Source organism: Sorex fumeus, unplaced genomic scaffold (genome assembly GCF_029834395.1).
Source record: "Sorex fumeus unplaced genomic scaffold, SorFum_2.1 ptg000063l, whole genome shotgun sequence".
Classification (NCBI taxonomy): domain Eukaryota; kingdom Metazoa; phylum Chordata; class Mammalia; order Eulipotyphla; family Soricidae; genus Sorex; species Sorex fumeus.
The window spans coordinates 3352549-3424637 of NW_026606120.1; the positions used below are offsets into that span (position 1 = coordinate 3352549).

General features: G+C 44.3%; 2 protein-coding genes across 2 annotated transcripts; both read right to left on the bottom strand.

The window, feature by feature from the left end:
- Positions 1–6180: 6180 nt before the first annotated feature.
- Positions 6181–30605, bottom strand: LOC130036001 (butyrophilin subfamily 1 member A1-like). Its single transcript, XM_056127956.1, is given in 8 exon segments — positions 6181–6803; positions 21470–21496; positions 22427–22447; positions 24519–24719; positions 24840–25067; positions 25070–25120; positions 27544–27891; positions 30524–30605. Coding segments are annotated over 8 exon segments (1581 nt in total).
- Positions 30606–57103: 26498 nt separating this feature from the next.
- Positions 57104–62744, bottom strand: LOC130036003 (butyrophilin-like protein 1). Its single transcript, XM_056127958.1, has 6 exons — positions 62720–62744; positions 61170–61517; positions 60444–60749; positions 59766–59792; positions 58575–58601; positions 57104–57114 (listed from the first exon to the last, which is right to left on the bottom strand). Exons 1-6 carry the CDS (start codon positions 62742–62744, stop codon positions 57104–57106), a joined length of 744 nt encoding a protein of 247 aa, XP_055983933.1.
- Positions 62745–72089: the final 9345 nt, after the last annotated feature.

Genomic DNA, 72089 nt, shown 5'->3' on the forward strand with positions numbered 1-72089 from the left:
ATCTACTCCTGAAATTCCTTTCTGCGAGGAAGACACGTGCCTATATACTCTGGGTAAGGCCTAGAACTGACTCTTCTTTTCTGCAAAGAGCAAATACTCCCTCCATCCTGAGGCCTGGTCTTCCCAGCTGGTCCCCGGGTGGCAGAGGTGGATCAGGAGAAAGTGATCTTCTCTGCCAACTTCAATCTGTGACACGAGTACCTCATGCACATTGCTGACAAAAGCTAACACTGTCAGATGGCAGATTACAGGACTAGCTCCAATGTCAAACAGCATGACACTACAGGAGAGACTCAGTAGAGGCTGTTAGTTGATAGGAGGTGTCGCTTTGTCCACTTAGTCTCTACACACATTATTTACATGCATTTTAATTTCATACAGACCTTACATTTTCCATGGTTCTGCGTTTTGGTACTGGCTTTGTGCCAGGCTTTTTATTTTATTTTGTTTGTTGGTTTGTGGGTGCTGGCAATCAAATCCTAGGTCTCATACATTCAAGACAAGCACTCTACCACTGACTTACATCCCTGACTTCAAACACTATATTTTCAACCATCAAGACAAAGCTTACCTTACAGTGAAACATTTCTCATCTGACAGAGTCCTTGCCTTGCACAGAGTCAACCCAAGTTCCATCCCCAGCACCTGGTATGGTCTCCTGAGCACCACCAAAGGTGATTCCTGAGCCCATGAGCACAGAGTCCTGTACATTGCTAAGTGTGGTACAAAAGCAAACAAAACAAACTTCTCACACATTCCCAATAATGAGAAGACACACAGTCTCAGTCAAGGTAACCAACCAAAAAAACTGCTATTTGCTCCTCAAATTCAGTCACAGTCTTTTTATCTGAGAGCCTAGCAAGCTCCCAGTGGCGTATTTGATATGCCAAAAACAGTAACAAGTCTCACAAGGAGACATTACTGGTGCCTGCTCAAGCAAATTGATGAACAATGGGAGGAAGGTGCTACAGTGCTATTACGTAAAAACAATATTTTAAAGTCAGAGAAATAGTACAGGATTAAGGCCTTTGCCTGCCAAAAGGCTGATCATATTTAGATTCTCCAACTGAGCACTGTTTGAAGTGACACTTGAGCACAGAGACAGAAGTAAGCCTTAGTGGTACTGGAAAAGGCCTAAATCTCTCCCCCAAGAAAAACAATTTATAAATATTATTATGAAAGTCATAAATGTTACTGTTAAAATTATAAACACTATCAATGAAAGAAAGGAAAAATTCAGTAAACATATACAGATAAATACACACATAAAAAGGAGAAAATGCAATTATCACTTTGCTTTTTCATACAATATCCAAAGCCCCAGGTCATGATCAATATACAGCAGGTTATTATTCCCTATATGGCAGAGAGAACATACCTTCAGTAAACATTTCTGAAGATATGAGTCTTCAAAAGCTCCCTTTGTTCCCTGTTCACTTTTACTTGGAATTACAAAGCATTCTGCAATTTACTCTGCACCTCAGAATTCTCTTAGTGTGGGGCTGAATTGATAGTACAACAGCTAAAACACTTACCTTGCACACATCCAGCCAGGTTTAATCCCTGGCATCCCATATAGTAGCCTGAACCACGTCATATCTGATGTCTGAACATAAGAGCCAACAAGAGCAAGCCCTGAGAATAGCCAGGTGTGACCCAAAGAAACAAACAAAATTCTCCTAGTCACATCTTCATTTGGTAGCCATTCTCCTTACATCTAATGTTAACATTATTTTTGTTCATGGGAAACCTTATCCTGCACCTGAATCCATAAATCAACAAGGCATGAGTATTTTATGTTAATAAAAATTACGACCATTGGAAAAATAGATGTTTCTATCCTTCCAGAATAGAAAATAGAGAAAAATATGAGGTCCTTCTTCTATAAAAGATCCATTTATTATACAGTCCCTAGAAAAACTGAATGGCCAACTTTTCTAGGCAGACCCCAAATCCCAAATACACAGCTGAGGACCCACACTTGGTCTCTGTTTCTCCTAAAAAATTCAAGCTGGACAGAGTCAACTTCCTTTTATTCTTTTTTTTATGTAGGAGTACTGCTATTTATTCAGACACTGATTAGCTGATTGAATTGTGCATGAACTACCCCTTAATTTTTTTCATTTTTTATAATTTTATTTATTGAATCACCATGAGAGCAGTTAAAAAGCTTTCGGGTCTAAGTCTCGGTCATACAATGAAACACCCGTACCTTCACCAGTGACCATTCTCCACCACCAAAAAACCCAGTATACCCCCATCCCACACCCTCCCCCTACCTGTGGGGCAGATGATTTCCACATTACTCTCTCTCTACTTTGATCACATTCAATATTTCTTTTTTTTTAATTTTTTTTATTAGTGAAATACCATGAGGTACAGTTGTAGATTTACAATTTTTTGTGCTTGGGTTTGATTATACAATGATCAGATACCCATCCCTCCACCAGTACCCATTTTCCACCACCATGGATAATATCCCCCCCACCCCCATCCCCCCATCCCCCCCTGCCTCTGTGGCAGGGCAATCCCCTGTGTTCTCTCTCTCCTTTTGGGTGTTGTGGTCTGCAAAAGAGGCATTGAGTGGCAAACATGTTCAGTCCATAGTCCACTTTCGACATGCATCTCCCCTCCTGGGAGGATCCTCCAAACACCCTTTATTTGGTGTTCCCTTCTCTATCTGAGCTGCCCTTTCCTCTAGAATGCCCGACTGGCCACTAAGCTATGGAGTAATCCTCCTGGTGCTGATCTCAGCTATTCTTGGGTATTAATCTCATATTTTGTTACTTTATATCCCCCAGATGAATGCAATCTTTCTATGTCTATCCCTCTCTCTCTGACTCATTTCGCTTAGCATGATACTTTCCATGTTGTACCACTTGTATGTAAATTTCATGACTTCATCTTTTCTAACAGCTACATAGTACTCCATTGTGTAGATGTAACAAGGTTTCTTTAACCAGTCATCTGTTCTTGGGCATTCAGGTTTTTTTCCAGTTTCTGGCTATTGTAAAGAGTGCTGCAATGAACAAACAAGTGCAGATGTCACTTCGACTATACATTTTTGCCTCTCTGGGAGATATTCCCAGGAGTGATATTGCTGGGTCAAATGGGAGCTCAATTTCTAATTTTTTGAGAATCATCCATACTGTTTTCCAGAAGGGCTGAACTAGTCGACATTACCACCAACAGTGAAGGAGTGTCCCTTTCTCACCACATCCGCGCCAGCATCGGTTGCTTTTGTTCTTTTGAATGTGGGCCAGTCTCTGAGGTGTGAGATGGTATCTCATTGTGGTTTTGATCTGCATCTCCCTGATGATTAATGATGTAGAGCATTTTCTTATGTGCTTTTTTGCCATTCGGATTTCTTCTTTGAGAAAGTTTCTGTTCATTTCATTGCCCCATTTTTGGATGGGGTTGGATGTTTTCTTCTTGTGGAGTTTAACCAGTATTTTGTATATCCTGGATATCAACCCCTTGTCAGATGTGTATTCGGCGAATATCCTTTCCCATTCTGTAGACTGTCTTTGTATTTTGGTCACTGTTTCTTTGGAGGTGCAGAAACTTCTTAGTTTAAGATAGTCCCATTTATCTATCTCTGTTTTCACTTGCTCAGACAGTGGCGTGGCATCTTTGAAGATACCATTAGCTTCAATGTCATGGAGGGTTTTGCCAACTTTGTCTTCAGTGTACCTTATGGTTTCTGGTCTGATGTTGAGGTCTTTAATCCATTTTGATCTTACTTTTGTACATGGTGTTAGGCAGAGTTCTGAGCCCATTTTTTTGCATGTAGCCGTCCAGTGATGCCAGCACAATTTGTTAAAGAGGCTTTCCTTACTCCACTTCACATTACTTGCACCTTTATCAAAGATTAGATGATCATATGATTGAGGGGAGATGTCAGTGTATTCAACCCTGTTCCATTGGTCTGCAGTTCTGCCTTTGTTCCAGTACCATGCTGTTTTAATTATTACTGCTTTGTAGTACAGTTTGAAGTTTGGGAGGTTGATTCCTCCCATTTTCTTTTTCCCAATAATTGCTTTAGCTATTCGTGGGGGCTTATTGTTCTATATAAATTTCAGGAGTGTTTGCTCCATTTCTTTGAAGAATGTCATGGGTATCCTTATAGGGATTGCATTGAATTTATACAATGCTTTCAGTAGTATTGCCATTTTGACAATGTTAAGTCTCCCGACCCATGAGCAGGGGATATCTTTCCATTTCCTCATGTCCTCTTTTATTTCCTGAAGTAGTGTTTTGTAGTTTTCTTTGTACAGGTCCTTTACTTCCTTAGTTAAGCTGATTCCTAATACTTGATTTTCTGGGGCACAATTGTGAATGGGATTGTTTTTTTCATGTTGCTTTCTTCTCTCTCACTGTTTGCATATAGGAAAGCCATGGACTTTTGGGTATTGATTTTATAGTCTGCAACTTTACTATACGAGTCTATTGTTTCTAGGAGTTTTTTGGTGGAGGTTATTGGATTCTCTAAGTATAGTATCATATCATCTGCGAATAGTGAGAGCTTGATTTCTTCCTTTCCTACCTGAATGCCCTTAATATCTTTTTCTTGCCTAATCGCTATTGCAAGTACTTTCAGTACTATATTGAACAGCAGTGGAGAGAGTGGGCATCACATTCAATATTTCGACACCAAACACACCATTATTACTTGCTATTTTACCCCAACACCCAGATCTGCTGAAAAGGCAACAGTAGACATTTTGTGTTCTATTGCTGGTTATGAATAATATATGATGTCGCGTGGCTGCAGTAGAGCCATGTGATTTTGAAATTCCGAAATTTTAACACTTAAATCTGGAGGGATTTCTGCCAAAAGCCACTGGTTTCAAGATTTGCTCCTGAGTCTCTGGGATCATGGCCATTGAGCAGCTTGTTCAGGAGCCAGAGAAGCCGTTCGTGGGCGATGACTTGGGGTCTTGTTCAGACGGGAAGACCAGGACCGGCTCTACCCCCATCCTGTGAGACCCAAAAAGTTTCATCTCTGCGGGCCCAAGCCTGACTGTCCAATGGCCTCTGGATGATGACGGCCACGGAGCCGCCAGGGGGAAGCAGGCAGAGGGATAGCACCCTTTCCCCCCTGGCATGGCCCAGCAACAGTAACCTACTGTGGGGACCGGCCACACTTCTTCCAAAAGCCGCTGGGTTTCAAGATTTGTTTCTGAGTCTCTAGGATCATGACCATTAAGCAGCTTGATCAGGAGCCAGAGAGGCCGTTCGGGGCGATGACTTGGGGTCTCATTGGGGTGGGGAGGACAGGTCCGACTCCCCTCACATCTCGTGAGGCCCTGCATGTCTCATCACTGGGAGCCCAAACCTGACTGTCCAGTGGCTTCTGAAGGATGGTGGCCACCGGGCTGTCCAGGGGAACAGGCTAAGGCACGAAACCTATTCCCACCTGGGTTGGCCCAGCACCGGTAACCTACTGCAGGGACCAGACGCATTTTTGACAAAAGCTGTTGGGCTTCGAGATTTGTTTCTGAGTCTCTGGGATCATGGCCATTAAGCAGTTCAATCAGGAACAAGAGAGGCCATGCCTCTAATTATATAGCTGAGCTGAAGGTGGTTTGTGGGTGTGTTTCCCACATACGTAACTTTTGACCATTTACTTTCTTGGTAAAGTTTGCCCCAAGTTTTTGGGGTCTGGCCAAAGGCACAGCAGCAATTTTGGGGTATCTGGAAGTCTGAAGGCGCCATGAGGCTGCTGATGCACTCGCCTCACAGGTACAGATTGACCTGCTGGCAGCACCGTACCCCCCCCCCCCAACTTCCTTTTATTCTGAGGATTAATTCAGAACTCATATATTTGTCCAAAGGTATAAAATTCCCGTACCTATTTTCATTAACAAAAAAAATTATCTCATGATAGTACATTAGGTAGTGCATTTGCCTTGCATATGGCCAACCAGGGTTCAATCCCTGGAATCCCAATGATCCCAGGATAATTTCTGGGTGCAGAGCCAGGAGTAACCCCTGAGCATCTCTGGGTTTGCCCCAAAAAGGAAAAAAATCTTTGCTAGTAAAGTCTTCATCCAAAGCAGCAGAGCAAGACTACAGTCACGCAGGACTTACTCAGAGGCCTTTGGAATAGGGTCTGCAGTTCCTGGAAGAGTCAGAAGCAAGTGGGGGGGAAACTGATGGGGACATGACCTCAGGGTTTCAGCCGAGTAATGGAGATTTGGGCCCTGGGGGAGCGCCATCAACACCAGAGTGTGAGCTCACAGGCTCCTCCTGAGAAAAAGGAAAACTCTTAATGGGCACAGGGAGCTCAGGCCCACCCACCACGGAGCAGATGGACAGGGACACATCTCCTGAATAAATCATAAAGTACGGAAATAGGGTGCCAGAGAAGGAAGTCTGAGAGAAGGAGAAAATGTGGGAGCCATCTGTCATGTTATAGAAGGAGACATCCACTTTCTCAGGGTCCAGGAAAACCCCCACACTGTGGGGAACCTGACGAAGGAACAGAGCAGTAAAAGGAGTAGTAAAAGCTTTAAATCCGTCTTCAGAATTCCCCGCAACCCAGAACCCCTTGTGTGGAGACTCTTGGTACCAGCCTGTCCTTTTCACATTTTCTCTACAGACCCCCAGAGCCCAAAGGCTTCTGTCTCCTTTCCTGATTTCCACCTCCCAGCAACAGCGCCCTGATGTGATGCCCTCAAGGCCTAAGATGCTATGTATGTCTCCTGATGCTGAAGTAGCATCCTTCAAGGTCAGACTTGTATTCTTCTGATAGACAACAATTCCAGGACTGGCAGATCCTGGATCCAGAGTGACAGGCCCTGCAAAGAGAAACACCAATCATGCAAGGCCTTCAGCATAATGGAGCACACAAAACCTCACCCCATATACTTAGGTGCATGGGAGACAGGGGTACAAAAACTCCTGAGATGAGGAACACAAAAGCTTATAACCCTTTAAGGAAAAGAAACCAAAGATTGATTTGGTTTAGAAATTAGATAAGTCACGAGGTCCTTGAAGGCTAGTTGGACTCCATGAGCTGTATGAAGTCTCTTTAGCTTCCAGTACCAGTCATATAGCTGTATAACTATCACCACCACAGCCCAGCCATGTAGTATATCTATCACACAGAGACTGATAGAGAGAGAGACCAAAAGTTGTGGGAGGAGCAGAAGCACCCAGAAAGAATATGAAATCACTCACAGGTCTGAAACATGTCCTTGCGCCAATCTACAAGAAAACCATACAGTCATATCAGAGATTTGTATATATATCAGAGTTGACTAGTAATTTTCTGAAATATTATAATGAAGAAACTGTATAACATGTTTTGAAAATATTCAAGTGATTATTTTGGAGACAGAGAGAGAGAGAGACAGAGAGAGAGAGAGAGAGAGGGACACCATGCTGCAACCCTCCCATGCAGGCAAAGCCATAAAGCTTAATACCCAGGGATTAGGAGCTGGATACAGCTCTCATTATGGGAGACATTTTTTACATCTTTGGAGATTTTTATAGCCTTTTATTTATTCATGTAAATAATATATTATCTATAATAAAATATTTTATAGCATAAAAATATGCCAAACACAGTAACAACAAAGTCTCCAATGGAGACGTTACTGGGCCCGCTCGAGAAAATCGATGACAGTGACAGTGATAAAAATATATCTAACATAAAGCCCCTATTCCTTTTGTAAGATAAAGCATACTTTTATACTTCTATAAAACTATTCAAATATTCCACTAATTGGGGGTATAGTGCTGCAAGCAGGTCAATCTGTACCTGTGAGGCCAGTACATTAGCAGCCTGATGGCACCTTCATATTTCCAGATACCCCAAAATTGCTGTTGTGCCTTTGGCCAGACCCCAAAAACTTGGGGCACACTTTACCAAGAAAGTCAACGGCCATATGTTAGGTATGTGGGAGACACCCACAAACCACTCCGGCTCAGTTATATAATTGGAGGCATGGCCTCTCTGACTTCTGATCAAACAGCTTTGATCAGAATGGCCATGATCCCAGAGACTCAGAAACAAATATCGAAACCCAGTGGCTTTTGGCAGAAATGCGTCTGGTCCCTGCAGTAGGTTACCGGCTCTGGGCCACCCCAGGTGGGAATAGGTTTCACGCCTTAGCCTGTTCCCCTGGCAGCTCCCAGAACTCGCGGCCGCGTTACATCTTATTTTGACATCTTATTATCGCATTCCTACTTTAGACAAACTGGCAGGCTACCAAATGTAGCCTGCCCACACGGCAGAGTCTGGCAAACTCCCCGTGACATGCCCAATATGCCAAATACCAGTAACAATGATGGGTCTCATTCTCCTAAAGAGCCTTGAATATAATCTCAGGGCTAGGATGAAAGAGACGTTACTGGGTCCTGCTCGAGGCAATCGAACAAATAACAGGATGATTTGTGATTTGTGATTGTGTTGTTCATGCCCAATTCAATCAGCCTAATCAGTGGCTGAATAAATAGCAGTACTCCTACATTTAAAAAAATCCACTAAAACCCGGGGCTTGAATTTCACCCTGCAAGCCCCAACTCATCGCCCGGACACCTGGAGAAAAAGCAGCTCTGAGCCTCTCTGCCTCTCCCTTTCCGTCGCCCAAGCTGAGCTGGTCTCTTTTCCTCACCCAGTCTTTACTCCCCCAAAACACACCAGGTACCCGTGGGGGAGTGGCCACTTTAGAAGTGGGCGTGGCTTTTAGAAGTGGGCGTGGCCTGATTTTCGGCGGGCCAATGCTCACACGGCCACAAGTAGTTTACTCACACCAAGAAATCTAATCCCCACAAGTACACACCAACATGAAGAAACAATGCAAATCCCCACCACAGGGAGAGGACGAGGAAACGAGTCCAGAAGCCTCAGTAGGGTGCTAGCCACGTAAGGGACCTCTCTGACAAAGAATTCAGATATGAAGTCATCAAGATGTTCAATCAGCTCAATGAAACAGTCAGACAGATATCCAGTAAATTGAAAGAGGACAAGAAAGAAACAATGGATCGTACAATTGACAAAATACAGGAAGAAATGAGAGCAGAAATTGGAAAGCTTCGCATAGAAATGGCACGAATCAAAGATTCCATAGATGAAATGAAAAACTCAGTCTGTGCCCTCAAAAATAGAATGACCACAGCTGAGGAAAGAATCAGTGAGCTGGAAAATCAGCTGCACCAAGCCAACATGCAACAACAAACAGTGGCAAAGCACCTCAAAATAGCTCTACAGAGAATCAGAGTCCTAGGAGACGATTCCAAAAGAAACAACATTAGAATCATTGGACTACCAGAAGCTCAGGGAAACAATCACAGTGAAAAACGCATGGTTAAACAAATCATCGCCGAAAAATTCCCAGAGCTCCACGATGCAGCCATTCAGATTCAAGAATCCCGAAGGGTGCCAGCTAAAAGAGACCCAAACAAAAACACTCCAAGACATATCATAGTTAGAATGATTGATGCTGCTGGTAGAGACACAATACTGCAAGCAGCAAGGGCAAAGAAGAAAATTATATACAAAGGAGCACCCCTTAGATTCACAGCAGACCTATCAGAGGAAACCCTCCAAGCCTGAAGGCAGTGGCGAGATATAGTGAAAAAACTCACTGAAATGAATGCTTCACCAAGAATACTCTATCCGGCTAAACTCTCACTCAAAATCAAAGAAACGGTACACTATTTTCTAGATAAACAGCAGCTCAGGAACTTCACAGACTCAAAACCAAATCTAAAACAAGAGCTAAAGGGGCTACTATAAGACAAGACAAACCCTACAACCACAACAAACCCTTACAGAAAGATGACACAAAACCCCATAACAATAATCTCTCTCAATGTCAAGGGCATAAATTCACCATTTAAGAGACACAGAGTAGCAAAATGGATACAGAGACAGAACCCAACATTCTGCTGCCTACAACAAACTCATCTCAACAGTCAGAGCAAACTCAGACTCAAAGTCAAAGGATGGAAAACAATCCTGCAAGCAAACAACTACTTCAAAAAAGCTGGGGTGGCCATACTAGTATTCGACAACATTAATTTCACATTGAAAAAGATTAGAAGGGACAGAAAAGGCTATTTTCTCTTCATCAAGGGATACGTACAACAGGAAGAAATCACACTCTTAAATGTATACGCACCTAATGAAGAAACCGTTAAATATTTAACTGAGGGTAGAAGTGAATCACACACAGACACGGAGAACTAAATCAAACACCTGGAAATTAAACAACTCAATGCTGAACAAAGAGTGGGTCAGGAAGGAAGTCAAGGATGAAATCAAACAATACCTGGAAACAAATGGGAAGGAAGACACGAGCTACCAGAACCTATGGGATGCAGCGAAAGCTGTATTAAGGGGAAAATGTATAGCTCTGCAAGCATATCTTAGGTCTGTAGAAAGGATGCACATAAACAACTTGACCTCACAGCTCAAGACCGTAGAAAAGGATTAACAGAAAGATCCTAAATCAGGCAGAAGGAAGAGATCATAAAACTTAGAGCAGAAATCAATGACATGGAAACCAAAGAAACAATCTAAAAGATAAATGAAATCAAGATCTGGTTCTTCGAGAAAATAAACAAAATAGATAAACCACTAGCAACACTCACAAAGAAATAGTGAGAGAACCCTAATAAACCGAATCAAAAATGAGAAGGGGGATATCACAAAAGAAACCAAAGAAATCCAAAAGATCATCAGAGACTACTTTGAAAGTCTGTATGCCACTAAACAAGAGAACCTAGAAGAAATGGATAAATTCCTGGACTCCTATAATCTCCCAAAACTGAATCAAGAAGATCTGGAGTATCTGAATAGACCTATTAACATCAAGGAAATCGAAACTGTAATCAAAAGTCTTCCCAAAAACAAAAGCCCGGGCCCAGATGGATTCACTATCGATTTTTTCCAAACATTTAAAGAGGACCTGCTGCCAGTCCTTCTCAAGCTTTTCCAGGAAATTTAAAAAACGGAAACTCTCCCAAACAGTTTCTATGAAGCCCATATCTCTCTAATACCAAAAGGAAACAAAGACACCACAAGAAAAGAAAACTACAGGCCGATATCCCTGATGAACACAGATACGAAGATTCTCAACAAAATACTAGCAAATAGAATTCAACTACTCATCAAAAAGATCATACACCATGACCAAGTAGGATTCATCCCAGGGATGCAAGGCTGGTTTAACACTCGGAAATCAATCAACATAATACACCATATCAACAAAAGAAAAGACAAAAATCATATGATCATATCAATGGATGCAGAGAAAGCATTTGACAAGATCCAGCACCCCTTTATGATGAAAACCCTAGCCAAAATGGGGATAGAGGGGACTTTCCTCAATATAGTTAAAGCCATCTACCACAAGCCTACAGCAAGCATCATCCTCAGTGGGGAAAAACTGAGAACCTTCCCTCTAAGATCAGGGACAAGACAAGGATGTCCACTCTCTCCACTGCTGTTCAATATAGTACTGGAAGTACTTCCAATAGCGATTAGGCAAGAAAATGATATTAGGGGCATCAAGGTAGGAAAGGAAGAAATCAAGCTCTCACTATTCGCAGATGATATGATACTATACTTAGAGAACCTTAAAACCTCTACCAAAAAACTTCTAGAAACAATAGGCTTGTATAGTAAAGTTTCAGGGTATAAAATCAATACCCAAAAGTCCATGGCTTTCCTATATGCAAATAGTGAAAGAGAAGAAAGAGACATGAAGAAAACAATTCCATTCACAATTGTGCCCCAGAAAATCAAGTACCTAGGAATCAGCTTAACTAAGGAAGCAATGGACCTGTACAAAGAAAACTACAAAACGCTACTTCAGGAAATAAAAGAGGATACGAGGAAATGGAAAAATATCCCCTTTTCATGAATCGGGAGAATTAACATTGTCAAAATGGCAACACTTTCCAAAGCACTGTATAAATTCAACGCATTCCCTACTAGGATACCCACGACATTCTTCAAAGAAATGGAGCAAACACTCCTGAAATTTATATGGAACAATAAGCTCCTGCGAATAGCTAAAGCAACTCTTGGGGAAAAGAAAATGGGAGGAATCAACCTCCCTAAATTCAAACTCTACTACAAAGCAGTAACAATTAAAACAGCATGGTACTGGAACAAAGGCAGAGCTGTAGGCCAATGGAAGAGGGTTGAATATACTGACATCTATCTCGCCCGCACAGCAGAGCCTGGCAAGCTCCCCGTGACGTATTCGATATGCCAGACACAGTAACAACACAGTCTCCAATGGAGATGTTACTGGGCCTGCTCGAGCAAATCGACGAACAACGGGAGGGCCTTTAACTTACCTTTACCTTACCCCCAAGCATACGAGTATCTAATCTTCGATAAGGGGGCAACAAAAGTGAAGTGCAGCAGGGAAAGACTCTTTAACAAATTGTGCTGGCAAAACTGGACGGCTACGTGCAAAAATGTGGGCTCAGATCTCTGCCTAACACCATGTACAAAAGTAATATCAAAGTGGATTAAAGACCTCAAAATCAGACCGGAATCCATAAGGTACACTGAAGACAAAGTTGGCAAAACCCTCCATGACATAGAAGCTAATGGTGTCTTCAAAGATGTCACACCGCTGGCCAAGCAAGTGAAAACAGAGATAGACAACTGGGACTATCTTAAACGAAGAAGCTTCTGCACCTCAAAAGAAACAGTGACCAAAATACAAAGACAGTCTACAGAATGGGAAAGGATATTTGCCAAGTGCACATCTTATAAAGGGTTGATATCAAGGATATACAAAGTACTGATTGAACTCCACAAAAAGAAAATATCCAACCCCATAAAAAATGGGGAGATGACCCCTCAATCATATGATCATATAATCTTTGATAAAGGTGCAAGTAATGTGAAGTGGAGTAAGGAAAGCCTCTTTAACAAATTGTGCTGGCATCACTGGACGGCTACATGCAAAAAAATGGGCTCAGAACTCTGCCTAACACCATGTACAAAAGTAAGATCAAAATGGATTAAAGACCTCAACATCAGACCAGAAACCATAAGGTACACTGAAGACAAAGTTGGCAAAACCCTCCATGACATTGAAGCTAATGGTATCTTCAAAGATGCCACGCCACTGTCTGAGCAAGTGAAAACAGAGATAGATAAATGGGACTATCTTAAACTAAGAAGTTTCTGCACCTCCAAAGAAACAGTGACCAAAATACAAAGACAGTCTACAGAATGGGAAAGGATATTCGCCGAATACACATCTGACAAGGGGTTGATATCCAGGATATACAAAATACTGGTTAAACTCCACAAGAAGAAAACATCCAACCCCATCCAAAAATGGGGCAATGAAATGAACAGAAACTTTCTCAAAGAAGAAATCCGAATGGCAAAAAAGCACATAAGAAAATGCTCTACATCATTAATCATCAGGGAGATGCAGATCAAAACCACAATGAGATACCATCTCACACCTCAGAGACTGGCCCACATTCAAAAGAACAAAAGCAACCGATGCTGGCGCGGATGTGGTGAGAAAGGGACACTCCTTCACTGTTGGTGGTAATGTCGACTAGTTCAGCCCTTCTGGAAAACAGTATGGATGATTCTCAAAAAATTAGAAATTGAGCTCCCATTTGACCCAGCAATATCACTCCTGGGAATATCTCCCAGAGAGGCAAAAATGTATAGTCGAAGTGACATCTGCACTTGTTTGTTCATTGCAGCACTCTTTACAATAGCCAGAAACTGGAAAAAAACCTGAATGCCCAAGAACAGATGACTGGTTAAAGAAACCTTGTTACATCTACACAATGGAGTACTATGTAGCTGTTAGAAAAGATGAAGTCATGAAATTTACATACAAGTGGTACAACATGGAAAGTATCATGCTAAGCGAAATGAGTCAGAGAGAGAGGGATAGACATAGAAAGATTGCATTCATCTGGGGGATATAAAGTAACAAAATATGAGATTAATACCCAAGAATAGCTGAGATCAGCACCAGGAGGATTACTCCATAGCTTAGTGGCCAGTCGGGCATTCTAGAGGAAAGGGCAGCTCAGATAGAGAAGGGAACACCAAATAAAGGGTGTTTGGAGGATCCTCCCAGGAGGGGAGATGCATGTCGAAAGTGGACTATGGACTGAACATGTTTGCCACTCAATGCCTCTTTTGCAGACCACAACACCCAAAAGGAGAGAGAGAACACAGGGGATTGCCCTGCCACAGAGGCAGGGGGGGATGGGGGGATGGGGGTGGGGGGGATATTATCCATGGTGGTGGAAAATGGGCACTGGTGGAGGGATGGGTATCTGATCATTGTATAATCAAACCCAAGCACAAAAAATTGTAAATCTACAACTGTACCTCATGGTATTTCACTAATAAAAAAAATTAAAAAATAAATGGGGAGATGAAATGAATAGAAACTTTCACAAAGAACAAATCTGAATGGCTAAAAGGCACATGAGAAAATGCTCCACATCATTAATCATCAGGGAGATGCAGATCAAAACCACAATGAGATATCATTTCACACCACAGAGACTGGCCCATATCCACAAGAACAAAAGCAACCAGTGCTGGCGCGGACGTGGCAAGAAAGGGACACTCCTTCACTGTTGGTGGGAATGCCGACTGGTTCAGCCCTTTTGGAAAACAGTATGGACGATTCTCAAAAAATTAGAAATTTAGCTCCCATGTGATCCAGGAATACCACTCCTGGGAATATATCCCAGAGAGGCAAAAAAGTATAGTCAAAGTGACATCTGCACTTGTTTGTTCATTGCAGCACTCTTTATAATAGCCAGAATCTGGAAAAAACCCTGAGTGCCCGAGAACAGATGACTAGTTAAAGAACTTTGGTACATTTACACAATGGAGTACTATGTAGCTGTTAGAAAAGACGAAGTGATGAAATTTACATACAAGTGGTACTACATGGAAAGTATCATGTTAAGAGAAATGAGTCAGAAAAAGAGGGATAGACATAGAAATATTGCATTCATCTGGGGAATATAAAGTAACAAAATAGGAGACTAACACCCAAGAATGGCCGAGATTAGTACCAGGAATTTTACTCCATGGCTTGGAAGCCAACCACACATGCTAGGGGGAAAGAGAGCTCAGATATAGAAGGGAACACCAAATAATGGTGTTGGGAAGATCCTCCCAGGATGGGAGAAGCATCCTGAAAGTAGACTATAGACCAAACATGATTATCACCCATTGCCTCTTTTGCAAACCACAACATCCAGTAAGAGAGAAAGAGAACAAAAACGAATGCCCTGCCACAGAGGCAGGGTGAGATGGGCGGTATCGGGGGTGGGAGGGATACTGGGATCCGTGGTGGTGGGAAATGAGCACTGGTAGAGGGATGGGTATTTGATCATTGTATAACTGAAACCCAAGCACAAAAATTTGTAAGTCTTCAACTGTACCTCATGATGCCTCTCTAATAAAAATTTTTTTAAATTTTAAAAAAATAGTTTAAAAAAATCCACTAAAATCTTCTTAAATCCATTCTCCTCACTCTTACTAAATTGTGCATTGGTGGGATTTATCTACTTCATGCTAATTTTAAATATGTTAGCACAGAATTATTCATACTATTTTTAAATATATATGCCTAACCCAAAAAATGATACAATTTGGGGAAAAACAAATATTTTCAACTTATTATTGATTTACAATTTTGTGAATTTTCAGGAGTTTAGCTTTATTCATTTATATGTGTTCATGAGTCACCACCTCCACAAACTTTTAAAAGGATCTCTTTCATATGTCAGATATATAACATAATAAGGGAACAAAAAATGGCACAACAAAATTACAAAACTAGAGATTTTGTCTGCATAAAACTGAGCTTCCATGGGAGCAGGGGTGACGGGGAGGGGCCTTTAGGACACTGTGGAGGAAAGGGGGCATCCTTATAATCTAATGATGGCTGTGCTGCTGGAATGATGTCTACATAAAAAGTATAAATAGCAGTATTGTAAATCCCAGTATTTCAAATAAAATAGTTTTTTTTTTATTTTATCGAATCACTATGAGATAATTACAAGTTTTCATGTTTTGGTTACAATCACGCAATGATCAAATACCCATCCTTCCACCACTGCACACTCCCCACCACCAATATTCCCGGTATACCCCCCCCCCTTTCCCACCCTCCCCCTGTCTCCATGGCAGACAACATTCCCCATACTCTCTAATTTTGGGCATTATGATTTGCAATACAGACACTGAGAGGTTATAATGTTTGGTCCTTTATCTACTTTCAGCACACATCTCCCATCCCGATTGATTTCTCCAGCCATCATTTTCTTAGTGATACCTTCTCTATTCTAGCTGCCTTCTCCCCTTTGCTTATGAGGCAGGCTTCCATTTATGGAGCAATCTTCCTGGCCCTGTATCTACTGTCCTTAGGTGTCAGCTTCACGTTATGTTATTGGGCTGGAGCGATAGCACAGCGAGTAGCGCCTTGCACGCGGCTAACACAGCCGACCCGAGATGATTCCTCCCCCGCCCCTCGGAGAGACCGGAAAGCTACCAAGAATATCTCGCCCACATGGCAAAGCCTGGCAAGCTAACCCTGATGTATTTGATATGCCAAACACAGTAACAAATCTCACAATGTTACTGGGCCCACTTAAGCAAATTGATGAACAATGGGAGGACAGTGACAGTGACAGTGATACTCCACAAATGAGTGCAGTCCTTCTATGTCTGTCCCTCTCTTTCTGACTCATTTCATTCAGCATGATACTCTCTATGTCTAGCCATTTATAAGCAAATTTCATAACTTCATCTCTCCTAACAGCTGCATAGTATTCCATTGTGTAGATGTACCAAAGTTTCTTTAACCAGTCATCTGTTCTAGGACACTTTGGTTGTTTCCAGATATTGGCTATTGTGAACAGGGCTGCAATGAAAATATAGGTACAGATGTCATTTCTACTGTGCTTTTTTGCATCCTCGGGATATATTCCCAGAAGTGGTATTACAGGGTCACATGGAAGTTCAATTTCTAGTTTTTGAAGGACTGTCCATATTGTTTTCCAGAAATGCTGGACTAGTGGGCATTCCCACCAACAGTGAGAGTGTCCCTTTTTTCCCACATCCAATGCCAGCACTGGTTACTTTTATTCTTTTGAATGTGTGCCAGTCTCTGTGGTATGAGATGATATCTCATTGTTGTCCTGATTTGAATCTCCCTGATGACTTGCGATGTGGACCATTTTTTCATGTGCCTTTCGGTCATTTGTATTTCTTTTTTGAGAAAACTTCTATTCATTTCTTCTCCCCATTTTTTGATGGGGTTGAAGATTTTTTTCTTGTACAATTCTACTAGTGTCTTGTATATCCTGGATATTAATCCCTTATCATATGGGTATTGGTATTGGGGATTTCCTATAAAGGATCATTCTTAAGATTCACAGCCGACTTATCTGATGAAACCCTCACTGTCCAAAAACAGTGGTGGGATATAGTGAAAAAACTCAACAAAATTAATGCCTCACCAAAAATACTTTACCCAACATAAATGGCTTTTTGAAAAAGGTAAAAAGTTCAAATATTGTACTGGAACATAAATACAAACCAGAGAGCAACCGAGCCATACAGGGAAATGGGAAGTTTTGCATCAAGAGAAGGAAGCCAAATGCCATATATAACCATTGAGGAGTGACCCAGACCATGGATTTCACCCTGTGATCAAGTAGAGGAAACCAATAAAGTCACCAGACAGCTTTATGAAACCTACCCCTCCTCCACAAATGCCCAACACAAAGATTTTAATACAATCAAACAAGCACCCTACCCACTGTACCATCACTCGCACTCCAATTTTCCCTGTGTAAAATATATTATCACAAAATATGTGTAAAATATATTATCACAAAATATGTGTAAAATATATTATCACAAAATTTAAAACTTTTTATTTATTATAGGAAGACATGATGTTTACCACAATAAGATTCAAGTACCAAAAAATGCAATATATTTGAGCTACCACAGTTGAAAATTTATGTAAATGAGATAAGCACTATATTAAATTAAATGATTTTAATTTCTTTATATGTTAAAATCATATAGTAGTCAATCATTATAAATTAAGTTTTGTAGATTTTTTCTAATATTTCCATTTGCTGATTCTTTAAGTTTTGTAGGAGCAGCAATATGAAATAGATTTGTAATATGCCTCCCAAGAGGGTCAGGAGGAGGTGTGTGGGAGCCTGGGAACATTAGTAGAAGAAAGGAGACACTGGTAGTAGGATTGGTGATGGAACATTGTATACCTGAAATAACTCTATTACGAACAATTTTGTAAATCATAGTGTCTTAATAAAAATTATTTTTAAATGTATTCATGTCAGAGGGCAGAAAAATAGTACAAGAATTAAGGTTCATGCTTCACATATGGAAACCCAATTCAATCCCCAGCACCATATGATTCTCCAGGCATCACCAGGTACATGCTTGGAAGCCCCCAAACACTGCAGGGGTAACACACCAGGCCACCCACAAGACCTAGACAGCCCCATGTCCTCGGACCCTCACACTGAGTCACTTCTGATTGACCAAGAGATGTCCCTGGTCCTCATGAGCTCGGTAGGCCCTAATTAATTAATTGATTTAAATTGTGTTCTTTAACTCAGCAGACACGGAGAAGATAAAAGACAGCAATCTGATATTCATTTTTGTCAAACAAATCCTGAAAATGAGTCATGTACTTTAATGAAGTTACCTCAGGCTTCTCAAGATCCTTTACCCAATGGTTCAGCCCTTCCTGCCCCTTCTATCCCTGATAGCAACGTGAAACATCAGAGCAGAAAGGCCTCTAACATACTCCAAGAACACACCCAGGACAGTCTCTCTGTGCACGAGGAGCCCCACGCCACAGTCCTGCCCCAACTACACTAAAAGGTGAAATGTTTCACATCAAGCCAAGTCCATTGTTTGGTTCCATTCAAATTATTTAAAAATAAATCAATCTTTATTGAAATCTCTCAAGGAGATAGCAATGAGTTGATTATATTCAATACTCTGAAATAATTTGTAAACTCTCTATGTTCTCTTCCTCTCAAAGTACCTTGGCTTTAATTAGTGTTCTCTCCTCTGCCACCACAATTCACCCAGAATCTCTGTAATTAAAATCTAGAACACACTCCACTTAACTACATTCCTCCTCTGGTCCTCATCTCCTACCCACCCATTATTTTTCCCTGATTTTCTCCCCACACTTTTGGTGGTAACAAATTTCCCTTGTTACAAATTTGGTCACTGCTCTGGATGCCTCTTTTTTTACAGTCTTCATACATATATTTAACTGACTGACCTGAATCAGTTCAGACAGTAAAATAAAGAATTTTCCTAAAGTTGGAGAAAGAGAGAGAGAAACAGAAAGACAGAGACCAAGACAGAGGAAGATTTTGAAAATGTTCTATATAGGGACTGGAGTGATAGCACAGCAGGTAGGGCATTTGCAGTGCACACGGCCGATCAGCGTTTGATTCCCAGCATCCCATATGGTCCCCCGAGCACCGCCAGGGGTAATTCCTGAGTGTCGAGCCAGGAGTAACCCCTGTACATCGCCAGTGTGACTCAAAAAGAAAAAAAAATGTTCCATATATTCCCATCACAAATATACATACACGTAGAATTTGGCAAATGATTTCAGATCTTTTGTAATAAGCAAAACCTATATGAAAGGCCTGTAGCCTCAAGCTCCCCAACAGGTTGTGAACCCAAAATTCAGAACACAGAACCTAAGTTGCATTAATTCTTAGCAACTTAGAGGAATCAACCCAACTTGCATGGGCAACCAGTCCACAAAGAAGCAGAGGATCAATATTGCAGAGGATCGGGGGGGGGGGGGGGGGGGGGGAGGGAATAAAGAAAATCTAAACTGATGATAAAGTGGTTCAATTTTCAGTCTAAATAAGATTCAGAATCCATAAGTAATCAATTAACAAGACCTAAATCCTGAGCAGGCAAACAGGATTTCTGAAATCAGCAGACCTGAGCAACATAGATACCCTGCTGCAGTGTCCGCTGCACTGACACTGCCCCACCCCCAGGAAGCAACTCTACAAGGAGCTTTCCAAGGGGGCTGCTCACCCGAACTACCTGCAGTAGACAAGGATCAGAGGAGGCAGATCTGTGTCCCCAAGGACAGTCCATGCAATCTTCAGATGGAGGCTACAAAAATGACAGGGACAACAGAGACACCATCCCCTTCCTGTCATGGGGTCCTTGGGTACAGAAGGGGAAGGGATGAGGCTGGGGAGGAGCCACAGGACACTCAGAGCACCTACATGGGTACAGATGGGCATTTCTCCAGGCTGAAAGGGAACACAGATTGCTCAGTCAAATCAGCCTGCCAAATCCAGAATCTGGCCCAGCACTTGCTCTGTTCTCAGTCACAATATCTCTGATCTCTGCTGACAGAAGGGGGCACAATGGAGAGAGGGGAGCTCCTGCCCTATACACCCAACAGGGTGCTGAGTCCCACTGCTGTCCCTCTGCTTCTGTGTGACTTGGCAGTCACTTAGCTGCTCAGTCTCAAAATCCTGAAAAATGCCTTTTCTATCTTCACTCATTTTTCCCACTGAGGGTTATAAATTATACTACATATTCAAATATTTTAAAGAACATAATATAAATTATTCGATAGCTCATTTAAAATGTTGCTATTATACCATTTTTCTTTAGCAAAAATCGTTGAGAAATAACTTGAATGGGGAATAATTAAGGACAGGGAAGAACACCTTATTGGAGATCTCTGGGACAGAATAGTCTTTCTCAGTCTTTCTTAGATAAAACAACACTATTCTGGTGGACCAGAGAAAAAGGGCAGGGTTAAGGTGTTTGAAGCTGCCTCTGGGTGAACCCTGGCAAATGAGATCCTGAGCACCACCAGGAGCAGCCCCTCAACACTGCAGGTATAGCCCAAACCTCACCTGAACCTCCAAAAAAATCACTATTCAGAATGTGAAGATAAATTCTAGCACATTCCCACCTGCTTAGCCTAGTTACCATGGCCCAAAAACTGTAGGATCACAGCATCTTTAGGCACTGGAAGGAACAGGCTTCCCCTAAGTAGTGTTTTGGGGACAGGGGCAGGAGTCACATGCCTAAACTCAAAGTTCCCATTTAGTTTTCTGGCTCCTACAATGCTTTTAGAGCAGCTTCTTCTGTTTCTAGATGCAGAGTAAGAAATAGATGCCCTGAGGAATAGCAATGTACGGAAAGGGACCACAGATGAAAGAGACTACAGAGATCTCTGTGTCAGGCAGGTCACCAAGTACAGGGTGGGACAGCAGCCCAGGTCTGGGAAAGCATGTGGGTCAGGTGGGGCTCTCCGCAGCTTCTGCTTCAGTTCAGGGAAGGGGAAGCCATTCCTGCCCCAGCACACACAGGCAGAGAAACACCTGGGCACAGGTAGGACAGAAGACACAGGACACCTGAGGCGTCACTCACCAGCCAAGTACTCAGCCTTCCTCTGATCTGAAAGACAAAAGAAACGGGTGAGCTCAGAACCACGAGGCCCACAACCGAGGGGACCCAGGGAGTTGAAGAAAGGGAAAACTCAAGAGATTTTTCCAGATCCTGCACAAGGCTGAGTGATGAAGGGCAACCAGGAGAGAGGAGGGGAGGGCAGATAAGCTCCACACCCACCCAAAAAGAGACCTGGCAGCCAAAACCATCCACACTCCACAATCACCACCATGTTCCTGGCCCTACTCCTCAGACAAGACTCATCCAGAAATTTATCCACAGAAAAACTCAGTTTTGTGACTGAAATCTCCAGGTTTTCATGGAGTCAAGGATAAGCTACGTTCCCCATATCCCTGGACTTACAGAAGACCCAACAGTCACACCTGCACACCAACGCAATTTGTGAAAAATTTTACTCTAGTTGTACACCCTGTTAAAAGCTTTGGACTTCCTGGAGCACGCATTCACATCCATAGCTATGCAACAACTAAACTCTACACACTGATAAACCAGGAGAAGCACAAGAAATTGTATGGGTTGTAACGTAGAAGGCAAGCAATCTCAATTGACAAAATATAAACACAGAAGGTTTAATCTGTAACAACGTGTTAGTAATCTCTTTTACAAGGGTTTAATTGCTCCACAGTGAGGTAAAACAAACTTCACTAACTTTCTTTTAAGGAAATATTTTTGATCATTCTTTTAGAAAATTAGTTATAACAAACAATATTAAATAAATTATTTAGCACCTGCTATCGGAGCAGGCCTAAGAGATGGTTGGTAAAATTAGAAATAATGGTGGTGGGAAGGAGTAATGGTGGTGGGATTCATGTTGGAATATTGAATGCAACAAATCATCATGAAAAACTCTGTAAACCACAGTGTTTATATAAAGTGTGAATAAATAAAAAGTTTTCTTTTAAATAAAAGAAAACTCACCTAAATTTGTCTGCAGTTCATCTGAAAGAAAATGAAAGATAAAAGCATGAATTCCCATACCTAAGGAATGGAAAGACCGTGGACCAGCAGAATGGATCCAAAAAAAGATATCTATATCTTTATTTTATTTATTTTTATTAAAGTATCATGATTTACAAAAGTATTCATAGCTGAGTTTTAGACATACAATGTTCTAACACTGATCCCACCATCATTGTCAACATTCCTCCACTAATGTTTCCAGTTTCCTCCCATACCTCCCACCCCAGCCTGTCATCTTGACAAGTACATGTTTAAGTTCAGTTGTTAAAGTTATGGTCTCATGATTTGGGTGTTGCTGATTCTGTGGCTTGAATATTTAGCTCTCTCATTCCTTAACAAGACCAATATACTGAATCTCCTTAACCCCTAGACCCCGTTGCTTCTCACTGTGTCTTCTCCTCCCCTCCTCTCTATTTCTTCTCCCCATACTCTGGACATAAAGGTAATCTTGAAATTCTATAATAAACCTTTGCATTCTCTCATCCAGTAATTCTAACTACCACATGTAAGTGATGTCATCCTTTGTTTATCCTTTTTCTTCTCTGTCTTACTTCATTTAACATGGTATCTTTCAGTTCCACACATTACCAAAAATTGCATTATTTCATAATTGCTTACTTCTGCATAGTATTCCATTAGAATATGTATATATATATATATATATATGTATATATATATATATACCAAACCTTCATGTTCCATTAATCTGTTGTTGGACATCTAGGTTAATTCCAAATCTTAGCTTTTGTATTTAGTGCTAAAATGAATAATGGTGCGCATATGTCCTTTTGAATGAAAATTTTTCTGTTCCGGGTATAAATACCCAAAAGCGGAATTGCAGCTCAATTTTAAGTTTCCTGAGACCCCTCTAAACTGTTTTCCATAGGGTTTGAACCAGACAATATTCACACCAGCAGTGAGAGTTCCTTTTTTACCACATCCCTGATAACTCAAACTTACCCTTTTTTTTTTTTTTTTGCTTTTTGGTTCACACCCAGCAATGCTCAGGGGATATTCCAGGCTCTGCACTCAGGAATTACTCCTGGCGATGACCCATTATTTTTTATATGTGCCATTCTCACTGTTGTAATATGATATCTTTTGTCATCTTAATTTGAATTTCTCTAATATTAAGAAACGATGAGCATTTGTTTTTCATGTGTTTCTTGACCATTCGATGGTCTTCCTCAGAGAAGTCTGTTCATTTCAACTACCCATTTTCTGATGGGGCTTTTAGATTGTTTTGGTTTGGTTTGGGTTGCTCTTTGTAAATACTATTTATATCTTGGATAGCAACGTTGGATATCTGAAGTGTTGAGTGCAAATAGTTTCTCTCACTCAGCTGTCTTTTAGTTTTAGCTCATGTTCTTTGTGCCATAATAAAACTTTTTAGTTTAATATAGTCCCATTTGTTTGTTCTGATTTTATTCTGATTCTATAGTTTTTGCCAATGACATCATAGCATTAAAGCCTCCTTTGAGGTCTATATCTTGGAATTTTTTGCCTATAGTTTCTTCAATGTACTTTATAGATTCAGATATGATCTTAAGTCTTTGATTCACTCTGAGTTGACTTTTGTGTAAGGCTTAAGATATGAGCCTTAACTTTAATTTCTTACATGTGGTTATCCTATTCTCCCCCAACATCATTTGTTTCAAAGCCTGTCTTTGTTCCATTTCATGTTCTCAAATTCATTGTAAAAAATCAACTGATCATATATATGGGTACTTTTCCATGAATACTCTACTCTTACCCATTGCTCAGAGAGTCCCTCATTATTCCAGTACTACACTCTTATGATCACTATGACTTTATAGTATAGCTTTAATGTAAGTAATGAGATGCCTCCCAGTCTCCTATTTTTCAGTGTGGATTTAGCTATCCGAAGAGCCTCTGTACCCTAAAGTCTCACACCCATCCAGGCCTCCAAAGTTCTCTGGGGACTCCTGGGCATCCTGCTCTGAGCATCTGGAGCTGGAGCCCCAGACTCTGCCCCACAGTCCTTGGGCAGTGACTGGCACTCTCCTGGCCTGGTACTGTCCTGACTTACCTATAGCCTTCAGTGCCGCCCTCTTTGCTTGCTCATCCTCCTCCCACTCCTGGCACAGCTTCTCTCCTTGCTGCCTCTCCTGCACCTTTATAGAATGTTCTCTCCAGGTGTAATAGGCAGCACCAAGGACCAGGAACGTTAGCAAGGTCACACACAACACACAGACCAGCTTTCACGGAGAGGACTTGGGGAAGAAGGGCTCTGTGACCCCCAGGAGACCCCATGAGGGCACAGCAGGAGAGCCCAGCCCAGCAACCCCAGGAATTCCCGCCCCCTACCTCCAGCTCCCCCACCCACATAGGAGAGGGCAGCAAAGCCCACCTGGGCTGAAAACGGCCATGGCCTTCTCCTGGTCCATGATGGGGTTGAGGATGGAGCATGTCATGTTCCCCACGGCGCTGTCTCTCACCACCAGCACCGCCTCCACGCTGAACAACCCCTCAGGGTCCTGGGTGTGGGTCTCTGAGAAGGCCAGAGACTTCCCCCCGCTGGAGTCTCGCCACTGCACCTGAGGCTTGGGGAACCAGCCGGCCGCCCTGCACACCACGTGAACCCGTCCTCCTCGGGCCCTGTGATGTGCACCTGGGGGCCAGAATTCACACCTGCAGGGGAGAGGGAGGGCCCGGAAGGCCTGTTTTGAGCATGCACACAAGCCCTGGAGCCAGGCTGCATCTGTGCTGTGTGGGAGGCCACATCCTTCCCCCCACATTCTGGGGACAGCATCTGCCCTGACTAGGGGCTAAGGGAACACCGAGGCAGGAGAACTCCTGAGATGTGCAGGGAAAAGGACCAAGGACTAAAGAGAACAGGAAGAGGAATTTCCTCAGGATTCCGTCCTCATTCTCCATTTTCCTCACATATCTTCCATAGCATCTTGTTCCACCCCATTATCCAGATTCCTCTCAAACACTTCTCATTCAAAATTCTAGAACTGGACCAAGAATATAGCTCAAAGGATTGGATCTCATGCATAGCATGTAGTTGGTCGAAGGTTCAATCTAGATACCACATGCCTCTACAGCACCGCCTGGCCCTAAAGAACCCACAGCAGCTTTAGGAACTCTGTGGGAACTCTCAGTTCTATGGCACATTGTTCTATGCCACATAGCACTGCCATAAGTGCCATGGAACACCAAGGCAGGAGTAGCCCCATCTCATGAGTCAGCTCCATCTATAACATATTAGAAAAACACCCCCAGTTCTCAGTCCTCTTTGTATCCTGTTTTACTCTGCCTCAGATATAATGGTGCCTACACTCATTGCCTCTGGTATCAGTCACGAATGGACCACTGAGAGAACCTCTGCATGCTTTGGCTGTGGGTGAGTGTCTGTGCCTTTCCTCTGCCCTGTGATACCTTAAGAACAGTCAGGACTGACCAGCTCTCCTAGTTCAGCCAAAACAAACCCAGCTCAGGCCTTTCTGATGGCCTTTCCATCTGTCTATAAGATTCAATAAGACTAGCTTTGTAAAAGTTGAAAATTTATTCTGTCTTTACCATCTCCTAGTAGATTATGATTGTATAAAATTCTGGTTCATAATTATTTAATTATAAAAGTGTTTTCTTTATTCACTATTTGAAGAGACTATCTAGAGAGGGAGATTATGTTTTCAATTAGATATTCCCAACATAGCCAATGTTGTGTGAGGAAAACCCAGTTAATATTAGCCAGGGGCCAGGGTGATAGCACAGTGGGTAGGGTGTTTGCTTTGCACAGGACCAACCAGGGTTTGATCCCCAGCATCCAATATGATCCACCAGTGTATCCCTAGGAGTAACCTGGGTGTCACATATATATGTATAATTATATATGTGTGTATATATATAGATAATTAGCCAAATTCAGATTTGCTGAATTTCATTAAAAACCTGAATTAAATAAATGATTGTTGCTCTATGTCAATGAAATTTCACAATGTGTTATTCAGAATTAGTACAGTAATCGATGTAACATAGGATTGTCAATATTCTTAACAAACAGACAAGGAAAAACTCTGGGAGTCTTTGTAGTCCTCTGTCCCCCTTTATACCTCCTAAATTGAATAAATATATTCACTCAGTTCTTCTTTTTAAATATCACTCCTGCCATTCTCCATTGTCTCCCTATGATCACTGTGAGAGGTCGGGCAACATCCTATCCACCCCATAACTGAACTGCATGCCCTCAGTCTTGCTTGCCCAACCATTGATCCATAATCCTCACAATTGCCCAGGGGAATAAAGCCACCTCTGTATCCAAATTCTAACACAATCTTCACTACTCCACCAAAACCATTCCAACTCTCTACTTGCCCTCAACATCCACCACCTACACCCCTATAAGCCCACACCAACCTCACGTTGATTGGACTCACTACTAGTAACCACAGTGCCCATGCTCTATGTGCCCCTGCTGGTTCATGTCCTGTACATTATCCTCAAAACTTGTCTATTGAACTCAGGTGACTGTTCAAGCAAACATCCAAAAGCTTTTCTAAATGCCAGAGGCAGCAAAAGTCAACTCTTCTTGGGTTCCACTTAACAGGAACGTCTTTTAACTCTTACAACCCTAATGACCTCCTTGTGTGCCCAAACTCTCTGAGTGCTCCCCTGCTCATATTCGCATCACCCACATATCTGCTTGATAAATCCCTATTTCATTCTTTTTTGCTTAGATTATCAAAGGATCAAACTGAGCCTAGTATAACACCAAAGACTACCCTACCCATCTACCCCAACTAATCCCCTTCTACTACTCTACCTGCTCATTTTCTAAAAGGTTACTACCTATTAATCTTATCTCAAATGATGTGTTGTCTTATTTATTTGTTTCCACTTGAATACAAAACTTACAAGTGCATATTGCCATGGACAATGGCTTATACCAGATATTCATAGCATGGTCTGGCATGCAGGAGTTCTGTATTTGGATGAAATAAAGGAATGAGTTTCTTTGTCTATAAAATAAGAGACTAATTGCCCTGGTCCCTTAGATTTCATTCAACATCCACCTTCAAGGATTCTAGAAAAGAGATAAAGTCACCTACCTTCCACCTTCAGCTCCAAACCAGCTTCTTTAGAGAAGCCTTCCTTCCTGAAGTAGCAGATATACCTTCCAGCATCTGAAATCTGGACCTTGTGAATGTGCATGTTACACTGCCCCTGGGAAAGGAGATCTGTCTCCAGGGAGGTCCGCCCTGTGTATTGGGCCAGCTGCTCCTCCGTCTCCTCCCCGTGATTTTGGTAGATGTATACAGCTTCTGATTGCTTAGAGCGGAACCACCTCAACTCCATGTTCTCTGCATTCATAGCCGGGAACAGACGACAGGGCAGTTTGATGTTATCTCCCACCACAGCAATAATAGGGTCCAAGGGTCCAATCACCATGAACTCCTCTGTGGAAACAGACATGGGAGTGAAAGGCTGGAGAGCTGTACACCCAGGGCAGAAGACACCTCCAGAGAGTAGGAGCCAGGAGAATTGGAGCAGATCATTATGAGAAGACCCCAGGCTAGGGGACTGAGTAATCATGGCTCTGAATCCTAATAAGGTCTTCTTTCTGCTCTTTGTGACCCAGGAATGATGACAAAGAGAGTCCCACATAAGTCACCTTCCCACCGGAGCCTTTATAACAGGGCTCCATGGGTCAGAGATCCAGTGAGTCTCAGTCTTCCACCTGAATCAAAGCACCACGAAGGCAAGCAAACAAAATACTTGGTCCCAAACCCCAATGGAATCAGTAAATCTGAGTATGACCAAGTGTGCAATGAAGAAAGTAATTCTGGCTTGCAGAGTGCACACATTGCAGAGAACCACAGCTATAATCTGGCCAACTAGGACAGAATGAAAACTGGAGCTGAGGAAATGGCTCAAAGGTCTCAACCACATGCCTTATATGTAGGAAACCTGGTTTAATCCCAAACTCCATAGGGTCCCCCAAAGGACTATATACAACGGCTCCTGAGCATTTCATGTATTACAAAAGAAAAAAAGTGGGGGTGGAATAGTGGGAAAGAAAAAGTGTCAGGGTTAAGGTGTGCTCACCTTGCATGTGGCTGACTCTGGTTTGATCCCTGACACCCTGTACAGTTCTCCAAGCACTGCCAGGAGTGATCCTTGAGTCAGGAGTAAACCGTGAGCACCACTGGATGTGAATCAAAAAATAAACACATAGTAAGAGGAATAAAAAGATATAAATAAAACTGAGCAGAGGACACACCTGCAGTCAGTGTGAGTTCCCTAACCTCACAGCAGGAACGTCCCACTCCCACCCCTAAGTTGGTCATTTGTGTTCATACATTTCTCCTCTGTAGAATTATATCTACTGAACACTAGAGCTAATTGAGTGGTGGGAAAACTCAAAATAATGGTGGATGGAAGGTGTAATAGTGGTGGGATTAGTGTTGAAATATTGAGTGTAATCAATTACTGTGAACAACTCTTTGAAAATAAAATTTAAAAAAAACTAAAGCTAAATATCATCATTAAACACCTGACTCACAGGAGCCCAAACACTGCTTGTTAAGCAAGGAGGGTCTCCCAACCTGTTGCCTCTTCTGAGCCTCTTGGCCTTCTGAGGCCTGGAATGACTCTGCAGGAGCAGCCTGCCTCTATCTGGGTCTCTCCTTTCCCCATCCTCCTGCCTGAAGCCCTTTCATCTGAGCTAACCATGTCCTTCCTCCACTGGAAGTCTTGTGATGGCTTTACAGTTCCCACATGGCCCACGGAACCCATTGCAGTGAACACCCAGACTCCAGGCACCATCCAGCTTCTGTCCCTCTGCTCACTCTGCCCCAGTCACTTTTCTTAGATACCAGGACAGCTTTTCACAGACTGTTCCCTTTGTTGAAGCCCATTTTTGAAGTAGACCCTCATAGGCTCTGCTTTGCACGTCATGCAAATCTTTGCTCCCATCTCACTATCGACAGCAGAGGTTTCCAAATTTATTCAGCTTACCACATCTTTTCAGAAAATAATTAATTACACAAAACCCTGAAAAATTGACCTTTTAGTCAAAGGTCAGAAAGTTGTGTTCCAGACTCGTATCAGCCCCTGAAAAGTTCCAGGGTCCAGGGGGCGGTACTCCACCCCTTTGGAAAACACTGACCCTCACTGCCAGCCTTACTCAACACAGCCGCCTCCACACACCCCTGCCCAGCCTGCTCCTATGGATGGACCGCAGTACCTTCCCCTCCGCAGTCCCCAGCTGCGGATTGGATTGCTCTTTTGCCCTTTTATTCACAGCATCTGTAAATTAAGAAATGAAAGATTGACCATAACTTCACACATAAACAAGGCTGGAAAACAAAAGAAGGGAAAACTATTTTTTGACAGTTGGCTTTTTTTTAATTTATTTTATTTTTTTCAAATACCCACCCTCCACCAGTGCTCATTTCCCACCACCACAGATCCCAGTATCCCTCCCACCCACCCCCCAACCCCTCATCCCACCCTACCTCTGTGGCAGGGCATTCCCCTTTGTTCTCTCTCTCCTTTTGGGTGTTGTGGTTTGCAGAAGAGTTAAGCCTGATTTTCAGGGAGAAATGTTGGATGATTTACTTTCCATTGATCGCTTTGTATATAAGGAGATGTAGCGCAGCTGCGTAAGTGGCCGCACGGTTCGGAAAAAATGTCCTGGTACCTGCTTGCCAGAGCTATGCTTGTAGGAGCTCATGGTCACCAGGGTTCCATATGAAGAAGGTGGGACGGCAGCACCTACCCCATCTGGGACCTCCCGGTGGTATCGGCTCTGTTTGGGACCTGGAGCATTCTCCCGGAGCTGTGGGGCCCTCCAGTCGGTTTTCTTCTTTGTTGCTGTGTGGCGACAGTTGGCTTTTAAACATAAATGTCTCACTGGACAATTGTCAGGCACATTCCCCTTACTATATGATTTACTGACTCCTCTGAGATACCCAAGTGGATACAGTGGCTGGGAGTGCAGAGTAATATCTAGAGCCAAGGACACTGCACATGATCAGGAGCTCAGGACCCAGCGAGGAGAGACATGGACGCACAGCACAGATTCACCTATGGACCCCATGGTGGGCAGCTGCAGGAAAAGCAGGAAGGCCAGCGGGCAGAGCATGGAGCAGGGGGAGCAATGCTTCATCTCCTTGGGGCTGGGAAAAGACAGAGGGAGGAAACAGCCAGGACCAACAGGCAAGGCAGGGCCCCCAGAACTGTGGGCCTCTGTAGGAGAGCAGGGCTCAGGCTGGACACCCGCATAGGAAAGAGCATCTCCTCCTGGCTCCCCTGTGAGGGCAGGGAACCCCACACAGCCTGATGTCAGTTCAGGCCCCTACCAGCCCTCTGAGATCACCCCACTGCAGAAACAAATGGTCAGCTTGAGAAAATGCTCCCTTCCCATGCTTTCCCTTCCCTTCATTCCCTTTCCTTCCCCCCCCTTCCTATCCTTTCCTTTTTCTTCTCTTCCTGTCCCTTCCTCCCTAGCAGCATACTCAGTGCACTCCACTCTACCCAGGACTTGTCAGTACTTGGGCCCCAGGAGGAAACCATCCTCCATCTCTCCATTGTCACACACCATCTGTGACTCAGGACAAGAACCCAGACAGGTCCTCACCATGAGGGACAGACCAGCTCCAGTTAGTGGCTCTCACACCCCTAATGTGAGAAACCTCAGCACAGACAACACCGTCCTCACAGCGAAGCTCCTTTTAGCTTGTTCCGCTCACCTGCATTTCAGTCCCACCCCTGACCCTGCTGTGAAGGACCCAGGACATGACCCTGAATCCACTGGAGCTGCAAGGTCACACTCAGCTGACACATGATTCCTTTTCCTTCTGCCTTTTGTATGCAATCTGGGAGCAGACGAGACTCCCCAGAAGGATAGCTTTTGGGGGCTGAGAGCTGAGTGTCCTGGACTCCCCCACTCTCTGTGGTCGACATAACAGATTTCCTGCCTCGTTTTCTCACCCACAAAGTGGGAATAGTGACAGCATCTCCTTCCCAAAATGACCTGACATTTGTAGACTCACTGCATTTACCAAGATCAGTGCTTACACAGAATAGGACACTAATACCACAGTACAGGTGACAGTGAAATAAAGAAAAACTCTGAATGTCTCAGTCCTGGTCCTTTTTCCTGTCACACCTTTATAGAGCCACATGACCAGTCCCCAAAACCCTACATTCTCTGCCCCCATATCATAGCCAGATGCTCACCACTTAACTCCTCAAGACAAATGTCTTTTGAAGACAAATGTCCTCAAAGCCAACATACATGCTTCAAAGACTCTTCAGGAGCATTTTGAAATGCAGAAGTTTGGGAAGGTTCAGGAACAACAACCCCCAAATCTGCCATAGGCTTTCCACCTGCACTCAGCTGCTCAGAGCCCCAAACCTGCTTCTGGCCCCAAGGTGGTTGTGCGGGGGCCCCTCATGTGTCAGAGGCAGGAGGCTCCCAAGCAGGCGAAGCAGAACCTGGTACAGGTTTCTGGGTGTTCGTAGAGATCCAGGACAAGCACTGCCAAAATTATTCCTGGACAGTCAAGTCCACGGTGTTCTGACTCCTTCCTCGGTTTAATAGTAAAAGCAATAAAATGCATTCACAGGGAACTCTGACCTGCCCTGTGGACAGGGCATCTGGCTATCAGAGAGGAAAGATCAGGACCAAGGAACCGAGGAGGGTGACCCAAGTACTTTTAAACAACGCTTCAAGGTCAGACAGACATACATACATTTGGTGAACAGCCACTACACTCCAAATTGGTTTGCTCCCAGACCTCAGCATGAGGAACTGTGTGGCCCAGACAACGCTGATGCTTCCCTAGGCAGAGCTGTATCTGTACCACAGACTCAGGACCAAAATGACCTCCTGCAGGTGACACAGAGCACACTACCTGCCTGTCTGCACAGTAGTTGCTCCTATTTTTCTCATAACAGGTGGCGCAGGAGTCCTCACAACCAGGCTGCATGCAAGGAGGTTAACCAGAGTTTCAATTTTTTTTTTTCTGTAATAGATTTTTAAAAATTTTTTTATTTGAATGAATCACTATGAGATACAGTTACAGACTTTAAAACTTTCGTAATTGCATTTCAGTCAAACAATGTTCTAGTAACTAGGGTTTCAAATAGGCCCCCAACCACTCATTTCACCTGGCACAGCAGAGTCTTCTCAAGGGAGTCCCACCTGCTCCATACCCTCCTCGTCAGGTTTATTCTCCTCCCAAGCCCATGGCCTTCTCTAGTCACCTTAGATGTATTCTCTTGCTCGTTTCTTTGAGAGATTACCCTGCTCAATAACTTCTAGGGCTCCTGCCTGGCCGCTCCCCATTGCTCTCCCAAATGATTCCTCCTAATATCCACCAGCACATGCTCAGCAGAATTTTGGCTCCCTGTTCTCCACCACAGTCCTGAGGTGTGTTCACGTGAGGAGTATCTGTGGAATCCACTTGAGGAGGCACTTGTTAGTCCTGCTCATGGAATAGCACTTGCTAATCACTTCACAAAGACTCCCTCACACTGGCTGCTCAGTCCTGTTCAAAATCAGGAAATAATATTGTCTATCAAAAAACAACTTGGCCTAAATAAGTCAGACTCTGGGTGGGTGGACACAGTGATGCACCATCTTCTGTTTTTCTCACTACCCCCAATTCAGTATATGATCAAAGAGCTGCATACGCAATTGGCCACAAGGTGGCAGCGGGCTTGAAGTAACCTGGAGAGACCCGCATGGCCCCTTCCACCCACCCAGCCCCTCTTTCTGGCTGACCCTCCACAGGTGGTGCAGGTTAACTCTGCTAATCTCTCTGGGACCTGCTACTTTGGGAGTATTTCAGGTGTGGGGAGCTGACAGCTGGGTCCCACTGATAGTCACCATTCTCCTTACAGGGAATTTTTGCTTTTCTCCTTCCCATGGTCTGTAGGTCACACACATCTGAAGTTGAGAATCACACTCAGAGATGTGGCAGCAGCACACCCACAATCTCAGGTAACAAGGCAGGGCTCAACAAAGTCACATGAGCCAACATGAGAATATTTGAGCATACACTAGCAACTATCAACAAGTGTTGTACACATTAGAACATAAATACAAATACTGCATTAAAAGAGACAAGACTAAAGCTTTTGTAGAAGAAGTTTTAATATGTTTTCTTTTTTAATGGTGAGGGGTGGGTCACATCCGGTGGTGCTCAGGGATTACTCCTGACTCTGCACGCAGGGGTCCCTTCTGGCGGTGCTCAGACCGTATGGGATGCCCATGATCAAATCTGGGGTTGGCCACATGTGTAAGGCCACCCCCCCACCTGCTGTACTATGGCTTCAACCCAGAAGTTATGTTTTCTGCCTCCCCTTTGCTCCTCAATTTTTGGAATCCCCCTGAGGCTTCTATCCTAATCTACTGTGCCCCATTAGAGCTTAGCTGAGTTGGGAGGGGCCCAGCTCCCTGGGTGCTGTCCACACAGCCACTTGGCCCAGGCAGGTCTCCCCTTGCTGAGCTTCTGTTTCTTAGCTGTCAGGTGGGAAGGTAAGACTCCCCTCAAGGAGTATAGAAAAATTCATGTAATGCTCAAAGTGAAATGGTCCAGAGTTATCAGAGGACTCAAATCCCTCCAAGGGATCCCTGGAACCTTAATGACCTGGCCTGCATGGTGGTAGAAGAGTGAGCAAATTCCTCCAAGCCATTGACTGAGTCAGCGACATGGTCAGCACTGCTACTAGCTCTTTCCTCATTGAGTGCTTGTGTGGTTACTAAGGGTCCTGCCTGAGAGATTCTGAGTAGTTGTGTCTGCATGTGTTATGTCCTATAAGTAATATGGCAGGAACCCAAGGGACCAGCCCTACATATTCCCCGGTCATCTGTCCATTGTCCCTCACCCCTTCTCTCTCTCTCCATTATTCCCTTCCTTCTTTTAATTTCCTTCTTTTTATTTCACTTTCTCTCTAATTAGAGAAAGTATTGGGGGCAGGGGAGTGTCCTCCCAAGCAGTGCTCAAAAGACGGTTGTCCCTCCCAGAAACTCTTGGCCAACCAGACAAGCAGTTCAATTGAAAGTGCTGCTCAGGTCATTTGATACTGGAGTTGCCTGGTCATCCTGGATGCCTGTGGGGGAACCATACAATGTGGGAGATGAACTGGGCTTGGCTACAGGCAAGGAAAGTGCCTAAAACTCTGTACTATTGACGGCCATGGCCCCAGAAGCACAAGAACTTAACACAGAAAACCAGCCGTTTGGAGCAGAAAAGCGAATGGACTATGTGTTATACCGCGCCAGCATGCCTGCCTGGAGGGAAAAGGGTGTTGCCCCATTCACCCTCTCCTCTCTGGAAAGAAATATGGCAGCTGCACAGGAGCCTTGTGGACAACAGGTTTGAGCCGGGGGTGGGGGCAGCAGGGACCTCATGGGAAGGGGGGTGTTCCAGGCCGTCCTTCACGCCCTACCGAGGTCACCAGTTGCCCCCCACGAGCGGCTCTCTGACACGGCCACGACTCCAGAGCACAGAGACCAATCTCTTAACTATCTAAGTTTTAATAGAAATACTTCCAGGGTTAATAAGTAAAATAGCAGAAATCCAAAACCGCGCGGCCGCTATTGCGGCCGCGCAACATCATTTAATTCTTAAAACCCAGCTATAGAAAGCAAACCATTTCACAACACTTTTTCAGCATGTCTGATTTGGGGGGGGGGGTGTCGTAAACTCTAAATAATAATGGTGCATCTTTTATCGAAACAATGAATCTATTCAAAGTAGATAGAGTGTTAACTAGAACTCATCTGCCTCACAGGAATTGGGAGGGGTGGGAGGTGGGGTTCTATTGGGGTTCGCGGTTAAAAATAAGTATTGGTAAAGGGAAATGTGTTTGATATTTACATGACTGAGACCTAAACCTGAAAGCTCTGTAACTTTTCCCACAGTGATTCAATAAATAAATTATTAAAAAATAAAATAAAATAAAACTCTGTACTATTGGTCTGGCTCCTAAATCTTGAAACATTTTATGAGGGTCTTTTGCTCAGGTCCTATCCCTTTACATATCATGTTGGGTCTCCTCACTTCCTCTGGAATCCTGAGAAGCACGGTGCAACACCTACTCAGGAGGTGCAGGGACAAGGGTCACGAGGTTGGAAAGGGGCTCTCAGACAATGTCCAGGAGGGACTGGGCAGACTCCTCCTGCTAGTAACAGAGCCCTTAGATAGCCCTGGCACCACCTTCAGTTGAGTACTTCAGGTACATGGTATGGAGACTGAGCCTCAGCTGAGAAGTGTGCTCCTTGGGGAGGTGCAGGCACAGAGGCTTCAAGTAAAATATTAACCTACTTATTACAAGGACAATTTGTATTTCAGCAAGAAACATGAGTAAAGCGTAGAAGCATTAAAGCAGCTGGAGTAGGAGTCTGTGGCTCTGGGGGGAACAGTGGCGACTGCTCTTCGCTGTCCTCCCTGCCCCAGTGCCCAGCGTCCCTTTCAGCCTTCTCAGGAAACCTTCCCTGGGCCTGCTCTCTGCTCCTCTCTCCTCCCAGAAGGAGTCCGGGGACTGGTACTCAGGGCAACGTTAGCTTTCAGGGTGGATTGCCATCCTGGGACAGGTCTAAGTCCAAGGTCCCCTTCCTGCTCCCCTTTCCCAAGTTGTGAGGAAATCAGGTGGAGCTGGGCTACAGGGGAGGGTGGGGTCTGCAGGGTGCTGCTCCCCCTTCACAAGTCTCTGGTGAAATGTTCCTGCACTACATGGAGGGCTCAGGCCTATGCCTTCATCTCTGTTTGCATGTGTGACAGCCAAGGATTATCAACACAATTGAGGTAGTGCAACTGGTGGGTATCAGTAAAATTGGATTCATTTCCCTCCATCTTTTCATTTCCTCATATCAAAATTCTCCTTTTTTACCTTAGGCCTTGATAACTCTCCCCAGTGCATAGGATAATATTGGTATGTCCTTTTTCCCTTGCCACAGGGAGCTTAGTTTACACCATTGGGTTACACCATTCATAGTGGAATCGAAGAGATGTGCCCAGAGCCGGAGTTTCTTTGTCCTCTTAGCTATTTCTTCTACGTTCTTTTTTTTATTTATTTATTTCTGATTTTTATTAGTGAAACACCATGAGGTACAGTTGTAGACTTACAAAATTTTGTGCTTGGGTTTCTATTATACAATGATCAAATACCCATCCCTCCACCAGTATCCATTTTCCACCACCATGGATCCCAGTATCCCTCCCACACCCATCCCCCATCCCACCCTGCCTCTGTGGCAGGGCATTCCCTTTTGTTCTCTCTCTCCTTTTGGGTTCTATGTTCTTGAAGGTGTTCCAAGCCGCTCTCTTTCTCCTGCGCAACTCAGGTGCCAGGTCATTCGTCATGTTGACTTCTCAACCTAGGTACACATAACTGTTGCATTCGAAGATGTTCATCCCATTAAGAGTGAATGGAACGTCAGGAACTAGACCACTTCTCATAATCATTGTCTTTGTTAGGTTCAGCTCTAGTCCGACCCTTCCATACTCACGGTCAAAGTCGGCTAGCATTTGTGCCACTTGGCTGATGTTTGGTGTTATAAGAACAATGTCATCAGTGAAGCAGAGGTGGTGTAGTTGTTGACCGTCTATCTTCACTCCCATTTCTTCCCATTTCAGTCGTCACATGACATTCTCGAGGGTGGCACTGAAGAGTTTCAGAGAAATAGTATCACCCTGCTGAACTCCTCTCTTGACATCAATGATCACCTGCCTGTAGAATGGTTAGATCCTGGTAGTGAATCTGCAATACTGCTTACGGAGGATCATGATGTATTGACTTTGAACACCCTGATTGGCTAGTGCCTCGATAACTGCTTCAGTCTCAACAGAACCAAAGGCCTTCTTTAAATCAATGAACGTTAGACAGAGCATCATCTTGAACTCCTGAGAAACCTCAATGAGCTTGGTTACTGTGATCATATGGGGTGCTAGGGATTCAAGTAAGATTAACCACATGCAAGGCAGGTGTCTTATTTCCTGTACTATGATTTTGGCTCCTTATTTTAAACGATTTTTATCGTGTTTTACAGTAGGATCAATATTCATGTGTTAGAAGGCATACCCACTGATCATTCCCACCATCAAAGTGCCAATATCCTTCCACCACTGTCACTAGGTCTTTTTTTGTCCTGGAGACAATTGTCATTTCCCTCTTCTAGAGGACATCTTTGTTTGTGACCCATTTTCATCGTCTGCACACCAGTAGCACAGAATTCTCTGACTCTGCCTCTGGGGTCACATCTAGTTGTCTGACCAAATCTTTGACATGATTTTGCCTTTAAGGATTCTTGTGATTAACTCTGTATTACTCAGGATAAAGTCTCCATCTTCATGTTTATACTCTTGTTTTTTTTTCTCCTTTTTTTTGGGTCTCCCAAGCAGTGCACAGAAGCCTGGGGTCTCCTCCCAGCCATTCTCAACCAATAGGAGCAGCAGTCAATGAGAGTGTCCAAGGATGCTGAGCTTCTTGAGCTCTGCAGTTCTGGGATTACCCAGGTCACCTGGGCTCTGCTGGGGGGAGGGGGAGTTCGTCCTCAAGGGTTATGCTTGTAGGACCATTTGGTGTTAGAGAGTGAGAGTGAGACAGTGTTTACCTCTTGTGAACATATGCCTTTCATCTATTTGGCCCCATAATTTTAGTCACAGCTCTAAAATTTATATGTGTTCTCTCTCTCCCTTTGGGTGTTGTGATTTGCAATAGAGGTATTGAGTGGCCATCATGTTTGATCTATACTCTACTTTCAGCATGCATCTCCCATCCCGAGCAGGTCCTCCAATAACATTTACTTGGTATTCCTTTCTCTATCTGAGCTGCCCTTTCCCCAAGCATGTGAGGCCGGCTTCTAAGCCGTGGAGCAAACCTCCTAGTACTTATCTCTACTATTCTTGGGTGTTATTCTCCCATTCTGTTACTTTATATTCCACAGATGAGTGCAATTTGGCCTATATTCCAGCTAGAAACTAAGTCATTTCCATGCAAATAATACAACAGCTAGGGGAATTGTGGGAGGCCACAAAAGGGAGAGGATATTTTCCCACCAGATTGATAAAGCACGGAGATATTCAAGATCTCTTATAACACTTTGGTGGTAGTGGTGTTCAGTAACTTCCTACATCATTACTATAAATTTTGACATCACCATGATCATATTACCTAAACTCTAATAAAAATATCACTGTCACTGTCCTAGGGCTGAAGCAATAGCACAGCGGTAGGGCGTTTGCCTTGTACACAGCCAATATGGCCGACTCGAGTTTGATTCCTCCACCCCTCTCGGAGAGCCCAGCAAGCTACCAAGAGTATCTCGCCCTCACGGCAAAGCTTGGCAAGCTACCTGTGATGTATTTGATATGCCAAACACAGTAACAACGAAGTCTCCAATGGAGATGTTACTCGGCCCACTCGAGCAAATCGATGAACAATGGGAGGACCTTGACCGTGACCGTCACTGTCCTCCCATTGTTCATCGATTTGCTCAAGCGGGCCCAGTAACGTCTGCATTGTGACAATTTTACTGTGTTTGGCATATCGAATACATCACAGGTGGCTTTGCCGAAATGGCGTGTCGGATTTCAGAAGGGAGAACGTTGGGAACGACATACCCATCCTGTGGAATTTGGTATGTCGGCAACTGGACTTGGTGATAAATGTGGGGAGCTGAGTAGCCCACAATGCAATGGGATGTGAACAAAGCCCTGGTACAAGACAAAGTAAGTGTCTCGGCCCCTGACTGGGCTGTTGGGTTGGGTTAGCCTGGGCGTCAGGGAGATAATGGGGTGGATCTTCTTAGCCTTGTCCAGCCTCTGCAGGAGGGGGTGAATCGAACAGAAAATGTGAACTAAGTACCAGAAATCCCAAATCCCTTGAGCACTGTGGTTGCTGAGGGGGTGGCAATGGGGTGGGCTGGACCTTGGCCTGGCCTCTGTGCAGGGTCTCTCCAGTCCCATGGGGCAGTCTATGGGTGTGTGGGCGGAATACTCTCGATAGCTTGCCAGGCTTTCCGAGAGGGATAGAGGCTTTTGGGGCGACCTCTAATCGCCCTCGTAGGTGTTACCATATTTGAACCCTATCAAATATGGTACGGCAATTCCAGAAGATGGGTATTTAGTGTCTTATGATGAGTCTGGAAAGCATCCTGAAGTGTGGCGGCGGTTGGGTAGTGGAGGTAGTGTCGGTAGTGGAGGTCTGCCAGTGGGGTATTTATCTGGTCCCAGTAGGGGTACGGTGGGTCTTCTGTGTGCAATCCGATCCCTGGGTCTCTAGTGGTTGGTAGGAGCAGACAGGGCAGGGTAGGGTGGGGCTCCTGATTAGAATCCCTTTGTCACCTAAGGTTGGTGGGAGCAAGCAGAGAATATCTGTCCCTGGGTCCGTTGAGCCTGGAGTCCAAGGTCTCAGAGAGTTCCGCTTATCTTGTTCTGTGGGTCCCCAGTCATGCGTGAGTCTCAGCCGGAGCTGCCACGCGGGTCCAGAAAGCGTCCTGGAGTGTGGCGACAGCTGGGTAGTGGGAGTAGTGCCTGCAGTTTCTATCTTCGTTTACATTTGAATAGATGTGGTTCACTGCCGGCAGTTTCTATCATCGTTGTCTACACAGCAACATCTAATTATGATGAAGGAGAAATTGAGAAGTTCTACATGGAGCTGGAGAAGTTCTATAAAGAAGACCACACCTTCTACAAAATCATTGTGGGTGATTTTAATGCCAAGATAGGACCAAGAAGATCAGCTGAAGAACTTCACATCGGGACCCATGGCCTAGAATGGAATGAAAAAGGTGAGAGACTGAGTTCATCATGTCCACCAAGACCATCCATGGAAACTCACAGTTCCAGAAGGCAGAATCTAAACGTTGGACATGGGAGTCTCCCAGTGGATGATTCCACAACGAAATAGACCACAACATATTCAATCAAAGGTTTTGACTGACCGATGTCGCTGTTGTCCCAAAATTCCGAACGGGATTGGACCACCATCTCCTTCGTGCAAAATTCTACTTCACAGAGCGGGGAGAAAGGGCTGCAAAGTTCAAAAAGAGAACTCCCAGAATGACCACCAACTGGGAACTCTTTGGTACTATTGCGGCAACATGGGAAGATGCCATTGTTGACAACATTGACGAGGAATACGATCGACTGGTTCAGCACCTCCATGAATGTGCGAGGAATGCCAAGAGAGAGATAGCCACAAAAAGTCGCCTATCTTCAAAAACTCTTGAGCTAATTCGCCAGCGTGGTTTGGCGCATGCCTCAGGCAACCGCAAGCTAACGTCCGAGCTTGCAAAGCAGTGCAGAGATGCGATCAAGGAAGACCTCAAAAAGAGAAGAGCAGAAGTACTGGTAGATGCGGCAGAAGCCGGGAAAAGTATTCACAAGGCCCGCCTGTCCTTCGCCAACTATAAGACCAAGATGACTGCCCTTCGACGTCCTGATGGATCCATCACATCCTCCAGAACGGCAATGGAGAAGATTATCCATGACTTCTACTCAAATCTCTTTGATAGCCACTCAATGACTCTTTTGCAAACCACAGCACCCAAAAGGAGAGAGGGAACAAAAGGGATTGCCCTGCCACAGAGGCAGGGTGGGATGGGGGGGATGGAGCATGGGAGGGACACTGAGATCAGTGGTGGTGGAGAATGGGCTGGTGGAGGGATGGGTGTTCGATCATTGTATAACTGAAACCCAAGCACAAAAATTTGTTAGTCTACAACTCTACTCATGGTGTTTCACTAATAAAAATTTTTTTTAAATTAAAAAAATTTTAAAAAACTCTCTCCAATAAGCTGGAATGGCCATATTTGTCTCAGATCACATAGACTTCAGAGTGACGGTTACAAGATACATTAAGGTCTCTTCTCTATGATCAAAGGAAACATATGTCAGGAAGAACTCACACTCCTAATGTATATGCACCTAATGAGGAACCAGCAAAATACTTAAAACAATTTATGCGGGCTCAATCTTCCTTCCTGAGGAATACTTGTACAGCTATAAACTTTCCTCTTAACACTGCTTTTGCAGTGCCCCATAAGTTCTGGTAACTCATGTCTTCAATCTCGTTCATTTGTGGGAATCTTTGATTTCCTCTCTAAGCCACTAGTTGTTCAGTAGTATAATTTTCAGGATAAATTCCTGGACTCCTATAATCTCTCAAAGCTGACCCAAGAAGACTTGGAATTCCTGAACAGACCTATCACTATCAAGAAAATTGAAATAATAATCAAAACTCTCCCGAAAAACAAAAGCCCTGGCCCATATGGAATCACTAGTGAATTCTTCCAAACCTTTTAATAGGACTTACTCCCAATCCTATTTAAGCTTTTCCAAGAAACAGAAACACTTCCAAACAGTTTCAATGAGGCAAATATCACCCTCATAACAAAAGAAGACAGAGACACCACAAAAGAAAGAGAATTACATACTGATATCCCTGATGAATACATACACAAAGATCTTCAACAACACACTAGCAAATAGAATTCAACGACTCATCAAAAAGATCATACACCACGACCAAGTAGAATTTATTCCGGGAATGCAAGGATAGTTTAACATTCGCAATGACAGGATACTATACTTAGAGAACCCTAAAGCCTCTACCAAGAAGTTCCTAGAAACAATAAACTTGTATATTAAAGTCACAGGCTATAAAATCAATATCCAAAAGGCCATAGTTTTCCTATATGCAAATAATGAGAGAGAGGAAAGGGATATGAAAAATAAATAACAATCATGCCTCAGAAAATCAAGTGTCTTAGAATCAGCTTAGCTAAGGAGGTAAAGGACCAGTGCAAAAAAAAAAACTACAAAATGCTACTTCAAGAAATAAAAAGAGGACATAAGGAAATGAAAAAACATACCTTGCTCATGGATTGGGAGAATTAACATTGTCAAAATAACAATACTCCCCAAAGCATTATACAGATTCAATGTGATCCCTATAAGGATACTCATGACATTTTTCAAAGAAATTGATCAAACACCCCTGAAATTCATATGGAACAATAAGCTCCCATGAATAGCTAAAGCAATTCTTGGGAGAAAAAGATGGGAGACATCACATTCCCCAACCTCAAACTGTACTACAAAGCAGTGTTGGAATATTAAATGTAACAAATTCTTGTGTACAACTTTATAAAAATAAAGTAATTTAAAAAAGTAAAAGAGAGCCTCTCTTGACAATTGGCAAAAAGAGAGCTAGAAACTGACACTGGAGGATTTCTCTGTCAATGGGAAGTCATCCATGCCACCCAGTATCTCAGGGGCTTGTGCAGCTCAGGCTGAACCAAAGATTTATTCTTTTCAGGAACAAAACAGAACAGTCCTAGCCTATTCTCAGGTTTCTTCTCCTCTGTTCTGTCACCTAATCTCACAGGGAAAAAAATTTCAGAACAGTGATGCAAGAAAGTATGTTTGGGAAGTAGACAGAGAGAGAAAGATTTTGAGGGTATTTGGCCATTTCCGGAATGGAGGGAGCCATGTACACAATCCCAATTAGAAATACAGACAAATGCCTAAGATGCAAAATGCACCAGAGAGCACAGGCACAGGCTGAGATTCTGACCACCTCCCCAGATGGGGAAATGCAGCCTTTTTCTCTATAAAGTTACTTTATAGACAGGTTTCTCAAACTGAACCCTAAAGTCTCTTGATAGCATGGTTGCCAAGAGGAAAAACTTAAATCTGTTGATGGTCTCCCTTAATATACTTACAGTCTTTTGTTCCAGCAATCTGAGTCACTCCCCTCAGGGAACCCAGTCACTCTCTGGAAATGAAATTCTGTTTCTTAAAACTTTCCTGGGCTTCTCAAATGGGTCTGATAGTTCAAAGGCCTTCATTCCTCTACAGTGATTTTGATTGTAGACAGTGTCTTCCCAATACATTTTACCAAGGCCCCATTATTTGCCTGCATTCAAATCCCTTATATCAAAAAGGCACAATTTAAATGGAAGAGGGACAAATGTGTTGAATAATACAATAACCTAGGGTACTTAAAATTCACAAAGACACCCCAGAGACTATAACTATGGTCCTTAATGCAGAGGTGAATGATTCTGAAGAATGTGGAAATTTCCAAAACCCTTCACACATACCATGAGTGGGACCAGGGCCTCCTACAAATTACATCACAGTTTAGATGGTTTTATCAACCAGAATCCAATTATGCAGGGGGCCCCCGGTGACCACTCTCCGGCCCACGGAGGTGGCCCGAGGATTGATCCGATGGTGCAAGGAGGGACCAACCAAATGAACACGAGACACAGAGACAGAGTACAGTTTAGAAATAGAAAAAGAGAGAAAAAGGGACAGGCTTTATTGAGGGATACAGGCTGTTTATATAGGGTCTGGGCAGCTCAGTCAGGAGCAGAAGCAATATAACCATATATGGTAAGGTCAGCAACAAGAGCTTTACCTAACATTCAAGGTAGACATTTGCACATCAAAGGGTCTTGTGGCAGTAGGTGCATTCTGAGCTTTACATTTGTATATCAAAGGATCTTAGGGAGTAGATGCATCCTGGAGGTTACTATAGATAAGGCCAGATAAGCTGTCAGCCTGATGTGTGGCTATAGATCAGGTATCTGCTGAGATCAGGAAGTCCTGGGAGACTGTCACCAATGTCTGTCCCAAGCAGTTCCTAACATGGGAACCATGGCCAGGGTCTAGGAGAGGGCTCTTGGCTTCCCACACAATTAGAAGAGAAAAACCACACCAATCATTTGAAGATGGAAAAACTGATAAAGGTAAAGGTAAAGGCCCTCCCATTGTTCATCGACTTGCTCGAGCGGGCCCAGTAACATCTCCATTGGAGACTTTGTTGTTACTGTGTCTGGCATATCGAATACATCACGAGTAGCTTGCCAGGCTCTGGAAAAAACTGATATAAAGAATTATTAACTAAATAATTATTAACTAATATATATTATATAATATATATTATATATAATATATATAATAAATGTGGCCATTTTCTACTAAAGAAAACTCTAAGGAGCATAGAAATAGCAGATGTGGGGAGGAGAGACTCCCTCTAGATTTGAGGCAGTCTCCCAATGAAGGAAGAACTTTAGGAAAGGATCCTTAAATTGAAAAACATAGGAAGGTGATGAAGTTCAATATTATGACACAGACCAAGAGTTCTAGGCATAAGCCTCCCACTGCTAGTGTCAAGATTCCCTCTGGATAATGGCCTGTGTCAGTGCCAGGCATGCTCATTAAAAGAGAGAGATCTGGCCTTCTGATCACACTGATATCACGTATTAAATTCAGGAAGAAAAGTACCATAATTAGAAGAGAAATCATTTCCTCATCTGTGACATGAATGTCCCCTCCAGTGCACATAGCTGACAAAAATTAAGATGGCACACAAGAAACAGTTATATGGGTCAGATCCAGTATTACACTGCATGGCACTGCAGGGGGGATTTGGACTGAGGCCTTCAGTTGATGGTAGAAATCTCATTGTCCACTTTTTATCTATACATATTATTTATACACATTTAAATCTCATGTGACCCTTACATTTTCTTGGTTCCATGTTTTTAGTTTTTGGTTTTTGTGTGTGTGTGTTTTCTTGGTTTTTCTTTTTTTGGGGGGGGGAGGCTTGCTGGCAATCAAACCCAAGGTCTCTCCACTGAGTAATGTTTGAAGTGACCCCTGAGAACAGAATAGGAGCAATCCTTGAGCAATACTGAGTGAATCCTAATCCCTCCCCATCACGATCACAATCACGACCACCCTGTTGTTCATCGATTGCCTCGAGCAGGTGCCAGTAACGTCTTCTTCGTCCTAGCCCTGAGATTTTTTTTTTTAAAGTGCCATATTCAAGGCTTTTTCAGGGTTAGGAGAACGAGACCCATCATTGTTACTGGTATTTGGCATATTGGGTATACCACGGGGAGTTTGCCAGACTCTGCCGTGTGGGCAGGTTACATTTGGTAGCCTGCCAGTTTGTCCAAAGTAGGAATGAGATGATAAGATGTCACGCGGTCGCGAATGTGGCCGCGCGCTTCCGGGAGCTGAGTGTGATAATCTCTGGATCCTGGCCGTTGTTGGAGTTACACGGCAGTTGGTGGGTGTAACTGTCTAGTTACTGGCAGGTCCAGTCCCAAACCGTGCAGGCTTGGAGATCTCAGCCCCGGGTCCCACACACCTGGGTTCCTCTGCCAGTTCTTTTATGCGTGAGGCTCATCCAAGTGTGTGGAGAGTGGTCCCAGCATGGCCTTGGCTCCCTCCCCATACAAAAACAATATTATAAATATCATAGTGGCTAGGGCATTTGCCTTGCATGTGGCTGGCCCGGGTTCAATTCCTTCATCCCTCTCAGAGAGCCCGGCAATCTACTGAGAATATCCCGCCCACACAGCAGAGCCTGGCAAACTCTCCCTGGGTATTCAATATGCCGAAAACAGTAACAAGTCTCACAATGGAGACGTTACCAGTGCCTGCTCAAACAAATCGATGAACAAAGGGAGGACAGTGCTACAGTGCTACTATGTGTTTAAATATAACTGTCCATAATTATTATGCATTAAATTTTATATTCAGTTTTTCTCTTGTGTGTGATCGATGAGCACAAGAAACAAGAGTAAGCCCTGATAAAAGGAGGTGTGACCCCAAAAACAAGCAAAAGAAACTCTCTTAGTCACAACTTCATTTGGTAGCAGCTCTCTCTTTTTTTAATTTATTTTTTTTTTATTGGTGAAACACCATGAGGTAGAGTTGTAGACTTAAAAACTTTTGTGCTTGGGTTTCAGTTATACAATGATTGAGTACCCATCCGTCCAACAGTGCCCATTCTCCACGACCAATGATCCCAATAGCCCTCCCATCCCCCACCCCCATTCTGTGGCAGGGCATTCCCTTTTGCTCACTCTTGCCCTTAGGGTGTTGTAGTTTGCAATAGAGGTATTGAGTGGCCATTGTGTTCGGTTTATGGTCTACTTTCAGCATGTATCTCGAGAGTGAGTCCTTCAAATATCCTTTACTTGATGTTCCCTTCTCTCTGAGCTGCCTTTTCCCCCAGTATTTGCTGCCAGCTTCCAAGCCCTGGAGCAGACCTCCTGGTACCTATCTCAACTATTCTGTGTGTTTGACTCCCATTCTGTTACTTTATAGTCCCCAGATGAGCAGGTCTCTTCTTTCCATCTAATGTTGACATGGGGGGAAGCCAGTTCCTTCACCTTAACTCCATAAATTAACAAAGCATCCATTTTTCATATTAACAAAAAAGTATTATAGTTGGAAACATAGATGTCAGAATAGAAAATTGAGCAAAATATGAGATTCCTCTACTATGTATTATTTATTCCAGGAAAAACTAGATGACCAATTTTCTACACAGACCCCAGATCCCAGATAACAGCTGAGGACCTACACTTTGGTCTCAATTTCTCTGCAGAAATTCAAGCTGGATGGTCAATTTCCTTTTATTCTTCAAAGTAATTCAGTTCACAAACTTTCTTATCCAAAAGTATAAAATCCCATAACCTATTTTCATTAACAAAAATAATTATATCCCCTTATAAAGTCAAGTCTTCATCCAGAGCAGGAGAAAAAGACTCCAGGTCTCCCAGGACTCACTCAGAAGTCTCTGGCATAGGGTCTGCAGTTCCAGAAAGAGTCACCAGAAATAGGAGAGACACTGCTGGGGACATAACTTCAGGGTTTCAGGGCAGTAATGGAGATGCAGGTCCTGAGGGAGCAACATTCACACCAGAGTCTGAGCTCATGGGATCCTTCTGAGAAGATGGAAAACTATTAAGAGGTACAGGGATCTCAGGCCCATGCATCATGGAACAGATGATCATGGACACCTTCCCTGAAAATATCATAAAGTATGGAAATATGGTTCCAGAGAAGGAAGTCTGAGGGAAGGAGAAAATGTGAGAGCCATCAGCCATATTATAGAAGGAGACATCCCCTTTCCCATGGTCCAGGAAAACCCCCAGCCTGTGGGGAAACTGACGAATGGAAAGAGGAATGTTAGAAGTATTAAAAGCATGAAATCCATTTTCATAATTCCTCACGACCCAGAATCCCTTTTGTGGAGACTCTTGGTACCAGCCTATCCTTTTCACGTCTTTTCTACAGACCCCCAGACCCCAAATGCTTTTGTCTCCATTCCTGATTTCCACCTCCCAGCAACAGTGCCCTGATGTGATGCCCTCAAGGCCTAAGATGCTACATCTTTCTTCTGATGTTGAAGCAGCATCCGTCAAGGTCAGACTTGTATTCTTATGAGAGACAAGAATGTTGGAATTGGCAGATCTCGGATCCACAATGACACACACTGCAGAGAAAAGCACCAGTCATTCAAGGCTCTCCCATGACTCAGAACAGGGGTAGACATCTACCTCACCTGAGACACTGAGCTACAAGTTATGGAGAAATGGGCCTCCTGAAATGAGGAGATTGTGACACCAGTCCTCTAAGCAAGAAAATGAACCACAAGACTGATATGGGATTGGATGTTAAATATGTCACAAGGCCCTTAAGGATCAATGTGAACTCCATGAAAAAAACTGCTTTATCCTCCATATAGGTCACACTGAAAGAATCCATATTAGGGCATCAAATTTTTGTGTACTTTAGCTAACTTGCAACATTGCTTTCTGTAAAACTGCTTGGCTGCTTTGCACCTGGGGGAGAGGGGACTTGGAAAGTGATTTACTGTCCCTGAAATGTATTGTCTCAGTAAAGCACCCTGCAGATTTGGGTAAAGGATAACTCAGGATGCGGGTGGTTGGGGGAAATTGCCCTTTCCTGGAATGTATTGTCTCACTAAAGCACCCTGCAGACTTGGGTAACTCAAAATGAGGATGGTCAAGGGAGATTTCCTAAGGCTTAATGATTCCAGCTATAACCTTGCTTGTGCTGACAATCGATGTACGTAAATGCTGATCTTTGAATCTATAGGCTAAGGAGTGAGGTACTTTTAAATGGATTGGTTAAGAAAGTATATGTTGTTACAAATCTATTGGCTATGAAATGCGCGGGCTTTGCTGTAACGGCCAGTGAAGGCCTATATAAGATCCCCTTTGAAGAAGTTCGGGGCTCTCAGCCACTGCCCATTTTTGGGGTATGCTGCGGAGCCCCAGCATGCTGGTCTAAATAAACCCCGTTTTTACTCCTGCAGGAATTGTGTCTATCTGGTCTCTCCGCGCCTCCCAGGGCTAGGGAACTCCCGATCCCAACATTTGGAGGTCCCACCGAGATCACCGAGGACCCTGCCCCAGGGACGCAGGATTGAGCCGCGGGGTAAGTTAAGGCGCCTCTTTCTCTCTCTTTGTTTCTTTGGTACCGTTTTACTGTAGTTACCGATCGGTGACACAAGCACAGTGGTGTGCAGCACAGTGACAGTGGTGTGCAGCACACTGTTGTGTGTGCGAGCCTTGTGTCTGACAGACGTGTCGGGAATAGACACGGGCCGCAGCCCTGGGGGACGCCCCGGAGGTGGATGAGGGCCAGGGACGCCTGGAGGCCTCTTTTGTGGTAGCCTCGGAGAGGCTACATCTGGTGTGTCAGGAATCATCGGCCGCTCTATTACTTCTCTATTCTTCTTTCCTCTCTAAAAGGCCTTGTGCTTGCGTCATTCTTTTTTTGTAGGTTGGATCACGCTCGTCCTTTTTCTCTACCGAGACACCGTCTTTGGAACCATGGGACAATCTCCGTCCACTCCTCTCACTCACTCTCTCCCACTGGTCAGAGGTCTGCTCTCGTGCTCAGAATCCTTTTCTGATTGCTAAAAAGCCTAAATGGCAGACCTTTTGCTCTGCAGGATGGCCGACGTTCCAGATTGGTTGCCCCCCCCCCCCCCCCGAGGGATCGTTCCACTCGCCGCTTATCTTCCAGGTCAAGGGAGTCATCTACCAGCCTGCTCCCCGGGGGTACCCGGACCAGGAGCCTTAGGCAGGAGTGCCAGGCCGGGGGGAGAAGGGCCCCCCACTTACTCTGCTCCTCCTCTGCCCCTGAACCCCGAACTCTCTATTGCCACTCCCGGGCCAGCACTGGCCTTTCCCTACTTCCTATCTCTTCACTTGGAAGAACTAAACCCTCTGGAGGTGAAAAATCATGTGCATGCCCTTTGGGCATATTTGGGAGTCCCAGGGTGACTGGTGAGTGTGGTGCACTCCCGTGTGATAGAGTGGACCGGTCCGAGCGAGTGCCTAAGTGTGATCTGTGCGTGTATCCATAGTGTGTGTATTTATTATCTTTCTCCTAATTCTGTTTATTAAGATTGTTTAATACGGGTCAGAATTGATCACTTCTCTGAGATCCACAGGAAAGCTCAGGATCTGGGCTTGATGATCAAGAAAGGTAAATTTGACACTTATTGTTCATCAGAATGACCTTCCTTCGGTGTGGATTGGCCCCCACGAGGTTCCTTCTCTCCAAACCTTGTGACTCAGATAAAGGAGGTAATCTGTGGAAGATCTGCTGTGAAGTTCTCCTCCAGGCAAGCATCTGAATAGTCTCTGCAAAGAGGCACCCCTCCTTTGTCTGTCTTGCGTCACCATCCACTATTGGGGGGATGGGAGGAAAGCCCACTAGTGAGAAGATTCTGGGAAACTAAGGCAGATCAATTTACAGGCAGAAAATCCTTTTCCCCACCCAGTCTCAGCTAGAGGTCAATTCAAATGCTAATGAAGGCAGTCCAGATGTAAGGCAGAAAGAAAAAAAAAGGGGGTAAAAGGCAGGTAAGAAGCCTAAGAAAAGCAGCAAGCCAGCAAAAGCAGGGTAGATGTAGCAAGCTGAGAGAAGGCAGAACTGTTTTTTTAAGGAGCAGAGTTTTTAAGACCACAGCACTAAGTTCGGCTCAGGCACACAGCTGTGGGTCTGCCCAAAGCCAGGCCCACCCAGGTGGAGATGAGCCTCTGAATAAAGGCCAATTTAAGGGAGGTTAGAGTCCCCTTAGGAGAGGCAAAAGTGATAGACCTGGAGAAAAGTTTTGCCAAGGAACCATCCCTTTTCATAGATTATTGCTTGCAATTAGGAAATCATCTGAGGAGCTTCCAACTAGGTAGTTTTAGATAAGGAGATCTTATTGACCTCTGTAACACCATGTGGCCTGAGTATATTGGGGAAAGATAGCCAGTGAATGGCAGTTTGCATTACCAGATCATTTTGCAGTCAGATCTTTGCAGGTAACAAAAGAAATAGGAGAGTATCAAAGCAGAGGAGGCAGGAAAATGCGAGATCTTATGATTAACTGTTTGACATCAGAAACAAAGAAGCCTATCCCCATGCCTGATAGGAAGGCACTAGTTCCCTGCCTCAGAATTAGCCTTGGCGAAAATATGGTAACATCTTTGTCATAGTTTATTTTGCCGGCTTATATCAACAAAAGCGCTTTCTTGACCCATTTTTAACAAGTGGGAGACTGACTAGTTAGGCTGGGAAATGAGGAGCAGAGTTCCCAATCAGCCGCCCTGGGAACTGTCCCTTCCTTTCTCAGTCCATCAGTTTCTCCCTGCCATTTTTTTGAAGGGTCAGATTGATCGATCAACTACAGATATGTGCACATGTACGTGTGGTGTTTTCGTCAGTTCACTGTCTGTCTGTCTGTGTCCGTCTGTCTGTGTCTGACTGTCTGTCTGTCTGTCTGTGTGTCTGTGTGGAACACTTGAGTGTTGGAACCAGGCTGAAATCAGAAGTAGAAATTTTAGAGAAGTTAGTGACATGCAACCCAGTGATTTAAGAAATGCAGTTGTTTTAGGAACCTGTTAGACAAGGGTTAATCCTTATCAGAAGGTTGAGCCTACAGAGAAAGCAGAATTCTCAATCTAAATTTCTTGTTAGAAGAACATTGATGATTATATTATTAACAGTTGAGATCCTTTTTGAACTTAAGAATCTTGTACTGTCTAGAAGAGCTATGGAACTAGAGCCTGAAACTAAAGTGAAATAAGAGTTCAGAGAAAGCAAGAACTTGTCTTACAAGCCTCAGCTAACTTTTATGAAAAATTTGTAAGAGGCAGTTTCCCTTTTCTCACAGAACCTAGCAGGTCTTAGATACGGAGATCTCAGGTGCTAGCCAGGCCTGATCTTTGGGTTGCAGATTCCCAGCTCTAGGCAGGTTAGTCTTTGGTACGAGAGTGGAGAGAGGATTGGAATAAACTGCAACTAAGATCAAGCAGCCTGGCCATAAGGTTTCCTTCCTTTTCCTGCCCATCTCCATCTACCTCCCTGGAGTGGGGGAAACTACAGAACGCTGGCGGTGGGAAAGATAGATTGTTGCCATCCTTTTTGTGCTCACACAACAATTCAAATATTTTCTTATGCTGATATCAAAGTTTGGTTAAAAAAAAAAATTCCAAAGGGCTTTTTCTGTGTCTGAAAGCATGTTTGTATTTTTGTGGAATTGTTAAAAAGTATCTGGTGTAGAAAGCTCATGATTTTAAATAATTAAGGTACAAGAACTATTGAAATTAAGCCAAAGAAGGTTTTACCATGTTTTATAAAAATTGATTGTTTATAGGTCTTATGCTGTTATGTTAATGTACATATTTGTATCTGCATCGGATTAGAATATTTGACCTAGAAAGAGTTAAAATAACTATGACACATTAAAACTGGTTTAAAAGTAATGGTTTAGTTTAATCATGAGTTTCTAGAGTTATAAAATTGGTTACAAAGTTTGTCCTACCAGTGCTCTATCTGATCTCTGAGACTCTTGGTAACTAAAATTTCTAGGGCTACTTAGTAATAAGTTGTATTGAATTAGTCTCAGATGTCAGCCTGACAATTTGAAGCCATAGCATTGCTTGTCTAGTGCTTGAAAGTGCATGCTATTATTTTGATAATTTTATTTTATGCCAAGCTTTGTCTCCAGGTATCAACCTAGCCCTGACCTGAGATGCTTTCTGTTTCATGGTAATATATGAGTGTTTTAATCTTTTTGTATTTTGTGTTTTCCTGTAAATCAGAATTTTAAGATGTCTCCTGGTTAATTTCTAATGTAAAGTGATCTTTTGCCCAGTGGATATACCTTGTAAGAGCTTTAATTGTGAGCATTTTTAAGGCATTTTGAATATCTATGGAACTGATCTAATGCTTTTGAAATAGTACTACAGAGTACAGTTTTGTCATGTTAAGTGAGATGGTTGGTAACTTGTGTCTAAATTTGGGAGATCACATTGTACATTGTACTACTATAGATGTATGCCATAAGTCAGAAAGATAATGGATGGAGATATCGTCAGTAGGAAGAAAGGAAAGGAATTCTGTTAAAGTGAAATTGATTTTTAAATGAATGAAAGTTACAGAATGTATGTAAAGGAATGTGTAGAAGGTTTGAGGTTGTTCTAAAGAAAAGGAACTGGTCAAACTGTTATAAGAAACGCTTTAAATCACATGCAGAATTCTTCTAGCACCTTTGTGGTAAGATCTATGGAAAAGATGATTGATGGATTATCTGGACTCCTGTTACAGTGCTCTTAAGATCATTGAATTTTTCAAAAGTTGCAGGAAATCAAGGGTTTTGACATGGGATTGAAAACGTGTTAAACGGTATGCTTTATCTCTACAGATTTTAGCTTCTCTGACTAGGACCCACAGCAAACAGGTGTATTACATCTCTGTGAGTAAAGTGAAATACTTGCTTTTCTCTTCTTTTGTACCTTCAGTATGTTTTTTTAATGTTTCATGGCACTATGTTGGTTTGCATAAATCCAGATAAGTCTTTCCTCTCTGTAATAGGGTCTACCCCTCATGCAGACAGGAAAAACCAGCCATGGGACCCCAAAGCCCTCTTCCAGGGAAACAGTCAGGGGATCTGTCTAAATGACAGGAGCAGGGATTTAACAGGTACTGTTTCAAGAACCCTACAAACCTCAGGGCGACCCTGGAGGCAGGCTGGCTCGAGAAAAGACTGGAAACCATCACTGCTATGGAGAATGAGGAATCTAGGACTCTGCAATGACTAACTCAGTCTGGGCCTACTCTCAGCGTCAAGGAAAAACCTAGAAACCAAGATTTCTCCCAGCCCTGAAGAAGGGATGGGATGGATTCCTTTCTGCCAGGACATCTCTGTGGAAAACGAGGACCAAAGCCACAACCCGAAGACTCGAGACATCGCGGGACATCTTCTGGCCAGGCCTGGGTAGCTCTGACGTGCCAGATAAGATTAGTGAAGATTAATGCCACTATTGTTGTGTCTCCTGTCTTTAGCTGATCCCCAGGACTTCTCAGTAAATAATTGGGTATCCCAAATGGAGAGTTCTCTAATCTTACTGTGTTTATGCAAAAGAACAAACCAGGTTTGTTAAACTATCTTGCAACGTTTTAAAATGAAGGTGGAGAGAAAACCATGTTTCTGTAACTTGCTTTTTGTAAGAATCAGATTCTAATTCTACAGAGGTGATTGAATAAATGTATTCTAATCTTGATCTAAAAGGTACCCCCTTTGGGGAAATTTAGATAAAACTTAGTTTACTGTCTGTAGGTAAAACAGCCTAATCTGTAAAGGGAACTCAATATTATACATGCTGTCACTAGTCTGATACGAGCATTGAAAGCCAGAGCTTTACTAGGGTGAAGCTCATCTCAAAGTGCAGAATTGCTTCCCCCCGGTCTGAATTGGCCAAAGTGTTGAGAAAGGCATCTAAACTGGTTAAATTAGAGTAGATTAATATCTAGTTCTAAAATACTGTGAATTTTCTTTCTATACTTTATTGCATCTCATTTTCTGTGAACAGTCATTTGGAGAGAACAAGAATATTATCAGCTCTTAATTTCTGTTGCATCATGGGATTAACAACTCCTGGACCAATGCAATGGAATATTATTAAAGGGTTATGTTTTAACACTAGTGAGAACCATCTTCCATGGGGAGGAACTGAGCAGCAGGTAAGGTAGAAGTAATTCAGAACTGTGCTTTCTGTGCCATTAATGAACCTAGTGGAAATCCTGAGCCTCCTTTCCTAACACCTGTTCAGCATCAAGGAACTTAGAGGTGAATTGGCAGCTTGACCTTATACAAATGATCAAATATTCATATGTTCAAGGTATAAATATCTGTTGGTTATCATTGATAGCTTCAGTATATGGGCAGAAGCTTTTCCAATCTGTACTGAGAAAGCCAGAGTATGGCTTGGTGTTTCTGTGACCATTAGAAAAATCTGAACACAGGAAGTTATATTATCAACCAAACCTGTTTGTAGAGTTAATCCTTTTCATTGTTTTAATGATAGAGATGGGTATGGCATTATGTTGCTTTGGTTTCTGTTGCTTTAACTCTTTTTAAGACCTCATCGAGAAATCTCTCACATCCCTGTTCGAGATAGTCTCCCAAAACCTGAGAGGACTCGACCTTCGACCTGTTGTTCCTCAAGAACAGAGGGCTTTGCTCTGATCTGGTGGAGGGATGCTGTTTCTACGCAGACCACACTGAGGTTGTCAGAGACTCTATAGCCAAGCTACGGGAAGGCCTTGAACGACGTCGGAGAAGCCTGGGAGAATTGGTTTGAGTCTTGAAGATCCTCCTAATTCTGGGCAACAATACCGGACTCTACCCACTGAGGAAAGCTACTCTTAACCACGGGTCCTCGAATTAGGCCCCGACCCCCCCACGATCTCTAGGATTAGAGATGCTCATGAAAAGAAGTGGGGAATGAAAGAATCCATATTAGGGCATCAAATTTTTGTGTACTTTAGCTAACTTGCAACATTGCTTTCTGTAAAACTGCTTGGCTGCTTTGCACCTGGGGGAGAGGGGACTTGGAAAGTGATTTACTGTCCCTGAAATGTATTGTCTCAGTAAAGCACCCTGCAGATTTGGGTAAAGGATAACTCAGGATGCGGGTGGTTGGGGGAAATTGCCCTTTCCTGGAATGTATTGTCTCACTAAAGCACCCTGCAGACTTGGGTAACTCAAAATGAGGATGGTCAAGGGAGATTTCCTAAGGCTTAATGATTCCAGCTATAACCTTGCTTGTGCTGACAATCGATGTACGTAAATGCTGATCTTTGAATCTATAGGCTAAGGAGTGAGGTACTTTTAAATGGATTGGTTAAGAAAGTATATGTTGTTACAAATCTATTGGCTATGAAATGCGCGGGCTTTGCTGTAACGGCCAGTGAAGGCCTATATAAGATCCCCTTTGAAGAAGTTCGGGGCTCTCAGCCACTGCCCATTTTTGGGGTATGCTGCAGAGCCCCAGCATGCTGGTCTAAATAAACCCCATTTTTACTCCTGCAGGAACTGTGTCTATCTGTTCTCTCCGCGCCTCCCAGGGCTAGGGAACTCCCGATCCCAACAACACCTACCACCCTCCATCCACCACCACTCATCTGTCACCATAGAGAGATGAAGGCGAGACCAGAGTTGTGTGGGAAGCAGCAGTAGAACATCCCAGAAAGAACAAGTAACTCACAGGTCTGGAACATGTCCTTGCGCCAATCTGTAAGAAACATACACACGGTACCTGCCTATCACATTCATGTCAGAGATTTGTAGACACTATACATTAAGTACATATCTGAAACATCATAATGAAGTAATAATAGGGACATTTTAAAAACATTCAACAGATTCTTTTATATACACTTTTGACACATTTATGTGCACACATGCACACACACGCGCACACACAGACACACACACACACACACAAACTCATCATGCACCAATGTCTTCATTAAAGATAAGCCCAAAAGCTCAATAACCAGGAATTGAGAGGCTGTATAAATATCTCTCAGTATGAGAAACAGAAATGTAATTACCCATATATGATTATCCATCTTTGCTTATCAAGCACATAGACATGCTTATCCTGAAAAGTGATTTTCTTAGAAAAAAATTAAGAGATCAATATTTTCTAGGCCTCACTTTACTTATGAAGAACTTAGAAATATTGTTCTGGATCTCTAAGTTTTCTCTAAAAAACAGAAGGAGAAAATTGCAACTTGCTTGAGCTTCACTTAATCCATAAGTGAAGGAAACTCAGAATACAGCAAGAGATTTATCTTATCCAGTTAAGAGGCAACTGAGAAGGTTTCAAGGGATTAAGAAAGATTCAAAGCAGGGAGACACACGCATTCAATGAGAGGAATGACATTAATTATTTATCTACCCCTTTAGTGAGGTGGTAGGGGGGCAAACCTCCCAAAGAGACAAAAGAGAACAAAATCAAACAAAACTGTATCTAATCACTTTATTTCCCCAAGTCTTTCCCAGATCTACAAAGCTTCTAAGAGAAACAGTATCATAGTAGAACCTCAAAGAAACCCATGTCCTAACCCCAAGGTATGTGAAAAATGTTAATTCCATTTAAAAAAAAATTTACAGCTGCAACTAAAATTATGGGTCCAGAGAGATGAAAGGCACATGCCTCACAAGTGGCAAACAGTGGCTCACTCTCTAACATCAAATGGTCTCCCAAGCATAACCCCTGAAACCAACACCCCACACCTCCCAGCAGAATCCAGGTAGCCTGCATAATCTCACAACTGCAGAGCCCAAGAAGCTGTGCACCCTTAGGCACTAAATTGACCTGATGCCCCCCTTCAGTTGAAAATGGCTGGGAGGAGACCCCCAGCTTCTGTGCACTGCTTGGGAGACTCAGGAAAAAGAAGGGGTAAAAACAAGATTATAAACATCGAGATGGAGACATCATCCTGAGTAATACATAATTAATCACAAGAATCCTAAAAGCAAAATCATGTCAAGAATTTAGTCAGACAACTAGATGTGACCCCCAGAAGTAGAGTCAGATATGTCTGTGCTGCTGGTCTGTAGATGAAAATGGGTCACAAAGATGTCCTCTAGGAAAAGGAATAGACAACTTCCTCCAGGACAAAAAGGATTTAGGGACAGTGGTGGAAGGATATTCCACTTTGGTGGTGGAAATGGTCAGTATTACTATAAGACTTCTAAAGCATAAACATTAATCCTACTGTAAACCATGATAAAAAAAATTTTAAATAAGGAACCACAGTGATAGCACAGGAGGTAAAATACTTGCCTTCTATTTGGTCAATCCTAATTCAATCCCCAGCACCCACGTGATCATTCAAGCTCTGTTAGGAGTGATTTGGGAGCAGAGAACCAGGAGTAAGCCCTGAGGACTGCTGGGTGTGGCCCAAAAAAAGAAAAACAAAGGAGGGGGAGAGTGACAATAACCTCCATAAACAGGACACAGCCCTAGCCATACTTTCCTGGAATATGACTTGCAGAGCAAGAAAATAGAAAATGTGTTTTGCTTTAAGCCATTAATTTTATGGAAATTCATAATGGCAGCAGAGAAAAAGACTATTATACCCACATATGCTACCTCCAACATGAGAAAAATCATATGCGAAGGATATGTCTGGTTAGATACAAATGATTGAAACCAAGGATTTCACATGGATATTTAGTAGGGAGAATACAAAAGTCCCCAACTAGCTATATGGAATCTACCTCTACTCCCCAAAAACCAACCCAAGGATCTTAACAAGCAGATCAAGTAATCTTCCAAGAGAGGACCTAAAAGAACTAAAGGAGCAGAGGTATCTCTGTCCCACACTGACCCAGTGACACATAATCTCCTCTGGCCTTCATAATCCTCCTGGAAAGAGTAAAAGATCACTGACCATGGCAAAGATTGCATATGTTGCAGAATCTTGATATGTCTTCTGTGGGAGTTGCTGTCTCCCAAGAACAAGAATGGAGGAAATAACATTTTCGGCACAGTGGGATGTAAATTTGTGACACATCCACTGAGATATGTTCACTCAGAGAAATTTCTGTCTCTTTTGCTTAGATGGAGGCAAAAACAGTTGGATTAATCCATATATTAGTCTTAATAAAGGTAAAATATGCTCTTAGAAACAATGAACTTCCTGTAGAGATATTACAAACTGCCTACAGAAATCCATTGCATTTGTGTATGAAAACTATGGGAGAAGAAAAGAAATTTAAAAACAAGATATTTTCCAAGGGGGCTGCTCACACTAATATGACCTTCAGTAAAGGAGAGTCAGAGAAGACAGTTCTGTGCCCCAGAGACAGTCCCTGCAGCCCTCAGATGGAGGCTACAAAACTGACAGTGACTCCTTCCTGCCGTGGGGTCCTTGGGTAGAGAAGGGGCAGAAGTGAAGAGCCATAGGACACTTAGAGCACCTACCTGCGTACAGCTGGGCCTTCCTCCAGGCTGAAAGGGAACACACGGGTGAGAGCTCGGCCAACAAGCCTTCCCAGTCCAGGCCACAGTCCAGTACCCGACCCAACCCTCTCTGACAGTTACAGGATCTTCAATGTCAGGGTGACAGAAGGGGAGGTTCTGGAGTGGGGGTGCTCCTGCTTGTGCAGTCACAGATGAGAACACTGGTCAGGAAGCTTGCATGACAGGCTGGTCCCACCACTGTCCTGTTGTGACCAGATACCTTAGCTTCAAATTGTAATACATTCACCCAAGCACAAAAATTTGTAAGTCTACAACTGTACCTCATGGTGTTTTACTAATAAAAATTTTAAAAAATAATTGTAATACATGCTTCTAATACCTTGGTTCAGGTTTGCCACTAAGGTTTTGTAGATTATACTATGTGTTCAAGGGCAGGAGCAACAGCAAAGCGGGTAGAGTGTTTGCCTGGCACGCGGCCCATGTGGCCGACGACCCGAGTTCAATTCCTCCGCCCCTCTCGGAGAGCCTGAGAGTATCTCACCTGCACAGCAAAGCCTGGCAAGCTACCCATGATGTATTCAACATGCCAAACACAGTAACATCAAGTCTCACGATGGAGACATTACTAGGCCCGCTCGAGCAAATCGATGAACAATGGAGGACAGTGCTACAGTGCTACTATGTGTTCAAGTATTTAAGAGAATAAAACATTAACTCTTCCATAATTATTATGCATTAAATTTTATATTCAGTTTTTCTCTTTAAAAGATACTAAAGGAATAAAAGGGGAAATGATTAAGGCAAGAGATGAGGTGAGTTCTGGGGCAGTGAACTTTCTCAAACAACAGCACTATTCTGCAGCATTGGATCCACCATCCCACCATGTTCCCATGCCTGCTGAGCCGAGTCCCCGGCTATTTGACCTCACTAATTGTTGGCCTCCCATCACTACTTGACCATCTTCCATCACTATTTGACCATCTCATTGGAGGCTGCAGTGGACAGACTCTCCCTGGGTGCTGTTATGGGGGAAGGGTAGGAGGCACACTCCTAAACTCATAATATCCCCGTTTAGTTATCTGGCTCCTGTAATGACCACATGTGTGTCCCCATCACACACAGGGTGAGGAACAGGTGAATCAGGGAACACAGGTGAATCAGGGAACACAGAGCACCTAGAGTATCACTCACCAGCCAAGTACTCAGCCTTCCTCTGATCTGAAAGGCAACAGGAACAGGTGAGCTCAGAACCACAAGACCTCCAAGGAAGTGAACTCGGAGTAGGAGAAAAGCAAAACTTACTTAAATTTTCCTGCAATTCATCTGAAAGAAAACAAAAAAGAAGAGCATGAACTTCGTTACCTGAGAAACAGAAAACTGTGGGCCTGCAAAGTCCACCAAAACAAAAAGAAAATCTATATCATGAAATTCCACTCCAAACCCATCAGGGTCCGTGAGTAACTCCACCCTCTGGGAACTCCTGGGTCACTTGCTCTGCAATCCTGGAGCTGGAGCACAGGACTCTGACCCACAGTCCTTGGGTCACTCTGGGCCTGGGCCTGTCCTGACTTACCTATGGCCTTCAGTGCAGCCTGCTTTGCCTCCTCATCCTCCTCCTTGTCCTGGAACAGCTTCTCTCGTTGCTGCCTCTCCTGCACCTTTATGGAACATTCTCTCCAGGTGTAATAGGCAGCACCGAGGATCAGGAACATCAGCAAGGTCACACACACCACACAGACCAGCTTCCACGGAGAGGTCTTGGGGAAGAAGGGCTCTGTGGCCCCCAGAAGACCCCATGAGGGCACAGTCAGGACAACGCAGCCCAGCTCCCCGAGGAATGCCCGCCCCTCCTTAGGCTCCCCCACCCACACAGGAGAAGGCAGCAGAGCCCGCCTGGGATGAAAATGGCCATGACCTTCTCCTGGTCCAGGATGGGGTTGAGGATGGAGCAGGTCACGTTCCCCACAGCGCTGTCTCTCACCGCCAGCGCCGCCTCCACGCTGAACAGCCCCTCAGCGTCCAGGGCCTGGGTCTCTGAGAAGGCCAGAAACTTCCCCCCGCTGGGGTCTTGCCACTTCACCTGGGGCTTGGGGAACCAGCCCGCCGCCCTGCACACCACGCAGACCCCGTCCTCCTCTGGCCCTGTGATGTGCACTTGAGGGGCAGAGCCCACACCTGCGAGGGAGATGGAGGGTCCAGGAGGCTGCATCTGAGCAAGCGCACAAGCCCTGGAGCCAGTCACGCTGCATCTGCGCTGTGTGGAAGGCTGAATTTTGGGGGTTGGAGCAATAGCACAACAGATAGGGTGTTTGCCTTGCATGTGGCTGACCCAGGTTCGATTCCCAGCATCCCATATGGTCCCCTGAGCACCTCCAGAAGTAATTTCTGGGTGCAGAGCCAGGAGTAACCTCTGTGCATCACCGGGTGTGACCCAAAAAGCGAAAAAATAAATAAAAATAAAAAGAATTGCATCAATTCTTAATCAGCTGTTGCATTTTTCTGCATTAAAATAAAATTTTTAAAGATTTTCTTGTCTCTGAGGTTCCTGTCACCTCCAGCACTCAAGGATTCTAGAATGTCGATCGAGTCATCTACCTGCCACCTTCAGCTCCAAACCAGCCTCCTCATAGAAGTTTTCCTTTCTGAAGAAGCAGGTGTACTTTCCATTGTCTGCAGCCTGGATTTTGTGGATGCGCAAGGCAGCCTCCCCCTGGGAATGGAGGTCCGTATCCAGGGAGGTCCGCCCCATGTACTGATCCATCTGCTCCTCCATATCCTCCTGAGGGTTTTGGTAGATGAACACAGCTTTGGAGAACTTGGAGCGGAACCACCTCAGTTCCATGTTCTCTACATTCATGACCGGGTACACACAGCAGGGCAGTATGATGTCGCTTCCCACGATGGCAATAATCGGGTCTGAGGGGCCAATCACCAGGAATTCCTCTATAGACACAGACACGGAAGAGAAAGGCTGGGGAGCTGCACGCCCAGGGCAGGAAGAGCCAGGAGTCCTGATGAGAAGACCCCAGGCTGGAGGACTGGGTCCTGCGGGAGACACGGCAGCACAGCAGACTCACCTACAGACCCAGCGGTGTGCAGCTGCAGGAGAAGCAGGATGGCCAACGGACAGAGCACAGGGCAGGGGGAGCAATGCTCCATTTCCTCGGGGCTGGGAAGAGACAGAGGGAGGAGGCAGCCAGGACCAACAGGAAAGGCAGAGCCCCCAGAGCTCTGGGCCTAATGAGTCTCAGAGCTGGTACACCCCCACAGGAGAGTATCTCCTCCTGCTCCCTGTGAGGGCAGGGCACCCACACAGTCTGATGCCAGCTCAGACTCCTCCCAGCTCTTTGAGACCACAGAGACTCGAGGTCCAATAGAGAAAACATACACTGCCCTGCCCTTCTCTCTCCTTCTATCCCTTCCCCTTCCCTCCCCTCTCCCCACCTCTTCCCTTCCCTCTCCTCCCCTCCCTTCCTTTTTTCCTTTCCCTTTTCTTCTCCTTTTCTTCCCTTCCCTTCCCTCCCTAGCAGCATGCCCAGTGCACCCCACTCTACCCAGAACTTCTTGTCAGCACTTGGGGCCCAAAGGGAAAGCGTGCTCCATCTCTCCATTGTCACACACCATCAGGACAGAAATCTGGACAGCTCCTCACCATGAGGGACAGACCATCTCAGCTAGTGACTCTCACACCCCTAGTGTGAAAAGCCTCAGTACAGACAACACCGTCCTCAAGGCGATGCTCCTGTTTGCTTGTTCTGCTCACCTGCATTTCAGTCCCACCCCGGACCCTGCCCTGAGGGACCCAGGACATGACCCTGCACTCCACTGGAGCTGCCAGTTCACACCCGCTGACACACTTTTCCTCCTGCCTTTAAGGGGGATTTGTGCCTCCAGAAAAGCCCCCTGAGAGACAGGACAACAGAGAAGTAAAACTGGATCCTGGTCAATGAAAACACTCACAGACCACCTTCTGTGTGGAATCTGGGGAGCAGACGAGAGTCCCAGAAGGACAGGTTCTGGGGGCAAATGGATCTCCCACTCTCTTTTCCACCTGAGTCAGGTTTCCTGACTTTCTTTGCCTCATTTACAAAATAACAGCATCTCCCTCCCAAAGTGAACTTAGAGTGTCTTCAAACCCAACATACCTGCTTCAAAGTCTCCTGGTAGCATTTCCAAACCCCAATTCTTGAGAAGAGTCAAGGAACAAGTAACCCCCAAATCTGCCTGTAGACTTTCCACCAGCAGTCAGCTGCTCAGAGCCCCAAACTTGCTTCTGGCTCCAAAGCTGGGTGTGCGAGGGCCCTCGTGTCTGAGAGGCAGGTGGCTTGCAGGAGGGTGAAGCAGAATCAGGTATAGATTTCTGGGTGTTTGTCGAGCCCAGTCCAGGTACTCCCTCAAATTAATGATGTCCTGACACTGTTCTCTGGTTCCTTCCACCATTTGAAAGTGAAAGCCACAAAATGCTCTCCCAGGGGTCTCTGCCCTGCCCTGTGCATGGCGCCTAGTTATCAGGGAGGAAAGAGCAGGACCAAGGCATCGAGGAGGGTGGGTCAGGAACTTTGAAACAACACTGTCAGTTCAGAGACACGCACCCAGCTGAATAAGCACTATGCTCAGCTCAATTTTCTTCCAGACTTCAGAGGACGGATTGTGTGGCCCAGGCAAGGCCAGTTCTGCCTCTGCAGAGCTGTTGCTCTGCAGTTCCCAACCCCAGCTGACCCTCTGTCTGTCCCCTCTGCACAGGGCAAGTCTCACCGAAGGACTCAGGAGCTCCCCACAATCAGGCAATAAGTAAGGGTTTAACACAGCGTCAGGAGCTTCCAGGCCCTGGCCCTGCTGTGCTGAATCAACAGTTCCCAAGAGCATCTTAATGGTTTAACAACACACACGGTCTGAGGATAGTCACCCAGATACTGTCCTTCCAGGCTCTGACACCAGAAAATGTCCAAGTCTGTGGTCTCAAGGAAAACCATAAAGACCAGTAGTTCCCCCCACCCAGTTCCTTACTTCCTTCAAACCCTCCCACCCTGCTTTTATTAAGGAGACCTGTGTTCACCCATTTACCCTTTCAAGAAATGTGAGGGCCGTTCCATGTACTTGACCCCACCCCACCTCCCTGTGTACTTTTAATCCACCAAGGAGTCCAAGATTGTTTTCAATTTTTTTCCAAGTCAACACCAAGGTCCCAGTCACCAGTGAGGGTGGTGGCCTGGTCAAGCAGTGGCCTCTCAAGGGTGTCCCCACCCACGCCAGCCCCTCCTCATCAGGTTCATTCTCCTTCCAAGCCCCTGGCCTCCTCAACTCAGCTTAGATCTACTCACTGCCTCGTTTCCTCAAGGGATTCTTCTGCTCAAACCCTTCTGGGCTCCTCTCCGACTGCTCCCCATTGCTGTCACAATGCTGTCTCTTCTGGATCAGGTCACTTCTCCAGTTCAGGGAGTTTCCCAACTTCGGACCTTCTCACAACCATCCGGGGTCTGCTGCTGCCCCTCACCTGACTGCCCACTGCTCTGTCTCAGAAAGTTCCGTCTTGAGGGGGACCGCTGCTCACACTCTGCCTCATCCTCCCAACTGGCACATGGTTGTCCGTTTGGGGGCTTTTCATTCTCCACAGCCCTGAGGTGTGTTCATGTGAGGAGTGTGATATCTGTGAGATCCACTGGAGGCGGCACTGTGAGCACCCGCTAATCATTCCACGAAGCCTCCCTGAGGTCTCTTTAGAGGTTTCGCTTCCACTGCACATTGTTGCTCAGTTTTCCCACACTCAAGAAACAATATTGTATACTGTGGGACATGCTGTTAACTGACCTAAATAAGCCAGCCCTGAATTGACAGTGTAGTGCACTATCTTCTCTGTTTTCCTCTCCCACACCCCAATCCCAAATCATCAGCGGGTCATGAGTTACAGGATCAAAGAACTGTAAACAGTCTGTTCATCCACGTCTCTTGGCTCCCTCAAGCCTGACCACTGCTCAGCATTCACAGGTACATGACTTGGTGAGTAGACACACTCTAGTGGGACACTAGTGGGACCCTCACCACAATCTGCTGGGTTTCTGTCATGATTATACTTGTTTAATGAGGGAATCACTTCGGTTTCAGAGCCCAGCACCTCTTTCTCAGCCTGTGTTCACTTCACCTGCTTGAACTCACCTCTTGCATTTGTCTTTAAGGAACAAAGATTGGACCTCTGCTTGCTGCTTCCACCATCCCGGGTGAGTCTTACCTCTGGCTCACCTTACTGGGTCTGTTCAGAAATGGGAGGCAGAGCCCTGTTGGGGTCTTCTTCTGGCCTCAGTTTGGCGCATCCCCTCGTCCAGCAAGAGGCCGCTGCTCAAGGCCCTGAGGACTGGACCAATCTACCATTTCTGTAAAGAGATGGGTCCGGGGAAAAGAGCTAGTCCCTACGCCACTGCCTCCAGAACTGAGAAATGAGTGCACAAGCACAGCAGGGGTCCTTCCAAGCAGCTCCAACTTTATTAAGCAACCAGCATGTCTTACCAACATTTGTTTCATCACAGTTCTATAGATAGGGTTACATTTTTCCTAAGTAATCAAATGGCTAAACTGTCACCCGCACATCTGCCAGACACATCCTGTCCCATAGTGACATTGACGTGTGACCATAAGTGTGCATTGCAACAGGCTTCCTGTGTGGTCTGGGAACATCTGCCTGGGACTGAGCCCAAGGGTTAGCGTGGCACTTCGAAGCATATCAAAGAGGGCTTTTCTCCCAACAGAGCCCTTCCTTCTCGGGTGAGTTCCAGCAACCTCCTGTTCTGCATGTTGAGGGGTGGAAGACACATCTGACAATGCTCAGTGGCTACTGCTGGCTCGACAAATTACACACTGCTCACAGTTAATTCTTCTTGTCATTCTGTGAGGATAGGCAGAGAATAAAGAGAGTAACCTTCAGGTAATTCCTCAGGATCTTCCAAGAGGATGTAACTACAAAGATTCACCACCCCCCATCTCCAGCATAGCAAAAATACTAGAAAAACAATGGAGAAAACACATATAAGCCCACCACCAGGGGTTATAATGCCACCAACATATCAACCTGTACCTGCAGGGTGAGTGCATCAGCAGCCTGATTGTGCCTTCAGACTTCCTGATACTCCAAAATTGCCACTGTGCCTTTGATCAGATGCCAACAACTTCGGGCTAAGTTTACCAGGAAATTAAATGCACAAAAGTTAGATATGTGGTAGTCACACCGACAAACCACCTCCGACTCAACTTTACAAGCTCATTTATTGGCCTTATTTCAGAGACCCATAAATTTTTTTTTTAATTCTTATTAGTGAAACACCATGAGGTACAGCTGTAGACTTACAAATTTTTGTGCTTGGGCTTCAGTTATACAATGATCGAGTACCCATCTCTCCACCAGTGCCCATTTTCCACCACCAATGATCCCAGTATCTTTCCCACCCCCCTGTCTCCATCCCACCCAACCTCTGTGGCAGGGCATTCCCTTTTGTTCTCTCTCTCCTTTTGGGTGTTGTGGTTTGCAAAAGAGGCATTGAGTGGTAATCATGTTAGGTCTATAGTTTACTTTCAGCATGCTTCTCCCATCCTGGGAGGATCCTCCCAACACCCTTTATTTGGTGCTCCCTTCTCTATCTAAGCTGCCTTTTCCCCTAGCATGTGAGGCTGGCCTCCAAGCCATGAAGTGAAACTCCTGGAACTTATCTCAACTATTCTTAGCTGTTAGTCTCCTATTTTGTTACTTTATATTCCCCAGATGAATACAATCTTTCTATGTCTGTCCCTCTCTTTCTGACTCATTTCACTTAGCATTATACTTTCAATGTAGTACCACGTGTATGTAAATTTCATGACTTCATCTTTTCTAACAGCTGCATAGTACTCCATTGTGTAAATGTACCAAAGTTTCTTTAACCAGTCATCTGTTCTCAGGCACTCAGGTTTTTTCTGTTTTTGGCGATTGTGAACAGTGCAGCAATGAATGTAGAAGTGCAAATGTCATTTCGACTATGTCATTTTTTGCCTCTCCAGGATATATTCCCAGGAGTGGTACTGCTGGGTCAAATAGGGGCTCAATTCCTAATTTTTTGAGAATCGTCCACACTGTTTTCCAAAAGGGCTGAACCAGTCAGCATTCCCACCAGCAGTGAAGGAGAGTTCCTTTCTCACCGCATTCGTACCAACACTGGTTGCTTTTTTCTTTGGATGTGGGCCAGTCTCTGTGGTGTGAAATGATATCTGTTGTTTTGATCTGCATCTCCCTGATTATTAGTGATGTGGAGCATTTTCTCATGTGCCTTTTAGCCATTCGGATTTCTTCTTTAAGAAAGTTTCAGTTTATTTCATCACCCCATATTTTGATGGGGTTGGATGTTTTCTTCTTGTGGAGTTCAACCAGTACTTTATATATCCTTGATATCAACCCCTTATAGGATGAGTATTGGGTCAATATCCTTTCCCATTCTGTATACTGTCTTTGTATTCTGGTCACTGTGTCTTTTGAGGTGCAGAAGCTTTTTAATTTAAGATAGTCCCATTTGTTTATCTCTGTTTCCACTTGGTTGGTCAGTGGAATGTCTTCTTTGAAGATACCGTTAGCCTCAATATCATGGAGGGCTTTGCTGACCTTGTCTTCAATGTACCTTATGGATTTTGGCCTGATGTTGAGATCTTTAATCCATTTTGATCTGACTTTTGTGCATGGTGTTATGTCGAGGTCTAAACCCATTTTTTTGAATGTGGTTGTCCAGTTATGCCAGCACCATTTGTTTAAGAGACTTTCCTTGTTCCAGTTCACATTTCTTGCTGCCTTATCAAAGATGAGATGTTCATACATTTTGGGTTGTGTGTACAGATATTGCACCCTGTTCCATTGAAGACCCCTAAATCTTGAAAGAGATTAAAAACCACAGTTAGGACCAGCAGCACACTGCGAGTGACTGTGCACTCCTTTCAGGGCATACGCCAATAGTTTATTTCCCTGGAAAAGATGTAAACAAGGGCCATGACCCAGAGACACACAAAGAATCTCCAGGGGGTAAGGTGCGACCAACAGGTCAACCTGTGCCCGAGGGGCAAGTGCATCAGCAGCCTGATGGTGCCTTCAGGCTTCCTGACACTCAAAATTGATGTTGTGCCTTTGGCTGAACCACAACAACTTGGGGCCAAGTTTACAAAGAAATTAAATGGCCAAAAGTTATGTATGTGGGAACCACACCGACAAACCACATCTGGCTCAGCTATACAAACTCATTTATAGGCCTTATTTCAGGAACTCATAGATAAATCTCGAAAGAGACCAAAAGCCACAGTTAATCTCAGACCCGCACGTGAAGCAACAGACGGGTAAATCAGAGGGCCGTGCAGGTTGGCCTGTGCCTACCCAAGCAGAGCCCCAACAGTCGATTGTCTTCATAATCCAAAATCACCACCACACACCCACCCTGACTACACTTTCTAAGGATGGACCTCACCAAGATATAATCTGCTGAAAAATTCAGATATGCGGGTTTTGTGACTGAAATCACCAGGTTGGACTGGGCTACGTCCACCCATTTCCCAATACACATGGAAGCACTGGCAGTCATCCCAATTCCAGCACCACCCTGTAAACTCTATTACTGGCCTTGCTTCAGAAGCTCATAAATAAATCTCGAAAGAGGTCAAAAGCCAGAGAAACAGCAGCGAGTCCCAGAAGACACCACAGCACCAAAGATCTCTCCGGGCCCCATGCAGAGCCAATTTCACCGGAGCACCCCAGATGGAGTAGTTGCAGCCTCCCCGCCTACTCCAGTTGGAATCCCAGTGACCAAGAGCTTCCACAAGTAAGGCCCAGGTATGAGGGTTTCAGGACTGAATCTCCATGCCACATGGCAGCAGAGGCTCCAGACTGTCCCTCACTGGCTCCCTGCCCACTCGTAGACCTGGCTGTCACACCCACACTGTGCCTCCAGCCGCCATCTTAATGCACCAACAGCCCTGTTGGCACCAGATAAAGCCTTATCAGTTCTTATCCACCTTCAAAGGTGGGTTCTTTGAAGCCTTATTGATTTTATTACATCCTAAGAACTTCATTGCCATAGGGGTCCTTCCCTGTCTAATTCCCTACATCAACACCATGATGAGGATGATCAATGAGCTCAAAGAAAACAATACTTTCAGCAAAGCACAAGAAAATATTAAAAGTCGAAATGAAGGAGCAAAGACTGACCTAAACTGACTCATGCACAGAAATGCTGATCTTCTATCCAGAAAACCGACCTGATATAGTAAGACTCTAGGGAAAGCCAGGATCTGGTTTCCCTTAATACATTCCACTGAGTCGTCCCAAAAGTCCATTTCTGTTCCTTTCATTTGAGCTCAGGAATTTGGGGAAGCTCAACTTAATCCAAAAATGGTTAAATTTACAAAGACCAATATTAATCTCCAGGTCCACACCCCACTGACACCCCTCTTTTGTGATATCCCTGTTGAGTGGGGAGACATTTCAAGTTCAAAGAGACATAAGGGAATTTTATGAAGAGACAGAGGGAAATGAAACCAATCACTACAACTGTGTGATGCAGCTTGACTCTCACACCTACAAACAGAGATGAAGGCATAGGCCTGGGCCCTCCATATAGTGCAGGAACATTCCACCAAAGCCTCAGGAGGGGGAGGGGCACCATGCAGGCCCTACCCTCCCCCAAGGCCCAGCCCCACCCCAGCTCCTCTCAACTCAGAGGAAAGGGAAGTTGGAAGAGGACCTTGGACTCAGACCTGCCCCAGAATGGCAATCCTGCTCTGAAAGCTGATGTTGCCCTGAGTGCCAGCCCCTGGATTCCTTCTTGGAGGAGAGAGGAGCAGAGAGCATGCCCAGGGAAGGTTTCCTGAGAAGGCTGGAGGGACGCGGGGCACTGGGCAGGGAAGACAGCGAAGAGAGGCCACCACTGTCCCCCCCAAAGTCCCAGATTCCCTGCTCCTGCTGCTTTAATGCTTCCAAGCTTCACTCGCATTTCTTAATCAAAAAAATACTAGCCTAGTGTTAATACTTTACTTTCCCCTCTGACAAAAAATAAAGCTCTAATCTTTTCATTGTTTTGTGTGCTTTTGAAACAGTTTCAGATAAAGTCCTAAAACGCAAAACAATGGCAAATGTGAACTGAATGGTGATTGGGTTTTTGTTTCTGTTTTTTAATTTTGTTGAATTTTTTTTTTGTTTGTGGGTCACATCAGTGGTAGTAGAAAGCTACTAGTGCTTGGTGCTAACTGGGTGTCTCTCTTGTAGGTGCTCAGAGCACCATTTGCCATTTGCCAGGGTTCAAATCTGGGCTTTCTACAAGCAAAGCATGTGTTCTTGCCCCTGAGCTATTTCTCTGGCTCCTGAATTGTGATTGTTAAAAGTATCATTTGCTCTAAAGAATTAATACCCCCCTCCTACTTGTGTTTTTCTTTTCCCTGGAGCAGAACCAGTGCCAACTCTTGAGGACTCTTCCCAGAGATGCTCAGGGGACCTTGTGATGTCAGGAATTGAACCCAGGCCTCCAACATACAAACCATATTCTTTGAGCTATCTCTCTGGTCCTAAACCCCTTTTCTTTGCTTATCTTTTGTTATTGTTGTTGTTTTGTTTTGTTTGGTTGTGGTTTGGTTTGGTTTGGTTTTGGTTTTTGTTGTTTTGCTTTGGTTTGGGGCTGGAGCAATAGCACAATGGGTAAGGCATTTGCCTTGCAAGCAGCCAACATGGTCCACCCGAGTTCGATTCCTCTGCCCCTCTCAGAGAGTACAGCAAGCTACCGAGAGTATCTTGAAGCCTGGCAAGCTACCCGTGACGTATTCGATGTTCCAAACACAGTAACAATTGTCACAATGGAGACGTTACTGGGCCCGCTTGAGCAAATCGATGAACAACGGGAAGACAGTGACAGTGTGTGCTTTGGTTTTGGTTTTTCAGCCACACCCAGTGGTACGCAGGGCTTATTGCTGGTTCTGCACCCAGAGATCACTGCTGGTGGGTTTCTGGGGGACCATAGTAGAGCTCGGATTGTACCCGAGACAGCTACATGCAAGTCAAGAGCCCTGAGCCCTGTACTATCTCACTATCCCCCTAAACTCCTTTTCTTAACAATGCAGTATGGTCTCAATTTTCTTTGACAGTGTTAAGATGAAAAGTTCATTGGGTTATCTTTATTTCAAGAAAAAGTTTAAAGCATAATTTTCCGAATAGTCAATATCTGGGGGGAAAATCTAAAATAAAAAAGAAAGGAACCAGAGAGATAGTATGGTGGGTAGGATGCTTGCCTTGCACACAGCCGATCCAGGTTCAATCTCCAGCACCCCATATGGTGTTCCCCCCACCCCCATTCCGAGCCTGCCAGGAGTGATTTCTAGTGCAGATCATCCAAAAGAGACACCTGAATTGCTGTGTGTGACCCAAAACCAAAAATTTTTTAATAAAATAAAAGGAAACACAAACATGGTGATTGTCTTTATGGGATTCCCCCCGCCCCCTTTATTCCTTACTCCTTATTTCCTTCTCTGACCAGCCTCTCTCTGGCTGCCAGGCTGAGCTCTGTCCTGGCAGTTGCTGGAAGAAGGGCACTACCAAGACCACAGAAGGGCACTACCCTCTGAGCCTCTCTCTCTGGAAGGATGTAGGACACCAAACTTGGCCAAATGTGGCTCTTATAGAGCACCTCATTCTCCCCAGGGGTCTTGATCTGGGGGCCGAGTAATCCAGCAGAGACAGGCCACAGGACCTGGCACGTTTTCCTGCCGCTGTGTTCATATTGCAACAGAGACAGAGTAGAGAACAGACCCAGGACAGATTTCCTGAGAAGGCTGGAAGGACGCTGGGTCACTGGCGCAGGGAGGACAGAGAAGAGCAGCTGCCACTGTCCCCCCAGAACCAGAGCCTCAGACTCCTGCTCCCACTGCTTAATGCTTCCAAGCTGCATTCATGTTTCTTTTTTTTTATGTAGGAGTACTGCTATTTATTCAGCCACTGATTACCTGATTGAATTTGCACTCATGTTTCTTAATCAAAAAATTGTAATACATGGGGTTGATATTTTACTTTCCCCTTTGAAAAAAAATATAGCTCTAATCTTTTCATTCCAAGCCGCTCTCTTCCTCCTGCGCAACTCAGGTGCCAGGTCATTCATCATGTTGATTTCTCGACCTAGGTATATATAACTGTTGCATTCGGAGATGGTGGTTCCGTTGAGAGCGAATGGAGCGTCAGGAACAAGGCTGTTTCTCATAAACATTGTCTTCGTAGGATTCAGCTGTAGTCCGACCTTTCCACATTCACGGTCAAAGTCGTTCAGCATTTGTGCCGCTTGGCTGATGTTTGGTGTTATTAGAACGATGTCATCAGCAAAGCGGAGGTGGTGTAGTTGCCGACCATCTATCTTCACTCCCATGTTTTTCCATTCCAGTCGTCACATGATGTTCTTGAGGGTGGCACTGAAGAGTTTTGGTGAAATGGTATCACCCTGCCGAACCCCTCTCTTGATATGGATGATTACTTCTTTGGCTGGAGCG

Bases quoted from the DNA above. Each gene is read 5' to 3' on its own strand.
- LOC130036003 (XM_056127958.1), bottom strand. From the start codon at position 62,744: ATGCTACCAGGAGACTTTGAAGCAG. The intron at 59,793-60,443 runs GTGGGTGGGGGA...GTTGCCTTTCAG, and splicing joins GCTCTGCTGCCTTCTCCTGT to ATCAGAGGAAGGCTGAGTAC. The intron at 58,602-59,765 runs GTGAGTGATACT...GTTCCCTTTCAG, and splicing joins GAAGGCTGAGTACTTGGCTG to CCTGGAGGAAGGCCCAGCTG.